We start from the raw sequence: 66112 nt of genomic DNA on the forward strand, positions 1-66112 counted from the left end.
CTAGACTGTTTCGCGCTGATGGATTACACCCCAGCAGAATTGGAGCGGAGCTTCTCTCTGACAACATCTCCAGGACACTTCGCTCCATGTGACTAGTAAGACAATTCTCAAATAACAATTATGATGAGTTTTGTTCCACCCGCTTAAATGCTAAAAGTACTTGCGCTGTAAAACCTATTAAGACTGTGTCTGTTCCCCGAATAGTGAGGTTAAAATATAAATATAATGTAGGATCTAGAAAAAAACTTATCGTAATTAAACCAGAAAAATGTAAAGTAAATGAACAAAAACAATTTTTAAAGTTTGGGCTCATAAATATTAGATCACTCACACCAAAAGCAGTTATTGTAAATGAAATGATCACAGATAATAGTTTTGATTTACTCTGCTTGACTGAAACCTGGCTAAAACCAAATGATTATTTTGGTCTAAATGAGTCTACTCCACCAAACTACTGTTATAAGCATGAGCCCCGTCAGACTGGTCGTGGCGGGGGTGTTGCAACAATATATAGTGATATTCTCAATGTTACTCAGAAAACAGGATACAGGTTTAACTCTTTTGAAATACTTCTGCTAAATGTTACTCTGTCAGACATGCAAAATAAATCTAATGTATCTCTTGCTCTGGCTACTGTGTATAGACCACCAGGGCCATATACAGAATTCCTAAAAGAATTTGCAGATTTCCTCTCAGACCTTCTAGTTACAGTTGATAAGGCGCTAATCATGGGAGATTTTAATATTCACGTTGATAATGCAAATGATACATTAGGACTTGCGTTTACTGACCTAATAAACTCCTTTGGAGTCAAGCAAAATGTCACCGGGCCCACTCATCGTTTTAATCATACACTAGATTTAATTATATCGCATGGAATCGATCTTACTGCTATAGATATTGTACCTCAAAGTGATGATATTACAGACCATTTCCTTATATCGTGCATGCTGCGTATAACTGATATTAACTATATGTCGCAGCGATACCGTATGGGCAGAACTATTGTTCCAGCCACCAAGGGAAGATTCGCAAATAACCTGCCTGATCTATCTCAACTGCTATTTGTACCCAAAAATACACATGAATTAGACGAAATTACTGACAACATGGGCACTATTTTCTCTAATACATTAGAAGCTGTTGCCCCAATCAAATTGAAAAAAGTTAGAGAAAAACGTACTGTACCATGGTATAACAGTAATACTCACTCTCTCAAGAAAGTAACTCGTAGTCTTGAACGCAAATGGAGAAAAACTAACTTAGAAGTTTTTAGAATTGCATGGAAAAACAGTATGTCCAGCTATAGACAGGCTCTAAAAACTGCTAGGGCAGAGCATATACACAAACTCATTGAAAATAACCAAAACAATCCAAGGTTTTTATTTAGCACAGTGGCTAAGTTAACAAATTACCAGACGCCACCTGATTCAAATATTCCACCAACGTTAAATAGTAATGACTTTATGAATTTCTTCACTGATAAAATAGATAACATTAGAAATACAATAGCGAATGTAGATTCTACAGCATCTAACACTTCAGTTTCATCCATCGCACCCAAAGATAAACTGCAGTGATTTACAACCATAGGACAGGAAGAGCTAAATAAACTTATCACTGTATCTAAACCAACAACATGTTTATTAGATCCTGTACCCACTAAATTACTGAAAGAGCTGTTACCTGTAGCCGAAGAAACGCTTCTCAATATCATAAACTCGTCGTTATCTTTAGGACACGTCCCAAAACCATTCAAGCTGGCGGTTATCAAGCCTCTTATTAAGAAACCAAAACTAGATCCTAGTGTACTGGCAAATTATAGGCCTATTTCAAATCTTCCATTTACGTCTAAAATTGTAGAAAAAGTTGTGTCTGTTCAATTGAGCACCTTCCTACATAAAAATGATCTGTATGAAGAATTTCAGTCAGGTTTTAGGCCCCACCATAGCACAGAAACTGCACTTGTTAAAATTACAAATGACCTGCTCCTTGCGTCAGACCAAGGCTGCATCTCATTTCTAGTCTTACTTGATCTTAGTGCTGCGTTCGACACCATAGATCATGACATACTCATAGATCGATTACAAAACTATACAGGTATTCAAGGGCAGGCTCTAAGATGGTTTAGATCCTACCTGTCCGTAATATTATTAGAAAATACGGAATTAGCTTCCACTGTTATGCTGATGATACTCAGCTATATATCTCAACGAGACCAGATGAAACTTCCCAATTATATAAGCTAACAGAGTGTGTTAAAAATGTAAAATTAAATTCAATTAAATTCAGATAAGACAGAGATAGTAATTATTGGACCAAAAAACACTACACAGAATCTTGTAGATTACAATCTGCAACTAGACGGATGTACTGTTACTTCCTCTACAGTCAGAAATCTGGGTGTTATATTAGACAGCAATTTGTCTTTTGAAAATCATATTTCCAATGTTACAATGTTTTCTGATGCAGAAAAGCTAGTTCATGCATTCATGACCTCTAGACTGGACTATTGTAATGCACTTCTAGGTGGTTGTCCTGCTTCGTCAATAAACAAGCTACAGGTAGTCCAAAATGCAGCAGCTAGAGTCCTTACGAGGTCAAGAAAATATGATCATATTACCCCAATTTTACAGTCTCTGCACTGGCTACCTATTAAGTTCCGTATCAGTTACAAATTATCATTACTTACCTATAAGGCCCTTAATGGTTTAGCTCCTGCGTACCTAACTAGCCTTCTACCACGTTACAACCCATCACGCACCCTAAGGTCACAAAACACTGGACTTTTGGTCGTTCCTAGGATAGCAAAGTCCACTAAAGGAGGTAGAGCTTTCTCACATTTGGCTCCAAAACTCTGGAATAGCCTTCCTGATAATGTTCGGGGTTCAGACACACTCTCTCTGTTTAAATCTAGATTAAAAACACATCTCATCACGAATAATGTACCTTTTAAATTGTGAGTGTAGTTGCATCTGATCAAAAGTGCTTTTTTATTCATTAGCTTGGGTTAAACTAATTTTACTTTGTTAGATCAGCAGCTATGCTAATGATGTCTGTATTTTGTTTCTATATTTCGCCACGGGATTTACATCCCGTGGTAACTAGGATTTACACAAGCTCCAGTCTGGATCCAGAACACCTGAGAAGAGATGATGCTGACCCTCAGAGGACCTCAGATGATGCTGACCCTGAATCAACAACAGAACTAACAATTATTGCTAAATGTGTGACTGCATCATATAATAACTTAATTAATAATATTGATAGTTCATCGTCTAGCTGACTACGTCTTGTATTATTATTTTTATTTTTTCTAAAATCCTGTCAAATGTGTACAAACTACTAGCTACTACTAAATATTGTAGAAACATAATTTTCTGTAAAGTTGCTTTGTAACGATTTGTTTTGTAAAAAGCGCTATACAAATAAACTTGAATTGAATTGAATTGAATTGTTTTTATTGTGGGTTTTTTTTTTTTTTTTTTTTTGTATTTTTTTTTTTTTTGTTGAACCAGGAACAGTGAAATAAAATAAGAACAAATAAAATAAAACCAGATAAAAATGAAAAAAAGTGGCCAAATGTTCAAGTCCTTTGTGACGTTTCGGTATATCAATAATACCTTCTTCAGGCTAGACTTGAACTTTTATATATAACAAATAAACAAATGATAAAGATATATATGAAAGTGCAATATATATCTATATAAAGGCACACGCATAGGCTATAATATGCATAGATTATACTATGTGTATATATAAATATATATCTATTATTCAATATATCTTTAGGGTTAGGGTTAGGTTAGTGGATTAGGGAAGAAACATGACCGGAGGCTAACATTAGTTGTTTTCATGCCTTTGCATAATATTGCACCATTTCATGCTTATCATCTTCAGAAAGATGTTTCTTCCTCCTCATATCGCATGAGAACCGGGACTTGCTTTATAATGGTAACCTCTTTAGAAAGGCTTTCCCCTTACCTAAGAAGACCTTTGGAACGAGTGTATAAATGGAGATGGTCAAACATTCTTTTGTATATACTTTGCATCTTGTCTATTGATAACTGAAAAACTATTCATGCCATTATGAATGTGAAAAAAATTGAAACTGTGTGTGTGTGTATGTGTTGCTGGTCACACACAGTGCAGTGAAAGAGCAGAAAGTTCAGCTGTGGTCAGATAAGACTTCCTCTTTTTTTCAACGGTCTAAAACAACCGGCACAGTTATTAGTAAAAGTACTGACGCAAACATAGAAATGCAGACGTTAGTGGCTTGGTGTAGAAATGTTGTGTTGCATGTTGTGTCCACGTGTAAGATGTCTGCTTTCCCTGCCATCTGTATCAGTCCTAAATGTTATGAGCGCTTATTAAACGGCAAGATGCTAAAGGTCAGTGGCCTCTCGCCCATCGAAGGGTTAACGGTGTTGGCCAGTACCAGCTATAGCCTGTAGCATCCCTTGGGCTAGCTAGCCCTCTGGCTCACAAACTGGTCATGACTTGTGATAGAATAGTCAAGTCACCTTTTTTTATATATCGCTTTTTACAATACAGAGTGTTTCAAAGCAGCTTTACAGAGATAACAGGAAAAAAAGTATACTATGGAAGTCAATGGTACCAAAAACTGTCTGGTTACTGACATTCTTCTAAATATCTTCCTTTCTGTTCACCAGAAGAAAGAAATGCATACAGGTTTGAAACAACATGAGCGTGAGTATATGATGACAGAATTTTCATTTTAGAGTGGAGTATCCCTTTAAGCTTGTGCTCCTGCCGCCGGTATGTAGGCCACGTCTCGCTTCCATATAGCAGGACGGAGAGCACACAGGACTCATATACGCGCACCTTTACTCTGAGAGAAAGGTGGCTGTTGTTCCAGACACGAGACTGAAGCCCAAAGGTTGTTGAGGCACGGCCGATCCTGGTATACGGTTCAGCATCGAGGCTGTTGTTTGCTGTCAAGAATGAGCCGAGACGACAAAGGTGAAAAAAGGCGACAGTGGCAAGGAACCCTAACTCCGTCAGGAGACTGCTGCCGCATTTACTGAAGACGAGTAACCAGTAATTCACTTGTGCCTAGATAAAGAGCATTACAGTAGTCTAACCGTTTTGAAACAAAGGCATGCAGAACAATCTCCAAATCCTTGTGTAAAAGGATGGGTTTCAGTTTAGCCAATTTTCTCAACTGAAAAAAAGATGATTTCACAACGCTGTTAACTTGACGATCAAAGCGTATTTCAGAATCAAAAAATACACCAAAGTACTTCACATAACTATGCAGATTATTGGACGATAGTCCACAATTTCCAGCCAGACCATTCCCAAGCTGTTTGTTCCCAAACATAATAACAAAAAAATGTATTAGCTAGCCATCCCTTTACATCAGGCAAGCACAAAGTAGTAAAATATGTACAGCCATCACACTCCAGAGTAAAGTACAGTTGTAGATCATCAGCATACAAGTGATAGTTAATATTATGCTCTTTGAAGATGGACCCCAGGGGTAACATGTATAATGAAAACAGAGTCGGACCAAGGACTGATCCCTGAGGAACCTCCCAATAAATAGGGATGCGGAGACATGATTTCCAGTTTAGACAGAGCATGTGCTGTCATGCAAATAAGAGGAAAGCCACTTACCAACAACAACATCAACAAAAAACTTTATTTCTAAAGCACATTTAAAAACAACCATGTTGACCAAAGTGCTGTACATTAACATGAAACAGTAAATAGACATGATACAACAGCAGACATTTACAACAATTTCTCATGCCGGATTAAAAGCCAAGGAATAAAAATGTTTTTTAAGTCGCGATTTAAAAACCGAAAGGCTGGGGGCCAATCTCACATGAAGAGGCAATTTATTCCACAGTCTTGGGGCTGCGACTGAGAAAGCTTGATCCCCTCTGCCCTTAAGCCGTGTTTTAGGGACAACAAGAAGAGACTGGTTTGCAGACCTTAAAGACCTTAAAGGAGCATGTGGCTTCAACAAAGCAGTAATATAGACTGGAGCTAGTCCATGAAGGGCTTAAAAGACAAAAAATAGAATCTTAAAATGAATCCTAAAGTTAACAGGGAGAGGCAAGAACAGGAGTGATATGATCTTTCAAGTTCCAGTCAGGAGACGAGCGGCAGCATTTTGCACCAGTTGTAGACGAGACAGGGAGGCCTGGCTAATGTTACGGCATCCAGTCTTCCTGGTCCCATCTCTCAACCTCGAGCGCCCTCTCCTGAGTTCTAGTGATTTGCATACTTGTCCTTAGTATGCATCATTGGCGCTCTGATTAACCTTCACCTGTTCTGAATCATATCTCAATGCTCAGCCTTTATCTGCCTCATTAACAGAATGCTCTTTGTGAAGTATTGGCCCTCTATGTGTGCATGTCCGAGCGTTTCTCCTACTACTCAGTCTACCTGTTATCTTTGACCCACGCTGAACTTACCTTGTCTATCTGTCTGCAGCCTGCCTTACGACCTCCAGCCTGTTCTGGATTCTGATTCTCTGCCTCCTGCCTCGACTTAAGCCTGTTCCTGGATACTGTATACTCGCTGCCGATTCTACGCACACCTCAGCCTGCCCCTTATCATTATCGTCATTCTGAGTTACCTTTTACCTGACTTTTCTGGTCTGGATCTGTCTCTGCCCTCTGAGTCATTACAGCTAACACCTACATACAGAGCATTACAATAATCAAGTCGAGTTGTAATGAATGCCACTGGGTTTAAAAATCATGACTTCAGTTTTACTCTCGTTAACGTTTAAAAAATGTACATCCATCCAGGCTTTAATATCATTAAAACAGTCAACCAATCTTGTTAAGGAATTATCATTATTTCTTTTGATAGGCAGGTAGATTTGCAAATCTTCTGCATAGAAATGGAAGTTGATGTTGTGTTTTTTAATAATGATCCAAGTGAATAGAGCAAATAGAGCAAATAGAGTGAAAAAAGAATCCGCCCGAGAATAGAGCCCTGGGGAACTCCACATGTAAGAGACACAGAAGGTGAAATAGAACCACCAAAACTGACTCTAAAATCTCTGTCTGACAAGTATGACCTAAACCATTCTAAGGCAGTGTAATCCCCACGTCATGCTCGAGGCGAGAAATAAGGATGCTGTGGTCAACGTTGTCAAATGCAGCAGTGAGATCTAAAAGCATAAGAATTGCACAATCTCCAGAGTCAGTTGAGATCAAAAGATCATTAACAACTTACAAAAGGGTGGATTCAGTGCTATGAAATGTCTTAAAACCCGATTGAAACACCTCAAGAACACCATGTGTATCTAAAACCACATAACAAAACACTAAAAACACATTCAAACAGATAGTTTGAAAGTACTGATGTGTCCAAATTAGTTTTTTTGATGAGTGGCTGCACCACTGCCTGTTTAAAATAGACTGGTACAAAACCTGAAACAAGCTATTTATAATTTCTTGGATGATTGGTCCAATAGTGTCCCAAACCTCTGTAAAAAGGCGAGGTGAAACATTATCAGTGGGACAAACTGAGGGTTTCAAATTTGTAACAATATTAGTAGCGATGGATGCAGATTTAAATTGGGTAAAAACAGCTGCACACTCTATGGAGAAACTCTATGCTTGCTCTAATTGAGGCAACCTTATCCACAAAAAAATGGAGAAATGTTTCTCAGGCCTCAGAGGATGCTACATGATGGACGGATTGGGGAGTATTAAGAACAGAGTTAATTGTTTTTAAAAGAATATGGAGTTTGTGACAATTATTTTAAATAAAATTTTAGAGATACTTGGTCTTCTCAGCTTTAACAGTTCTCTGATAGCTGTGCAAACTTTCTCTAAGAATCTCATAAGAAACCTGCAAATGATCTTTTTTCCACTTGCGTTCAGCTTTTCTACACTTTTGTCTGGCAGCCAGAGTAATTAAGGGCCACGCCATTGATCCCTACATAATCTCTGAGGGGTTCTATTAAAATTGTGTGATCTAGAGTATTGAAGGCTGCACTTAAATCTAACATCATTAAGGGAATATTTTTCCTCGAGTCAATACTTAACAAAATATCATTTGTCACCAATAATGCTGATTCTGTGCTATGTTTGGTCCTAAATCCAGACTGAAAAATATTCATTATGTTATTTCCTATCAAAAAATATGTACGTTGATTATGGACAACTTTCTCTAAGATCTTATTCATAAAAGGCAATCTCAAAATAGGTCTGAAATGTTTGAAATCCTGTGGATCCAAACTCATTTTCTTTAAGACTGGCTCAACAACAGCATGCTTAAACCCTGATGGAACAGTTCCATGAAATAAACTACTATTTATAATCAATAGTATATTGGGACCAATAACGTCTACAACCTCTTTAAACAATTGCAACGGGAGAACGTCAAGTGAGGTAGTCGGTTTTAGGTGCAGTATTATCTTTCCCAACTGAGCCAATGAAATCGATTTAAATTTACTTAACCTGTTAAATGTCACCCCGTCCCGTATACGGGACGCCTACGTTGACTATACTATATTACAATCAAATTTAATCTAATCTTGACAAACTATATATCGTTGGAAAGGTCTAAGACTCCCAAATATATATTATGCCAATATTTTTTTTTTTTTAAATTATGTAGGAAAAGTAATAGATGAATTTATGACAAGAGTGCACCCTCAGAAATCTACATTACAAAAGGAGCTTTGACCTTTGTTTAAAAAAAAGACTTCCTCGTTGCCTTTTTCTCTATCACATTTTAGAAATCATCAGAAGTTATATATCACTTGAAAACATAAAATCTCAAAATTCATCCTTTAAAACCCATTTTAAAAATCAGACATTGCATTACCATGTAAATGGCACATCAAAATCACGTTACAAAATGTTTTCAGTCATGAAATATACAAATTTAGGTTTGTATCATGCACAATCAAGTCTATCTTCAAAAACGTGAGTGACAGTTATCAGGTTAAACAATGAAATGGATTCATTTTGTGGATTATAACATTGCCTACAGGCATAATATTCAACCGAATGAGAGCAACTTTATCAATAAAATGTTTTTAAAAAACTCCCACAGATCCTTAGACGGGGTAGGGAAAATATTAAAAGACAGACTCAGTACCTTATCTATTTTTGAAAATAATACCCTTGGGTTATGTGCATTATGTGATATAATTAGCGAAAAATATGAAGATCTAGCGGCTCTAACAGCGTTTTGATAATTTGATAGAGACTCTCTAAGAATATCATAAGATACTTGCCATTTATATTTTAGCCACTTTTTAGCACTTTTTGCGTGCCGACAAACCCGCCTCAGATTCCGCGTTACATCATTTAGCCACGGTTCTATTTTAACTTTTTGTCAACTCTTTTTAAAAGGTGCAACATTATCCAAGATCTCAGAGCAAACATGATTAAAAGAATGGGGGCTGAAAACAGAGTTGCAGAATTAAAATTAAACCTAATTAACCTTTTTAAATCTCTTCTTCAATATTTGCTCTGGGTACGGTGGTCCTGACTCAAGCGCCGGTCCTAAGTTATGGAATAATTTACCGCTTGCTATCCACTTGAATGCTTTGAAAACGGATTTAAAAAGCACTTTTATATCTTGCTGTGTGATTCTGACCCAGAAGTAACTAAATATTAATTCTAAGTTGTTGTGTTTTGTATTCTCCTTGTTTGGTTTTCTTGTTTGCTTTGTAAAGCACTGTGGGCTGCGCTTGAGGCAGTGGAAATGTGCTTTATAAAAAACTAAACTTAATGAAGGTATGTATAAATATGCCCCCCCCCCCAATGCCACTGCCAAAGACAAACCAAGTTGCTCAATGATATTGCAAGGAATGAACAAAGGTGAATTCAAAGATTAAATGTCAGTGTCATGAAACATTGCAACCAATCATAAACTTCAGTTTAAAGACTTTCCTTATTTGTACAAAGGAAGGTATTAATTTTTAGATTGGGTGTCATAACAGTGACGAAAATGAATACATTACAAGAAAGTTATAAAATCCTGGGGTTCTTCTGCTCTTGTCCTCTTCTTGTTCAGGTCATTCTGAAAGCTACAAGATCCTTGTTTTGGCAAAAACCTGGTAATAAAACTTTAAAGATCTTTGCTAAGTAGTATTTAATTAAAATGTATTTCATTGTTTTGGTAATTTCCATGACATAAACTGCTCTCTTTTTACAATCAATCTAGTTACAACAGTTGTTGCAATTCTTACATCACTAGCATTGTGATTTCTCTTACAGAAAGAGGTGAGCATCTCTTACTCTCTCTGGACTTGGGGATATTCTTTGGTGGTCTCATGTTTTTATTTTCTCTTAAAAATCACTGTCCATTACTTTGCAGAACAGCCATGGTGATCTACACAGTGACGGTGTACACAGGAAAGGGTCTTCTGGCGGGCACCACTAGCCGGATCTCCATCCAGCTGCGCGGCGCTGAGGCTGAGAGCGAGGAACAGAGTCTAAACCACATTCAGGGGTTATGGCAAGCATCGGTAAGGGCATCAAACCAACAGGAAGGAGTTTTAGACTAAAAACCATCAGTCAACGCTATTTAATTAAAGATATTTAATGAAAGATATTTGAAAGAGTAGTGATAAATATATATATTTTTAATTTACCTTAAAATTATCTTCCCATATGAACGACGGCGTATTAGGGACATTTGTTGGTAAAAAAATAAATAAATAAAAACATACAGAAACGTATAGTCACAACATTGCAGGAAAAAACTCAGAATTAAAAGTAGAATATTATAAAGTCACAAATTTGAGAGAGAAAAAAAACCTCAGAAAACTAGTGTGAAGGACCCACATTGCTCCACACGGCTGTACTTATCACACCATAACCGGGAATCCCTCACGCACTGAGTGGCTGTCTAACATGCTCTGCCAGTGACAAAGACTAGCTAGGCCATTACAGTCATAGCGGATTATCATGAATATCCAAAGCAAAACAGTGTCAGTCGATTAACTGGGCAGGCTATCGGCTGTTTCTTCCGTTCACAGCTTGCCTCAGCCATTGAGAAATAGGTTCTCCGTGACCTTTGCCCCTGCGCACCTCTGGATCAGCCGTCGGGAAGCGGCTCTGTATCACCTTCAGGATGGGCAAAGTCAAGTGCTGCGGTTATTGTAATTCAATTCACGTTTATTTGCATAACGCTTTTCACAATACACATCATTTCAAAGCATCTTAACAGAAAGTGCATGAGTCCACATTACAATTTACAGTGATCTGTTATCAGAGGAACCTGTCTAAGTCAAGTAGAAATGTAAATATACAAAGTCACAGTTAGCTAAAAAAAATTTAATTTAAACAATGTAATAATTTAATGCAGATATTATGAGCTCATTGAAGTAATGAATACTTGTTTGTAAACAAATGATTATGATATTTAGCAAATATAGCATTGGAGCGTGTTGTCTTCGCAGTCTCTCCTCAGGTGTATGGCATCTGAAGTCTTCATTATAGACTGGGTCCAAACTCTTACCTCAGGATGGGCATCCGAAGATAAAACACTGAAGCAAAATAGAAAATAATTAGCATAGCTGCTGTTCATAGCATTGGATAATCATGTGTATTTGATCTGATATAACTCTATAAGTGTAGGAGATGCATTATGTGAATGCTAGTTAAAGAGATGTGTCTTTAATCTTGTTTTAAACTGGGAGAGTGAGTCTGAGTCCAGGAAGACTATTCCAGAGTTTAGGAGACGAATGTGGAAACGCTCTCCCTCCTTCAGTGGACTTAGATGTTCTAGGTACTACCAGAAGCCCAGAGTGCTGTGTGATGGATAGTACGGTGATAGAAGATTAGTTAAATACACAAGAGCTAAACCATTTAGGCATTGTAGGCCAGTAGCAATACTTTGTAATTAATACAGAACTTAATAGGTAACCACTGGCATTTTGGACTAACTGTAGCTTGTTTATTGAGGATGCAGGACAACTAGCTAGTAAAGCATTACAGTAATCTAGTCTCGAGGTCATGAATGCATGAACTAACTTTTCTGCATCCGAAACAAGAGCATGTTCTGGAGCTTAGCGATGTTTTGGAAGAAGGCAGTTTTTGTGACATATAAAATATGATTTTCGAAAGACAAGTTGTTGTCTAATATAACGCCCAGGTCTTTAACTTAGGGAGTTTGGAAATGTCCCAGAAAGAAGTGAGGCATTCACCACTTCTAAGAGATCTGCTTTTAAGCAGTCAAGCACACTTTTGAAAAAAGATGTGGGAAGTGTGTCAAGACAACAGGTTGATGATTTTAGTTGCTGCACTATGTCTTCCAGAATTTTGCTATCAATTGTTTCAAAATTAGACATAGTATCTTTTAAATATTTTGGCCAAATCTGTCTGACCTCTGCATTACTTGAGGATGTGCTAATCGCCTTCCTGATATTTATGATCTTCTCAGAAAAGAAAGAAGCAAACTCATTGCATTTGCTGTCTGATAGCATTTCACTGGGAATCTGACTTGGGGGGTTTGTCAGTCTCTCAACAGTGGTAAAAAAGAGTACGAGTGTTATTTAAGTTACTGTTTATAAGGTTTGAGAAGAAATTCTGTCTAGCTGTGGCTAGTTTCACATTAAAAGCATGAAGGATGTCTTTATAGATGCTATAGTGAATTTCAAGTTTCGTCTTCCTCCACATCCTCTCTGCTTTTCTGCATTGTCTTTTCATAGTCTGAACTGCTGTTGATCTTCTCCAAACTGATTTCTTTCTGTTTGTTTTCTTACTGACTATTATTGGTGCAATATCATCAATAACATTCTTAACTTTTGAGTTGAAGGAATAAAGGAGAATATCAACAGAGTCTGCAGAAATGCTTGGTGTTAAAGATATAGCCTCCATAAATAGTACATTTGTGTTCTCGTTTATGCATCTCCTTCTGACAGAGACAGATCTAGATTCAGTGGTAGCAGAGATCAATATATAAAAGAAAATACAGAAGTGATCAGATAGTGCTACGTCCTTAATAACAACGGATGAAATGTTTAGACCCCTACTGATGATTAGATCCAGAGTGTGTCCACCTTTGTGTGTGGGTCCATGCACATGCTGAATCAGGTCAAAGGTGTTTAGAACTGTTATCATTTCTTTTGTAGTTTTGTTTTCTGCATTATCTGTGTGAATATTAAAATCCCCTGCAATTGCAAAACAGTCAAACTCTGAGGAAATTATTGATAACATTTCTGAGACCTCTTCAACATAGCTCTTCCTGTCCTATAGTTGTAAAGCGCTGTAGTAGTTCTTGAGGGGCGATAATTGAGACTGAATCAAGATGCTGTTAAAGGTTGTACATTTACATTTGTGTTTCTATTGCATTCGATTTTCTCATTGAATAAATTCATAAAGTCCTTACTACTAAACTGTAATGGAATAATTTACTTATATCTTAGGTTATTTTCCATTAGTTTGCGTAGATGCTTGGCCCTGGCTGCTTTTAAAGCCTTTTTATAGCGGGAAGTGCTGTCTTTCACGCGATCCTAAATACCTCTAGGTGAGTTTGTTTCCGCTTGTGCTCTACGCTACGCGTTTCTCTCTTGATGGCGTGAGTAATACTGCTGTACCAAGGTGCAGTACTCTTCCCTCTAACCCTTTCTAATCTGATCGGTTCAACAGTTTCTAATGTACTAGAGAAAAGGTTGCTAATACTGCTAGTCATTTCCTCTACTTCGTGTGTGTGTGTGTGTGTGTGTGTGTGTGCGGCAGGTTATTTGTGAATCTATCGAGAGTGTTTGGGAGAATTGTTAGCGCGGCGCGACATGGCAGATTTCAGCAGTACGCAGTGTGCAAGTTACAAGGTAGTGATCAGTGACATCATCACTTTGCGGTTTAATATCTATATTAATAGGATTGGTTCCATGTGATATAATTATATCTAGTGTATATGATTAAAATGATGGGTGGGTCTAGTGACATTTTGCTTGACCCCAAATGAATTTAGTAAATCTGTAAACGCAGCCCCTAACGCATCATTTGTGTTATCTACGTGAATGTTAAAATCTCCAACAATGTTTTATTGACGTTGACCAATAGATCTGAGAAAATCCGCAAACTCTGTTCTGCAATCTTCTAGGGCCCTGGAGGTGTGTATACGGCAGCAAAAGCAAGAGGAGGGATTGTTTTTCTTATATCTGAGAGCGTAACATTTAGCACAAGCACTTCAAATGAGCTAAACCTGTGTCCTGTTTTCCTGTAATATTAAGAATGTCTCTGTAGATTGTTGTTATTACTGTGATTATAATTGTTGTTATTGGCCAGGAAAGTTTCCTATAAAAACTTTCTGTGATCTGGTGCCTGTTGGTGTCGCTGTTGGACAGTGTTTTCTCTACTTCCTGTTGGCCTTCTGTAGCTAATCATAGCTCCATGTAGCTGTTTTTATTTTATATTTTTTCTCTATAATCTTTCTTACTATCACTGTCTGTTTGTTTGTTTTTTTTAATTGTAAAATATAACTTAATTCACACCATATTTCTGATATTACCGATCAATCTTATCAGATTAACTTTGATCGTTCACTCTTCCGTGAGTGCAGTACACCTGCAAAGCGTTAGCACTCGTTAGCTTGTCATTAGCGTTTTCTTTTCTCCTCTCCTCTCCTCTCTCATGCTGTGTTCACACCAAACGCGAATAGAGCGTCAAATTCGCGTCTACCGCGCCTAGTTTGCCGCTTGACCATTTTGAGATCATTCGCTTCATTCGCGCGAGTAATTCGCTTGATTCGCGCGTGAAATTAACTTCACAACAGACGCGAATTCGCGTCATGGGGGGGCTTCTGCCAGCTGAGTCCACGGAGCATTTTCAACCGCCATTTTTATTCGGATAATTTTCAAAATATTACTGTTATTGTGTCATGAAATGTAGTTTTAAAAGTATTTCAGGCGAGAATGTAGTTGTTTTAAACTCAAATATGCGGTTTATTTATAATGACAGCGTCTATTTAAAAAATGTGTTTCGCCGATCTCAGAGATGAGCTCCATGCGATCAACGGGAGCTCCGTCATCATGTATCCGCCGAGAGTAGCCTTTCCTCGGCTAGATCTTCTGACATTTGCCGCTGGCTCTGATGTCTCTTTAGCGGTTCAAGATAAAATATAATTCGTTTGGGGTAAAATGAAACGTTTCTTATCTTTGGCCTTTATTCAATTTATCTATTAATATGTTTTATATATATAAATAGGTCCTTTTTATTCCGGTCTCTATAGAAATATGAACTTTTGTCATATAGCTCCGGTTGACTGCTCACTGACGACATCAGTCGTTCCTCCTTGTTGAATGAGTGGAGAAGAGTATTCCTGCACAACCCGAGGCTGCAGGAACATACTGTTGAATGAGTGAATCCTAGCAGGCTCCTGATTGGTTAACGCGGCGCGAATTGACGCCAAAGTTCAAACCCAGATAGCAAATGACATGTGGCCCAGTTCTGGCCCACATCTCCCATATTCTTCTGGCCCACATACCGCGCGGAATGACGGCGATGACTCAACCTGAGTCTGGCTGACATATGTCAGCCACAACTGAACCAGATCTGGGCCACATCTCAGAAATGGTGTGGGTGACATCTGGGCCAGATCTGGCCCAGTTTTGTCTGACAGAAGTCAGCCACAACTTTACCAGATCCATGCCGCATCTCACAAATGGCATGGGCGACACCTGGCCCAGATGTCAACCACGCCATTTCTGACATGTGGCCCAGATCCGTCCCAGTTGTGGCTGACTTCTGGGTTAGATATGGCCCATATTAACCCTTTCTAGACACAAAAGAATATGTAATTCATCCAGAATAAAGAAAACACTCATGTAGTCTAAACTGCTTTATTAAAATATAAAAATTTGACAAATAAATATACATACATGAATACAGCTGCATGTATAGATATAAAACAAATACATTTACATTATTACAAAATAAAAAATACAGATAAATATTTATAAATATAGTTAAATACACATTAACATTACATTTACATTTAGCAGACACTTTTATCCAAAGCAACTTAAATATGAGGACAATGGAAGCAATCAAAATCAACAAAAGAGCAATGATATACAGGTGCTGGTCATATAATTAGAATATCATAAGTTGATTTATTTCACTAATTCCATTCAAAAAGTGAAACTTGTATATTATATTTATTCATTACACACAGACTGATATATTTCAAATGTTTATTTCTTTTAATTTTGATGTTTATAACTGACAGCTAAATTCAGACGCGGCAGAGAGGAGTGAGTATGAGAAACATTCAGATACACAGGCTGATTCAGTCTTCTGAATTGGGAGTAGCTAACATGCATTATAAACTTCTTTCAAATTAGAATCTGTTGGGGAGATAAAATGTGCAAGATAACGTATATGTACTAATAAAAACATCAAACAAAAAAAAATGTATCTTTTACTCTCCAATACTGAAAGCAGAACTGATAAGGGAGCCCTTGATACTAGCCGCATTTCCACTGTCGGGCCAGTGCGAGCCAGGGCTTAAAGCGGGTCGGGCGGGGCTCATAGCCCCGGGCCAGAATAGCGCAGGGTTTCCACAGTGGAGCTTGAAGCACCGCTGCACGTCACTAAAACACTCCCTTTACACGCCTCTCAGAACAACGTCATGCAAAATTAATCACACATAAACACACTTATTTCTATTTTATTTATTTATTTATTTTTAACGCTTATGAAAATAGCCTGCTTATTCAGTCGAGTCTGTTTCTGTTTATTAGCCACAGTATAGCTGTCATATTTATAATGAATGATAATATATCTTATTTTTATAAAAGCTCCCGAACAAAAAAACATTATTAGGCTATATTCTTTTATGATAGGCAACGTGAGATAAACTCTCGAGACGAGGCTTGTGACAGATAATATAAGTTACTTAATAAATACTCGATTGTGATAGAGAATAAGAAGCTGACGTCTGATTTCTTCAAGCGGTCTTATTTTACCATGTTTACTATGGTAATATGTTTAGCGTGCATATCTTTTTCATCGCTTATACATATTTCTGCCTTGCATAGTGATTATAATCCACATTGGATCAAGTTATTTCAAACACTCGCTGCTGACTGAAAGAGTTTTGAGCTTGATTTATTTAAAAAAGTGTTTAATGCTGGTGTTAAAGCTATTATCTTTCTGAAATGATCCGCAGCGCAGACTCGCTATTTTTATAAAAGCTCACAAACAAAAATCATTTTTATATTTTGGTGATATGCAACGTGGAGCTAAACTCTTGAAACGAGACGACAGATAAAATGTTACGTAATAAATACACAATTTTGATAGAGAATAAGAAGCTGACGTCTGATTTCTCCAAGCGGTCATATTTAACATGTTTACTATGGTAAAGTTAATGTTTAGCGTGCATAGTCTTTTACATCGCTTATACATATTTCTGCTTTGTTTAGTGATTATAATCCACATTGGATCAAGTTATTTCAAACACTTGCTGCTAACTAAGAGTGAGTTTTGAGCTCAACTGATTTTAAAACGTCTTTAATGCTGGTGTTAAAGCTGTTATCTTTCTGAAATGATCCGCGCTGACGCTCTCTAGACACGGAGAAACCCTGCCTTTGTTCATAACCCCTCCTCTAGCCCCAGCTGGCCCGCTTTGGCCCAAGGTTTTCGTCGGGCCAAAAAACCCTGGCCGTTGGCCCCGAGGAAGCCCCGGCGAGGCACGATCAAGCCCCGGAAGTGACTGTGGAAACGCGACTGGCCCTGGCACGCACTAGCACGCCCGGTCTTAGCTCGATAGTGGAAACACGGCTACTGTGACACAGCTCTTTCAAATTAACATTACCTTTTTTGCAGTGGCGGTAGTTGCCATCATCTAAGGTCTTTTGAGTACTGGTATCATCTGAAGTCCTCACAAGTCCTCACAAGTCCTCACAAGTCCTGTGCTGTGCAGTTTCTAATAACCCTGGGATGGACATTTGCAGAAACAGAAAGATTAGCATAGCTGCTGTTCATATCATTTCAGGCAATGTGCACTTTTTACTATTTCATCAATGGAGTACATTGAGTACTATTTTTAATCTAGTAGGTTTAAACTGAAATAATTTTTCTAGATCCCTTAATAAACATATTATTTGTTGTCTGTTTTTGGGGAACAGACACAATCTCTACAGAATGGACTGCATATGCCAGAGTAACATTTAATACATTTTAATAAAGTTTAACTGGGAGGAACATCATAACTGTAATTTACACAACCATTCAAGAGTTTGGGGTCTGTAAGATATTTTATGCCTTTATAAAAAATCTCTTATGCTCACCACGGCTCCATTTATTGTATCAAATTACAGTAAAATAGTAACACTGTGACTATTAGAATTCAAAACAACTCTTTTCTATGTGAATATTATGTTAAAATGTCATTTATTCCTTTGATCAAAGCTGAATTTTCAGCATCATTACTCCAGTCTTCAGTGACAAATCTTCAGAAATCATTCTAATATGATGATTTACTGCTCAAGAAACATTTCTGATTATGATCAATGTTAAAATACAGATGTGCTGAATTTTTTTGTTGTTGGATTCATTGTTACATAGACTCTAAACATTTTAATGTTAGTGTTACATGCATCAAATTGTTCAAAATCATCTGTTTCAAATAGTGTTCCTGTAGCTCAACTGGTAGAGCACTGTGCTAGCAAGCAAGCAAGCGCAAGGTTGGGGGTTTGATTCCCCGGGAACACATGATATGTAAAAATTGATAGCCTGAATGCGCTGTAAGTCGCTTTGGATAAAAGCGTCTGCATAAATAAATGCAGGTCTTTTGAACTTTGTATTCATCTGTGAATCCTGAAAAATAAAATGCATCACGGTTTCTACAAAAAAATGGAAGCAGCACAACTGTTTCAACGCTGATAATAAGTTTCTTGAGCAGCAAATCAGCATTTCTGAGGGATCCATGTGACACTGAAGACTGGAGGAATGATGCTGAAAATACAGCTGCACATCACAGGAATAAATTAGTTTATAATGTATTCACATAGAAAACAGCTATTTTAAATTGTAATAATATTTCACAATATTAATCTTTTTACATATTTTAATCAAATAATTACTACAGAGGTGAGCAGAAGATAATTATTACAAATTGTATCAACTTCAAGCTTTTGAACACTAGTGTACTGTATATTTGAGGTTTGACTTACTGTACTAGTCTTGTGGTCAATAGCATCTTGGAGATGTTGTCTTACAGTAGGTTCACTCCGACTCTGCTGGATGCAGCAGGCCATCAGCACTGGAGAATCTAGGAACAAAACAAGCAATTTGACACAGAGCCAACAATATTTAGTCTGCAGTTACAGGTTTATTAGATGGAAACAAGCTAGAGCAGGTGAAATGCAAAAAATAAATAAATAAAATAACAAATTCATTGCGATATATGTTGTGAAAAAAATGCATATTAGGTTACTTAACCTTTTCAGCGCTTCCTACATCTCTGTCAGCAGCTCCCTTCAGAAATATTGAAATCTTGGAAACTCCCTTCTGTTGTAGAAGGATTATTTTGTCACTCTTGAAATCGCAGAACAGTTTTATGTTTACCATAAAAGATCAAAACAACTTTAGTTTTCTGCCAATTTTCGCGCTCCTTGATAACGTGACGTCATCGATCAACAGTAAAGTGTAAATGTTAAGGTTAAATAAATTAAGCAATTTCCAATTATCCATTGAAAGATTACAGTCAAAAGCTATCATCTACAGATGAAGATTTGATTAAAAGCCCAAACTTTCATAAATAAGAGCACAATAGAGTTATCATACCTGACGATACGTCGTCTGAAAACGGTAGAAACGCTAACGGACTTCTTCGAAGACATTAAACCATTCCTATAAAGTAAATAAACAACAGAAGCGAGTCAAATTATAAGTAATATTTGTGTGATTTTATGGACTTAACTCACCTGAAAACAGTGAAATCAGCGAGAAACGGGGTGTTTCCTCGTGACATTTGCAGTGTTTCGCTCCGTTTCCATGGCAACTCCATCCGGTCCGCGCGCACGCCCATGAAAGCACGTGACGAATTAAAAGTCACACGCTTACGTTACATAAATAAACATATGAATAAACATATGCCCCTTATTTTTTTCTGTAAGAGGGGCCGCGGCCATTTGTAGATTTAATGTGTCTGGCTTTCGGTGTCATTCCAGCTATATTAGCTGTACAAACAGCTTGTTTTGCTGTTTACTGTTGCAAACTGCTGTATTACCATGTTATTTTTAATGTATTGTCTTAATTATGAACGTACTGGTTTGTAGTGCAAACAGTTTTACCGTTTACTGCACTTTGTTCTTCTTGTTATTTCCCTATAACCATGACCATAAGTCTCACACATTCAAATGCAATTGTTTGGTGGATAGAATTAGATCACTACATAATTCAAAATGTCATTCAATTATGATATTTCTAATTTAAAATTCATTTTGTAGTTCTATAGCCCAGTGCAAAATGCCAGGCCTGCACATAATAGTGGGACAAAGTGGCACTTTTATAGTTTAAGATTTTGTATTATTACTTTTACGAACACTCATATATATATATATATATATATATATATATATATATGTGTGTGTGTGTGTGTGTGTGTGTGTGTGTGTGTGTGTGTGTGTGTGTGTGTGTGTAAAAGGTGCATCTTGAAGAAATGTGAATATCATGAAAAAAGTTCATTTTTTGTAACTTTTTTTATTAAAAAGTGAAATTTTCATATATTCTAAAGATTCATTTTTTTTTTTTTTTTGATGATTAGAGCTTAATTTAATGAATGTAATTATTACATTTAAAAGTAAAAAAAGGAGTTAAACAAATATTATTTAATTATTTAAAATGATTTTTAAAGAAACTTTGTCCTGTGGTGTGACAGTACAAGTGTCACAATGGAGGACTTTTTTTTTTATTTTTTATCACACCTAAGGACGTTTCAGCCTTTTCTGTCAAATAATGACCTTGCTGTTCCAAGCTAACCTGTCATTAGTGGCAAGCAAGACACATTTGCTAAATTTTCTAGGATTATGTATCTTAACATGCACTTTTTAATTTAAAAAATATATAATTTAGCGGTGTCATATTAATGCACAACAAAGCATAAAACATTTGTAGTGGTTCCGAAAAAGTTCAAAGGACATGGTGTCACACCAGAGGACATGGTACAAAAATGTAAAAAAATCGAATAACATTGCAGCTTCATAAAAGGTCCGTGTAGGTCAAATAAATGTGTGTATGTATTTATATTACGTGTCCTGAAATATTATGGGCGTCCAGTACTCAAAATAGTTTTAGAACCACTGACTGGTAAAGTAAGGTGATCTGCCAGGACGTGTCTTCAGAAAATGGCACATCTGGTCACCTGGTATAGGCCATATCTGGCCCACATACAACAAGCCAGAACTCAACCTAAAACCGGTTTGTCACACACGGGCCAGATCTGGCCCACACACAGCAAACCACGACTCAAATTAAAGCCGGTTTGTCGCACACGGGCCAGATCTGGCCCACACACAGCAAGCCACGACTCAAATTAAAGCCGGTTTGTCGCACACGGGCCAGATCTGGCCCACACACAGCAAGCCACGACTCAAATTAAAGCCGGTTTGTCGCACACGGGCCAGATCTGGCCCACACACAGCAAACCACGACTCAAATTAAAGCCGGTTTGTCGCACACGGGCCGGATCTGGCCCACACACAGCAAGCCACGACTCAAATTAAAGCCGGTTTGTCACACACGGGCCAGATCTGGCCCACACACAGCAAGCCACGACTCAAATTAAAGCCGGTTTGTTACACACGGGCCGGATCTGGCCCATAAACAGCATGCCACAACTCAAACTAAAACCGGCTTGATGTGTGTGGGCCAGAGATGGCCCATATAACCTCTGCCGCTGCCAGAACTGAGCCAGATGTGCCATAGTTGGCCCAGATGAGGCCCGGATATGTTTGCTATCTGGGAATTTTTCAACTCGGGCGGCAGACGCGAATTCGCGTCAAACGCTAAATGCACAAAAAGCACCATTCGCGCTTAACGCGCGTTTCGCGCGAAGCGCTCTATTCGCGCGTCAATTCGCGTCATTCGCGCGAACTAGACGCGCGAATGAGGCGAATTCGCGTCTTCCGCGCCGCGCTTAACGCCCCATTCGCGCCGCGAGACCTCCAGACGCGCGTAAACGCGCCTTTGCATTGACTTAACATTGAAATCATTCGCGCCAGACGCTCTATTCGCGTTTGGTGTGAACACAGCATCACGCTGCAGTTTTCCACAAGCTCATCAAACAACCGCAGTAAGAATATTTCATCAAGCACGGTGAGTAATGGCTTCTCCTACAATTGTTATTTGCACCTCTTGCCACATGTACAGTTTATCTATCTCTGTCGCTGATGAGGGATTCACATGTGATAAATGCAGGGAAACAGTTAGGCTGACAGAGAAGATTTCAGAATTAGAGACACGCATCCAAACTTTAATTGAGGACAGTAAGAATGTTAGGGCTCTAGATATGGCTTTGGATGCGTCTAGCTCAGGGATTCCTGTACATTGTCCGGTTCCAGCAGAGCCCCTGCAGCAGGGCAACTGGGTGACGGTGAGGCAGCGTAGTCGTGGGTCAAAACACCGCTCTTCTGTTCCGATCAAAACATTAAACAGGTTCTCCCCACTCAGTGATGCACCCACTGAGAAACCTGATGAAAGTGCTCTAGTTATTGGCGATTCTATTGTACGGAACGTGAATATAGAGACACCAGCCACCATAGTCAAATGTTTACCGGGAGCCAGAGCGCCTGACATCTTGGCAAATTTAAAAGTGCTGGCTAATGCTAAACGTAAATACAGTAAGATTGTTATTCATGCCGGCGCTAATGATGTTCGACTTCGCCAGTCGGAGATCACTAAAAATAACTTTAAAGAGGTGTGTGAACTTGCAAGCACGATGTCAGACACTGTAATATGCTCTGGTCCCCTCCCTGCTTACCGTGGTGACGAGATGCATAGCAGATTGTCATCACTCAATGGCTGGATGTCTAAGTGGTGCCCACAGAATAACATAGGTTATATAGACAATTGGACGAGCTTTTGGGGCAGACCTGACCTGTTTAAAAGAGATGGTCTTCATCCCTCCTGGGGTGGCGCCACTCTTCTGTCTAGAAATATGGCAAATAGTCTTAGTGTTTATACTTGACTAACTGGGGCCCAGGTCAGGAAGCAGACAGACTGGCTAAACCGACCGTCTGCTAGCTGCCTCCCGTCACAGAGGTCAGTTAATTCTCAGCACATAGAGACTCTTTCACCTAGATATCACACTATAGAGACTGTGTCTGTTCCCCGAACTAGAAAATACAAAAAACGTCCCAAACCAAGTTAAGGTTAACAATTTAATTGAGGTTCAACAAATAAAAAACAAATGCAATATGGATAAACAAATGATAAAGATTGGCTTATTGAATATCAGATCCATTTCATACGAAAACACTTTTTGTAAATAATATGATAACTGATCATAATATAGATGTGCTCTGCTTGACAGAAACCTGGCTAAAACCTGATGATTACATTATTTTAAATGAGTCCACCCCCAAGATTATTGTTATAAACACGAGCCGCATCTAAAAGGCAAAGGGGGAGGTGTTGCTTCAATTTATAATAACGTTTTCAGGATTTCTCAGAGGGCAGGCTTCAAGTATAACTCGTTTGAAGTAATGGTGCTTTCATATAGCATTATCCAGAGAAACCAATGTTAATGATAAATCCCCTGTTATGTTTGTACTGGCTACTGTATACAGGCCACCAGGGCACCATACAGACTTTATTAAAGAGTTTGGTGATTTTACATCCGAGTTAGTTCTGGCTGCAGATAAAGTCTTAATAGTTGGTGATTTTAATATCCATGTCGATAATGAAAAAGATGTATTGGATCAGCATTTATAGACATTCTGAACTCTATTGGTGTTAGACAACACGTTTCAGGACCTACTCATTGTCGAAATCATACTCTAGATTTAATACTGTCCACATGGAATTGATGTTGATAGTGTTGAAATTATTCAGCCAAGTGATGATATCTCAGATCATTATTTAGTTCTGTGTAAGAAGAACTGGACGACTTCTCGAACGTTTTGGGAGAATGAATGAGCTCAAACTGATATTTGACACACAACTTTGTCTAAGAGGTCTCCTGACCAACTCTGAAAAGACATAACCTCAAGCAGGGAACTTCATTCTGTGTTCACAAGGCTTACATTGACTAGTGGACGTGACAAAAACAATCCGATCATAGCAGAATGAGTCACGTCTTTAAAAGAGCTGGTTTGAAAGGGGAATGTACATTGCAGTAATGAAAGGAAAGGCTGTATTGACTCGACCGCTTTATTAACATAAATCACATATAGTGTGTTTTGCATTAAGTTACACAAGATCTTTTGACAATTCTTTGACTGTGTCGCAAAGACCACAAATCTAAAATAGCTAAATTTGGAAACTGCATTTAAAAAGGAGGTCTGAAAAGCCTTTACAAGAAGGCTTTCTTATTCTCTGTAATGTGTTCTGTTATATATTGAGCGTGCATGCCCTGCTCGGTCATGTCTGTCCATGCAGGGAACGCTGAAAATTGCAAGAGCAATAAGGATTTTTTAGGGGCATTATGACTGGGTTAATAAAACACAGCTGCCCCTAAAAGTCCTCATTTTTCTTGCTGCCTTTTCTGTCTCTTCCTAGACTCACATTTCAACAGCACGGAGCCGGCTTTCAGTCCGGCGGCTGGGTGTTGGTGAGAGCTGGACACCGTTCCCCTCCCTGAGGAAGCACAGAACGTGGGGCTGCTGTATCACTTCCTTGCTTCTGACGGCTGGGAACGAGCGAGACCCTGTTTGTCAGCCGTCCAACAAGTGAAAAGTTTAAATTAGGAAGAGAGTGAGGGGAATTTTAGCCTCCCTCTTCCCCTCATGCCAGGGGTTTAATAAATTGCCCTTATAAAAAGACGGGTTTGCTTTGGGATTTAAGTGGGTGGCTGAGAGGGGTGAATGAGGTTCAGTGCATTTTGGAGCGGGATTCTTTCCTATTCGGATTGGTATTTCGGTGTTTATACACGCACTACAAACATGCCCATTACACAGCGTGAGGGTCCTTTCAATATTACAGTCATGAGCTACCGAAATGTTTGTGAATGATAGGAAATACTCAATTCTAATTCCAGCTTGATAGGCCTAAGTGTTTAAGTTCAACAAATCACACTAAAATAGATAACTATGTGCATTTTTAAATATATGATCTTAACTTCTTCTAAAAAGGGATATTGCATAGAGAATCCTTGACAGAACGCCTTGAGCAAACTACTTCGGATAATTATTTTACCAAATTATTTAAATACTGTATTGCAATTAGTATTCCATTACTTATAACCAAAGCTTACAAGTGAGTTCTTTCTCATTCTGTTTCCCACCTACAGAGCAGCTGAATATTTTTATTATTATTATTATGTGCGTATTATAATATATCCATTCAGACAGAAATAGTGAGGATGATTGCATGAGCCAGAAACTGGGACTTTGTAGGCCAGTTGAGAGTAAATTTAACTACTCACCTTGCCCGCAAAGACCCAACCTCTAACACACTAATGTCTTTGACCCTAAATATACAACATTTATTATTATACATCCATTGTTATGTTTCTTTATAATGAATAACCCTAAAACTACACGATTTCACTAATTGTACTTTAATATACTTTATTTGCTCTGTTTCATTCCTAGATATTAACACGTTAAGCCAACAACATATATAAAAAATTAGGCTACCCTAAAAAACATCTAAATAAATACTTCAGTAGGAATGTAGAAGCACATATTGATGTATTTTCTTATCAACAACTAGCAACAATAGATTCATTTACCTCTGCTTGACGTCCGTTGTTTGAGAGGTGTATCAACCCAGCTTGTCTTTGATTTACGTCCTCTGTTTCGATTGCTGGAAAGTTTGTGGTCCAATTCTGGTTCCGATTGTTGTCACAGGAATGAAATAAAGATGCAGTCTTCGCTGAAGCCTGCGTGCAAGTTTCTTCTGAGAAGATATGCGAGTTTATTCGTCTCTTGCATGCGCCGAAATCTATTCAAGTTCACTCATCGGGAGGGTAGTGATGACTGTCACCGCCGCCGTCTTAAAGGATTTACCTGGATTCTGCACACAGTCGCGTGCCATGAGACAGCCGCAGCAGCAGCACGCGCAGTCCTCACGCAGGCCCTCCCCAAAATGGCATTCTAGGTAGCACATGCATTTATGAATGTGTGACACTCACCTACTTGTCTTTGGTTTAGGGCACAGCAGCTAGAAAGTTTATTGCTGGGTGCGCATTTATGTCTTAAATGCGAAATGTCTGCGTGCTGTCGAGAGATTTCTTTGGTGTGGCAACATATTAAAGTCCCACAGAACAAAAGCAGTTGAGTTGTTTGATTTGAACCTTTTCGGTTTTATAATGTTTTGTCGTAGAATCCTCACTGTCATGCATTATTAGCTGCGCACTGTAGCCGTTGTATAGTCCAGATATGATTTAATTTGGAGCGCCAGCGGCATCTTGTGGATAGATGCGTGATACAACACACCGATTTACATATTTTTTTAAACTTTTTTTTGCTCTTCTCAATAAAGCAATACTAAAATAAAATTGTATTTATTCATTCATTATTTTTTTAAACGGACATGTCAGTATCAAGGCTATTTTCATGGGGATCTGAGAATAAATTACACAAGGCATAAAACTAACAAAACGTTATGAAAGACATTTCAAATCTACACAAGACAAAAGATCAAGGTGACACATTTTAAAATAAATCAGTTAAACACACCACTGAATAAACCCTTGCCTAATTACATTAAAACAGTAGGCCTACAATCTAATAGAATATGCACAGTCATTTTTATCTGGCAAGTAAGGCGTGATGGTGGTTCTTCACCTTTTAATAAATATCTATGTGTAAGTCCTGTATGACCTAAAAGACACCTTGTAAAAACAACTTAATACCTAGGTTTACACTAGGATTTATTGTATATAGCGTTATGTTATATATTATATAAAAGTTTATCACAGGTTTGACATCACTGATAGGAATTTGACACTCTGAGATATTCAGGTTGAGCGCTTCTTTTGCAGAGATGTCCGTTTTCTCATTGCCAGCAAAAAGAACATATGAAATGGAACCCAGCAGAAGAAAATACCGAAGTGCGAAGTGACTCTTGTTTTGGCTAAAATCTTTATAATTATAATATGATCAGTCTTTACATTTTCAAGTGGTGAATGCACAAGTATTTTACATGAGTGGGTGAAATTAAAATATTTTTCTCTTGTCCATTTTCTAAAGACAGTAGGCCAAGTAGAGCACGAGCTTCAGCTGTGAGGATAGAGAACTGTCAAGACACAAGGAGACCACTAAACATTGGTCTCCAGTTACTGCTGCAGCCGATACCCAATTATCTGTGAACACGGTCTATGATGAGACAACTGCTGCTTAACTACAAACATTTCTGCGATATTCATGAGGGTGTGATGTGTGTTTGTACATCATTCATAGTATTCAGTCCGGCATTTGTATAGACAGACTGCAGTGTTCAGGTTATAGATACATATAAAAATTTGGATTCAAGTCTGTGCTCTGGCTATAGTTTTTTCTCCTGATAAAATGAAAACTGCTCGTGTAGCAATAACAAATGAAAACAAAGAGTAATTAGAAGCGCAATTGTTTGTTTATGTTAAGACGTTTCTGTAAAACCATGTGTGTTATATTAATCGAGGCACGGACGGGGTTCGAAACCCGCGATCTTCGGTTTACGAGACCGACGCCTTACCACTTGGCCCACCGCGCCTGACGGCCAACACGCCGGAAATTGCCTTATTTGCTGTAAAAATAATAATTATCTCATAATTGCTGTAATTATCTATACAGGTTTCGTTTATTGATTCTGTCGCGCGAGCCCATGCCTCTTTTTTTTCAACACATTATAGAAACGATCAAGCGCGCCAGGTATTTTTGTTCCCTCTGCTAAACTGGAAACATTCGGTAGACATTAGTCCAGAGGTTTCCCGGATGTGTAGACATATCAAATCAAAAGCCTACAACTAATCAGATTAAAAGTACAGCAAATGCATCTCCCACATGACACAATAAACGTTCGCAAAACCCGTGCCATTGGTGTTTTATAAAGGACGCGACGAGGCACCAGTAATGTTATTTCTCCATAGTATTTCACTAATATCCCGACACATCGATCTATTTGAACTACGCGTCAAATATACGTCAAAGGTAACGTTAGACGGACATGATGTAATAAATAAATAATACAAATCAAATCTAGTGTTGTAGATTGCCAAAATGTACTTGATTTTCAAGGCCTGTTATCGCATAATCAAGTGATGGGAGTCAACATTAAAATAAATCTATAACAGTTAAAATACCTTTCACGGCGAAGAAGATATCATGATATTATTTATTATAATGGTAATATGTTTGGTTTCGATAATGGATTTGATTTGACAAGCCTATTATCAAATTTCTAGATGACTTCACTTAATTCAAGATTTTATTTGACACATTCATGGTTATATGGAGAGCAGCAGTGAAATATAAGTCAGGTGTAATGTAAATGTAAAATGTGAAATGTAAGTCATTATCAGTAAGATACTTACTGACATTGTCACTTGCACACAGCAGTTCTTCATCTTTATTTATTACTGTTTTATACTGTTTTTTTTTTTTTTAGCTCTATTGCTGCTATGTAAATACCCTGTACAACCTGATTGCACATTATTCTCTTGCAAGTCCCTGCTCATCTTAATATTCATTTAGTCTACAGTATACTGTCCTACACATCTTCCTTTTTTTCCATACCATATTTATATAATTTTTTTCTTGTGTTAGTAGGCTATTCTTTAATTGCACTGTGCATGGAGCAGACCTGACTCACATTTCACTTCTGGTCACATATGCTGACTACTTGAATCTCTTGAATCTTGAAATTCCAAAGATAGTCTATGTCAGGCCACACAACTGAGTTAAACGTTTGATCAGATTAAAAAGGAAAGTCATGAGATTCACATTTCAATGTAATTTTCTAAAGCAATGCATGATTGTTCCACTTATTTGATTCAGCCACGAATTAAAAGGAATGGACGTTTATCTCTAATTTTACTAAACTGGAAAAATAAAATTCCTCCTACTCATCAAAACCTTCTTAGAGACGTAATGCAATATTTACAATTAGAAAAAATTAAATATTCTTTAAGGAAGAAGGAACAAACATTTTACTCAATTTGGCAACCTTTTATTAATTATTATAATGAGTAAATTTGGACGGCCCTCCTATTGCTTGATTTGATATATTTTTACTTAATACTTAATGTATGTGCAGGTTTTTTTTTTTTTTTTTTTGCTTTGGTTGTGTTTTTTTTTTTTCTTGTGTGTTTTTTTGTTTACAGTCATACATATACAAATTGTATATATGTAAGTGATTTGTATAAAACTGTTGGAAAATGGTAATAAAAATAACTGAGAAAAAAAAAAAAAAAAAAAAAGGAATGGACGTTTATCAAAGTGAACTGAATAAAAAAAACATTTAGGTAATATATAAAAAAAAAATAATAATAATAATATAACGATAGGCCCTAAACAAACTACAACTATCTGTTTTAAAATAATGACAATCAACAAACAAAACTTCTGATAAAATTTTCAAAAACAACTTAAATAGTAGGCATATGTCTACAGATAAATATTTAATACAGCTAGGGGCTCAGCATTTATTTACCACACCCTGAGTTTTTTTTTCTCTCGCCACAATGTCTATTAAAAAAAAAAAATTCCCAAGAAAAAATAATAAGCGAAATGGAAGCTCTCGGCGCACTCTCTACCATAATTGATTGCAATGTCCAAACTCGAGGTTTCATCATCTGTCAGAGCTTGTTTTACCATAAGGAGATGATCGGGTCTGTATGCTCCAGGCAGTGTTGCCAACTTAACAATTTTGTTGCTAAATTTAGCAACTTTTTCTTCCAAAAGCACCTAGCAACTAATTTAGCTATTTGTACATTTTATTTGGCTACTTTTAGCAACTTTCGACAAGTGACTCAAAACAATCAAATCTGGGCTAATGGATTCATAAAATAATAAGCCGTTTCCAAAAAGAAGCTGTTTATTCTGTAGTGAAGCCTCTCCTCCACTGACATCATTTGAAAAAAAAAACGGCCTTTGGTCTCCTTTCCCACGTACTGCCAGACCGGAAGTGTTAGCTTTAGCCGTTACGCTTTTTTCGGCTAATGGTTGCAGGCTTGCCTTCTAGAGACCTTGGCTGTGTGGAATACATTCAAGACGGAGGGCGGGTAATATTTACAGCACTTTCGACCCGGGGCTGAATCTTATAGGGCACATCGCTTCTGTTTATTTAATCTTAATAAATAAACAGCGGCGATATTCTCGAAAACGGACCGCTAATCTTTACGCATACTTTCTGCCGCGGTGTTTTTTCTTCTTCGTGTAGTCAAGCGCTCCGGAATCCACATTACACATGATCCGATAAGAGTTCGCGACGCAAATGAGACGACGTTGCGTTCTTTTCACGTCTTCACGTAACGTTAAATCTGTGTATTCGCTAATTCTATCCGGTCTGTGAAACAAACTGAAGTGCCGGCGCGTTTATGTTAACTGTTATTTTGTTGAGGGGGCGAACCGGTCTCGGCTGTTCTCCCTTTGTTTGGGCCCAGGACTCGGCTGAATCCACTGGAGCTCCGTCTCTAACGACTCATTCGACCGCTAACGCTATTTCAGGATGGCTCCACAAAAGCACGGATCTGGTGGCAACGGTTTTTATGCCAACAGCGGCGCGAGCAAAGCGGCTAATGGAGGAGCGCACGTATCGTCCGGTGTTGTGATGACTTCAGTCAAGCGACCCAAGATGGAGCAGGTCCAAGCCGACCACGAACTCTTCCTGCAAGCCTTCGAGAGTAAGTCGCTTGTGAATCCAGCTTTATTAATACATATATTTTTAGGACGTACTTAAAAGTATCCGATTGCTTTACCACCCATAGTTTAAGCTTGAGGACTAAACAACGGGAAATTGTGTCCAGTAACGTTAGTTCGCTAAATGCTTTAATAAGCCAGATAATTCACGTTAAAAGTTGTTTATGTCATGGTTTGTTCACAATAGAGGGATTGAAACACGGTTTAGTTGTCTAGGCCACATCCTATATGAAAATTAGACACGTGCATCAGGAGATAGCACGTGCTTTATGGTGCTTTATGCATTTTAAAATGACATTGGGTACTCAATGTAGTAAAAGAGCAATGGGGAACAGTCATGAACAAAAAAAATCTTGAAAACCCCACTTGCAGTTTCTCTACACTAGCTAAGACTTGCCAAACTGCCACCTTGATTCTTGTGTAAGAGTGACATTTGTCCAAAATAGGGTTAATTTTGTAGATGCTGGCTGGTAGTTTCTGTGGTTATTTACAGGGCATGAGTTTTAAGTCTGGCAACATCTGTGTAACTTACATGAAACCTCTGCATTTCTGTTTACAGAACCAACTCAAATATACAGATTTCTTCGCACAAGGAATCTTATGGCAGTGAGTAGTCCATGGTCATGACGAAATGGCATGCCTTTTTCATTTAGACTTGAACTCTTGTGGAAACCTGGCGAGCTAACTGTACACGGCTGTCATAACAATAGACTTGACTGGTTGATCTTTTATTTTTTCCCTGTTCTTTTAGCCAATCTTCCTGCACAGATCTCTTACATATATGTCCCACAGAAACTCAAGAATAAATTCTAAAAGGTAAAACGATTGCATGCACCTAATGTGTTAATTTCTTTTGTTTGTCAAAAAGCCACACCTTCCATTTCCTTGTGCAGGCCTCATAGTGAGAAAATTTGCATGTTGACAAATGCACTGCAACTGACTGATGTACCTCAGTTGTAGTTAGATAAATTGAATGAGTTTCAGATCTCAGTGATTTACCAGAATGTTTATTGGCATCTGTTATTTCAGAAAATGCTTCAGCGTGAATGACCTGCTATTCAAAGTAGAGAAGTCGAAAGTGGATCAGGAATCTCACAAGTAAGATCTTCTTGATCTAGATTTATTTCGCTCGCTCATTTTTTTAACATGATTGCAGAAGTTTTAACTCCAGTTTTGTCTTGCAGCATGGCATCAAACCTGCAGCTCACTTTTACTGGATTCTTTCATAAAACTGGTAAGCTAACATTAGGTTTATGTACACTCTTATTAGCATAGACGATAAATGTGCTGCGATCAATTGGTGATTCTGATTTATTGTTCAATTAATCAGAGAAGCCACTGCAGAACTCAGAGAATGAAGAAAACTCAGTGTCTGTGGAAGTGCTACTTGTCAAGGTCTGCCACAAGAAGAGAAAGGTAAAACTTTGTCATAAACATTCATAGCGAAGTATCTCAGGCAATGTTTTGAGCAATTTTGCTTGAGCACTTTACTATTGAGAATATATTATACATTTCTATCTGGATATTTTAGATTGGTCCTGTGTCTAACCTGGTTGCCCGTTGACAGCAACATTGCTAAAAAAGTTGCCCTGTGTATCATCAGCCTTACATTGACCTTTCTCACTACACAAAACAAGCTTCCTCAATCAAAAAACCTTGTCCTTGTCTTGATACAGTACATGTTGTCATATCTGTCTGTACTGTAGGTTAATTTTTAATTGGTGTTTATGCTTGCCAACTTGCACAACTACAAACTCAATGAAACTGCTTGACAAGAACAGTTTTCAGTCGTGTGTTGACATGTCCATGTTAAGAGCATTTGATTTCACCAATTCAGCCACCAATTTGGTCCCAGAAGAGAAAAGGTGCAGTCACATATACTGTTCATTGGCAAAATCCAGTCATTTCAATAGGAATCCATGCAAACTGGAATTTTGTGTGAGGGTGAGAGATTTCCCCACATAGATTTTGCAGTGGATTTAAGTTGATCACACACATTCACCACACTGACGCTGCTTGGTTTGAAGCTCTGCGCTGTAGACCGTTGACTTTTTTTGCCCCCAAATTTACAGAACTTTCACTGATTAAAGGGATTAAAATGTTAAATTTGTAAACATCAGTCAACTTTTAGTAGTACACTACAATCTACAGGTGCATCTCAAATTAGAATTTGTTCATTTATTTCAGTAATACAGCTCAAATTGTGAAATCATGTATTAAAATCAGCGCACACAGACTGAAGTAGTTTTTTCTTTCAATTGTGATGATTTTGGCTCACGTTTAACAAAAACCCACCTATTTATCTCAACAAAAATATGGTGACATGCCAATTAGCTAATCAGATCAAAACACCTGCACAGCTTTCCTGAACCTCAGTTTGGTTCACTAGGCTACACAATAATGGGGAAGACTGATGATCTGACAGTTGTCCAGAAGAAAATCATTGACACCCTTCACAAGGAGGGTAAGCCACAAACATTCATTACCAAAGAAGCTGGCTGTTCACAGAGTGCTGTACTTAAGCATGTTAACAGAAAGTTGAATGGATGGAAAAAGTGTGGAAGAAAAATATGTACAACCAACTGAGAGAATCACAACCTTATGAGGATTGTCAAGCAAAATCAGTTCAAGGATTTGAGTGAAATTCACTAGGAATGGACTGAGGCTGGGGTCAAGGCATCAAGAGCCACCATACACAGACGTGTCAAAGAATTTGCTGAATTTGCTTACCTTGGCTATGGAGAAGAACTGGACTGTTGCCATTGGTCCAAAGCCCTCTTTTCAGATGAGAGCAAGTTTTTTTTATTTCATTTGGAAATCAAGGTCCTAGAGTCTGGAGATCGGGTGGAGAAGCTCATGGCTTATAGCTCAATCCATTGTTAAGTTTTCACAGTCTGTGATGATTTGGGGTGCAATGTCATCTGCCGGTGTTGGTCCATTGTGTTTTTAACACCCTTTTACCAAGAAATTTTGGAGTACTTCATGCTTCTTTCTGCTGACCAGCTTTTTGAAGATGCTGATTTCATTTTCCAGCAGGATTTGGCACCTGTCCACACTGCCAAAAGCACCAAAAGTTGATTAAATGAGCATGGTGTTGGTGTGCTTGACTGGCCAGCAAACTCACCAGACCTGAACCCTAGAGATAATCTATGGGCTATTATCAAGAGGAAAATGAGAAACAAGAGGTTAAAAAATGCAGATGAGCTGAAGGCCACTGTCAAAGAAACCTGGGCTTCCAGACCACCTCAGCAGTGCCACAAACTGATCACCTCCATGCCACGCCGAATTGAGGCAGTAATTTAAGCAAAAGGAGCCCCTACCAAGTATTGAATATATGTACAGTAAATGAACATACTTTCCAGAAGGCCAACAATTAACTAAAAATGCTTCTTTTTTTAATTATTGGTCTTATGGAGTATTCTAATTGGTTGAGAGAGTGAATTGGTGGGTTTTTGTTAAATGTGGGCCAAAATCATCACAGTTAAAAGAACCAAAGACTTAAACTACTTCTGTCTGTGTGTATTGAATTTATTTAATACACAAGTTTCACAATTTGAATTGAATTACTGAAATAAAAATGACTGAAATTAACTTTTCCACGACATTCTAATTAATTGAGATGAACCGGTGTATATATGGCTTCTAAGGTGCTTTGAACTCCTGTTTCTTTTCTGTTTTTCTAGGATGTAAGTTGTCCAGTGAAGCAAGTGCCTACAGGTAAAAAGCAGGTGCCTCTGAACCCAGACAGCAGCCAGACCAAGCATGGAGCTTTCCCCACACTGAACGTGCCCAGCCAAGAGTTTGAACCCAGTAACAGCCACATGGTGAAGTCCTACTCCCTTCTGTTCAGAGTGTCTCGTCCAGGGGGGAGAGAGCACAATGGCATGACCACCAGAGATACCAGTATGAGCTTCAGAGACTTTAAAATAGCTTATGATAGTCTTGCACCTCAAAGCGAGTTTCGCATTTTGATGAGGCCTTTTTACCAAGAATTGATTTTCTTCTCAGATGTTATGGAAGAGCTGTCTAACAGAAAGAAGAGATACTGCTCTAATCAGGATGATGGAGAAACTACATTCGTTGCGCAAATGACCGTTTTTGATAAAAATAGGTAAATGGTCTATGTTAAATTGCTTGTTCTTGTATTGTTCAGTTGCTTTTTGTTTGCTTGGCTGGTTTAAGACATTGATTTTTGTGTCCTTTCAACAGACGCCTCCAGCTTTTAGATGGCGAGTATGAAGTCTCCATGCAGGAGATAGAGGAGAGTCCTGTAGGCAAGAAAAGGGCAACGTGGGAAACCATACTAGATGGAAAGGTCAGTTGCAGGCATTGTGTTATTTTAGTCTGCATGTGGCTTTTCAAGATGTTTGGATGTCGTTAAGTAGTTTTTGGACTTTTATTTAGGATCTTTACCCTGTGTTTCAGTGGCTTCCACCCTTCGAGACCTTTTCTCAGGGACCCACGCTGAAGTTCATTTTGCGATGGACCAATGACACTGCTGACAGGGGAACGGCACCAGTGGCCAAACCGCTTGCCACACGCAATTCTGAGTCCAGCACAGTAGACAGCAGCAAGCCTAGCAATCTGAAGCCGCTACAGGCAGTAGGTAAGAACACAAACCTGGTTAGTGATTACAAGTGAAGATCACTAACGTTTTGTTCTTTTAAAGCATAATAATTTGTGTGCAGTATTGAGGATAATGGCCTTAACAATGATGTTTTATTGATCGCAGCTGTTAATGAATCAATTGGTGCTGATTTACCAGTAAGAAGAGAACAAACTCATGTTGAACCTCGTCAGAAACTACGTGTTTATTATCAGGTGAGTAATAACAAATGACGGAGTGGGATCTATATACAATGAATAAACTTAATGAAATTAGTCCCAATGTTGGAAAAGGAATTTTCTATAAATCTTCTATCAGTTTTCTAACCGATGGGAACAGATTGTTTATACCCGCTGTAGAATTGGTCATTCCAGGATGACACACAAGTTTTTAATGCAAGGAGAAGATCCTCATATCGCCATGAGAGCGCTGGAGTCCATAAGTCCTGCCTTGACATTTTGCTCTGACCCATTGTTGGTCTTGTATGGTGGGCTGATGTGTAGTCATGATCTCTTGTGTCATCCCCTTGTTTTGTAGTTCCTGTATAACAATAACGCACGGCAGCAGACGGAGGCCAGAGATGACCTGCACTGTCCCTGGTGCACGTTGAACTGCCGAAAGCTCTACAGTCTCCTCAAGCACCTCAAGCTCTCCCACAGCCGCTTCATCTTCAACTATGTGGTAAGAAATATTTCAAGGTTATGAAACTGTCACCAGACCGCATGGATTACCTAGTCATAATGCTAGTCGTAATGCCACAGTGCTTACACTTTTGTGGGAATCAATCTGTGAATGCCTTTTAGTTGAGCTAGGTTATACATTCACAACCTTTGGAAAAATGACTAAATATTAGTGTTCTGACAGACCACTTGCAGAGCAGCTTAAATACAGGCCATGTTTGGTAGAAATGTTTATAGTGATGAAGTCATTTTTATCTCACGCAGCCTCATCCTAAAGGAGCCAGGATAGATGTGTCGATTAATGATTGCTATGATGGCTCTTATGTGGGCAACCCTCAGGACATCCACTGCCAGCCTGGCTTTGCCTTCAGCCGCAACGGCCCGGTGAAGAGGACTCCAGTTACACACTTTCTTGTCTGCAGGTCTGTGTGGGTTGAAAGTGAAAGAAAGACTGAGGGGGGGGGTCTCTCTCTGTCTCTGTATGTATGTATGTATGTATGTATGTGTCTGTGTGTATTACAATATAGTTATAATTTAATCATAAAGTGTGTGGAAGCTGTAGACCATCTGCTGATAGTAGTGCTCTTCCTTCTTTATTCCAGTTCTTTTCAGATCTGGATTCTAAGGAATTGGTAGTTCTTGGTGTTTTAAATTGGAATTGGTTGCACTCAGCAGTAGATTAATTTGAAACTTATTGTGATGCATTGAAATGTTTTAAGATTGTTGATAACCAAAACCGATTGTTCAAAAGAAATTAATGACGCACCTGTCATCAGTCCTAAATAGCTGCTTTTATATTATACAACACTTGAGTTAAAAATAAAACTCAAAACAGTAGTGCATTATAAATATCAATGGATGGCCTGTGTTTGAGGTGAGTTGTAAATTGATAAATATGTGCTCTTTTTAACCCATATCAGTTGAATTCCACACTGACTACCTTTCAAAAGTTTATAAAGTCCATAAACATTTCTACAGTACATGTCATCATGCCACCCGGGCCTATCACAGACCCTGCATGCATTTCTTTGCATCTGTTGTTAAAACGCAATGTTTGGTTTTCTCAGGCCCAAGCGCTCAAAGCCCAGCCTCTCTGAGTTCCTGGAGCCAGAGGATGGAGAACAGGAGCAGCAGCGGACATACATCAGCGGCCACAACCGCCTGTACTTCCACAGCGACAGCTGCACACCACTTAGGCCACAGGAAATGGATGTGGACAGTGAGGACGAGAGGGACCCAGCATGGCTCAGAGAGAAGACCGTTATGGTGAGGAAGCAGTCATAAGATCATAAAACCTTTGGTTCTGTTAACACTGAAGATCCAGAGTAGCATTTACTAGATCAGATTGACTCTAGATGACCCATCAAAACTGGAGACAGATGGTGTGCCATTTATGACTCACACTGTGAGTTTTTTTTTTTTAAGTCCTTTTGGATTGTACTTGTCAGACTACACAAACATGATGATCATGTCACACTGTGGGATCTCAGTTGTCATTAATGTCAGACTGTACGACAGTCAGGACGTGTAAAAAAAGCTTGTAAGAGTTCTACATTATCAATTTATACACGTTCAGTGACTGCGAATGTTGGCTATCATTAAAAGTATATGAATGGCAGCAATACTGGTGTTTTTAAGAAGAATATTGCAAGCAGCACTAAATACCTAAGTGAAGACCGTTGTGCAACTGGTGTTTATCATGGCAAAGGCAACATATCATGAATTCTGTGAGCAGAGGAAGCTAATGCGGTTAGAAGAAATCTCTAGCACTGATTTTGATCATGGCTTGTCTTGGAAAAACTAATGTTCGTCGTAGGAGAAGTCACACTGCAGGAATGTGCGCCAAATCTTCTGATGTCAGAGGTAAAATTTAGGGGTGCTCCGATCACGATCGGCCGATCGTTATGCGCATCTCATCAGTAAAGCCGGTTTTCTAATCAGCGGTTTATTCCATCAGGTGCGTGATTTCTCATAGAGCAGCTGTTACTACACAGAGCCGTTGTTAACTGAGAAGATGCGCAAATCACGTTAATTTTCAGCGTTTATTGGCCCATCTTCTCAGTTAACAACGGCTCTGTGTAGTAACAGCTGCTCTATGTGAAATCACGCACCTGATGGAATTAACCGCTGATTAGAGAACCGGCTTTACTGACGAGATGCACATTAACGATCGGCGATCGTGATCGGAGCAGCCCTAGTAAAATTGGATCGCAACGGCCATTAATCGGCTGCCGGTGAACGTTAAACCAGCAATCAAAGACTTTTTTAGGATTATAGGAACCTTTTAGGAATTTCAAAATTGGTCTCACACGACCAAATCGTGGCCAGAATCGCACAGTGTGAGCCGGGCTTTAGTCTTTGTGAGATTGAATATGATATGCTTCCACTGACAATGTTCAAATCACCTCTGAGGAGGGACGTTACTGCATATCTGGCATTAAGTTGTATTAAATTAATGTTAAAGTATAAAGGGTTGATTTTTAGCATAATTGCTTTGTTGTTCAGTGACTGTAGGTTTATAGTAGGGATGCACTCATGTTTTGGCCACCAAAAATGATCAGCAGAAAAAAAATATATATAAATATCTAGCCGCAGTCACTGCATGGTGCTCCGCTCCACTCAATATTACGTTCTATGAATGTGTATTCTACTCATCTGCCGCTCACCGGAAAAGCAAAGATGGCTCAAATAATGCGCAGACAGGAAGTTTCTATGTATTATGTTTCTTGTTGCTGTTTGCAGTAGCACTACTGTGATGTAACATGCTGTACTGGGCAACACTGGTAAAATGATGCTACCCTCTCATCCACAGATCTGCTTCCCACTGTGCTCTGCTCACATGATCTGATAATAACAGCTTTGTAGAACTATACATTATGTGGATAATTAGTTAAAAAACTTAAATTTTCTGTTGCATAGAACTAAATACAAGTATATTGATATTTAATACATTTTCTGTCCAATTTTGTGTTATTTTCAGAAAAAGTGCTATTTTATTGGCTTGTTTTTAAAAGTTAGTATAATTAAAATTTAAGTTAAATTAAAAAGTCTTACAAAATTACTTTATATAATTTAATAAAATAATAAATAATTATTATAAAGCATTTTCGGTTTCAGTTTGTTTTTGGCCAAGTACATCCAGAATCTTCATTTTGGTGCATCCATAGTTTGTAGCCCCCTCTAAATCTGAAATTGCAAACACATTTTGTTCAGCATTTACTATTTTAAGTGACTTTATCTTCACTATCCCTTAGCAAATCGATGAATTCACGGATGTCAACGAGGGAGAGAAAGAGGTCATGAAATTGTGGAACCTGCATGTAATGAAACATGGGTATGTTATTTTTCACTTCCACTTCACCCCGGTCCTTTCTGTTAAAAGTGTGTTGTTTTGAATCAAACCTCTCCTGTTAAACGCAATCCTTGTTCTGTATATTACAGTGGCCTGGATACTCTCCTCGTATCACCTTACTTATTACGTGAGTTTATCTCTCAGAGCTTGATCACATTTCTGCCAGTAATTCGCTGCTTTCTTTCCATGCAGATTCATAGCTGACAACCAAATGAATCAGGCCTGCTTGTTGTTTGTGGAGCAGCACAGCACCACCATCATCGAGAAGAATCTTTGCCGGAATATCCTGCTCCATCTGGTCAGCATGCACGACTTCGGTTTAGTAAATACAGCGACCATAGATAAGGCCATGGCTCACCTGAAACCGCAGAAAGACGGCCAGGAGCAATCCAAAGACGATGCTGATGGTGGATCCAGCTGCGATGGTGATGCCAGTGTATCAAGTTTAGTCAACACCCAGAATCACTGAAACCTCCTCCTCACACTCTGTGTTGAATGGAGTGTCAGCAGGCATCCGAGAGCCACCAAATTCTGCTCGCTCACAGGGTTCAAGTTGATGTTGAGTTAAAGCGGGTTATGTGGTTGGATGGCCACATACTCTGCAGATCATGATTTTGCCCTGATGTCATCAGAGTTCAAAGCAACTCTTTACTAGGTTCAAATTACTTGAAAATGCCATTAGTCTTTATGATGGACTGTACAAGCAGGTCAGATTTTTCTCTTCCCGCACAACTCAGTAGCTCTAGTTAAACTTGTTTTAGGTGCCTGTTTTTAAAAGGACTGTGAAGATTTTCTTTTTAATATATTTTGAAAATCAGTGGATGGAAATGGCTCCTACAAACTAGCTTTTACTGCATATTTTTCACAGGGGTTGATAAACTCGTTCTGAAAACGTTTATTTGCGCTTGTGTATGGTTTCATTTCTCTTTTTTTGGGGGTGGGTGGGTGGGGGGGGTTCAGCATTTCAGTTTGTGCCATCCCAAGTTTTTCTTTCTTGCTTGCTTCATGGTGGCTTAGTATCCACTTCAATGTTGCACCACACTTGAAGACTACAACTTAAAAACAAAAAAAACCCTGGTTTTTCTTTGGAATCTTGGATTGAAGAACGAGCATCAGTGCTGCAGGCCGTCTGCGTCCACACTGCAGAGTTTATCAAGTTTTTCAGAGCCTTAATTTTACTGACATTGAAACACAAACATACAGGTACAGGGTACTACAACCGGTGGATTTCAGAAATGTTTACACTTGCCTTACCCATGAATACGTGGACTCTAAGCAGGGTTTGAACTTTTGGTCTAAATCAGTGTGGAAAGGTTTCATTTATTCTTGTTTGAATAATTTCAAACTGTGTCCGGTTTATACATTAGTTTAATCACAGTGCATCTGCTCTGATGTCCATTGGTTTATCTCGATTCCACTTGTCCTTTTCAGTGGCCATTTGTTTGATTTTCAGGTGTTTCTGAGGAAGCCTGTTGTAACGTTGTACATAGGTTTAGTGATATTACACAATGTCTTTGCTGAAGGGGACTGCATTCCAGAAGGAATATTATTTTAGACCAAAGTGAAATGGCTATAATGTTTGTCTAGTTGGTTTCAAATCAGAAATGTAAGTCTTTATAGTTTTTTGTTGTTGTTGTTGTTGTTGTTGTTGTATGCATCGGTTTTAAATTTTTAAAGGGATCTGTTTGTGAATCATTACTGCTTTATTTCTCTACAACTGTGCACTGGGTTGGAAAATGTTTTTGGTCAATATTGGAGAGAGATCAATTACTTAACTGGCTGAAGCCATTGTGTAATTGCAATTTTTTTGTGTAACACTCAATACAGCTATGATTACACAGGATGTGGATTAATGATAGAAAGTAATGTCAAAAAAGATACTTATATCTTGAATAAGAACATTATGAAACCTGCTTGGGTTTCTGAATTGTGCTTGAGGTTGCTCTTTATTTAAAATAAAGATTTTTTGTTTTACAATTGATACCTCACAAGTTGATGATTATCTTTAATGGTTTTCTTTTGAGTTAACATTAAAAAAAAAATCGGTATTTTCTTTTTTAATGTTCCAAACAGTTTATTAAATCGCAAATGTTAAGTTGTATTCTTACAGCTTTATTGCAAAGGCACAGACAAAATAAAGTAAATATACATTAAACAGTCACAGTTTTATAAATATAGTATAGATCAGATCTTTAATGGGTTTATCTGCGTAGAGCTGAAATATTCTCTTCTGCAGTGAGGAATCACATAGTACCTTGTAAATGATGTTTTATCTTCGGAACATGCAAGTTGGGTGCTTGTTCTCTCATTTTGTTATGTTTTTCCTCTGAAATCTCCAGCCAATGCATTCGAAACATTACTGTAAGGTAAGCCAACTGATGAAAACATGAAGTGGTTCAGTAACACGGTATATATGTAAAAATGTGAAAAGAAAATCATCATAAAATGGCACAACACTTAAGCTTAGTGCGAATGATCACATTTCTGTTGAAACATTGGTATCTACTGATCAGTATTATTTTGCTGAAAACACTACCCTGTGATGTGAAAATCAAAAACAGTACTTTCTAAATGTGAACACTGAGTACCAGGCAAACAAATGAAATACTAGTTGCCACATACATGTGTCCTAAATCAAACGACATTCAGCTGTTTAAACAGACTACGAGTTCTAAGGATACATTCTCCGCTTCTGACTTGAGAAAACTCAAAAGCAGAAAAGATTGTCTGAGCGTAGAAAATTCAGCTTTGTCGTTATTTATAAAACGGGAATTTCTTTTTTTTTTTTTGAGTGCCTTTGATCTCTGAATACTTCACAGTAGATTATTTTCTGTGGTAAACCAGACCCAGCATGCTTTGCAACACGTAACAGTCTCTTTTGCAAATATTTACTGTTATGCAAATACCACAACACCTGTCCATCTGTAATGAGGTCAAAGAGTAGTGGTTGGCATCATACCTCAGAACAAAGTCTAATGCAGCGATACGTGGTGCTGATCATAAGAAAAAGGGTAAAAGTGACTTCTGAACACTGTAAGCACTTGGGATGTTTGATAACATTTAAATAAAACTAGAGGTCTTGGATTCCATCAGACTGGATCATCTTTCATCATGCAACAATCAAAACACCAGCACTTTCCATCCAGGGTGCGTGAAGGAGCAGCCAAAGAAAAGGCTGTCCACCACCTGATCCAGCAGCCAATCAAACACCACTTCCCTGTTCCCTGAGCCAATCGTCACCCTCAGCTTGAAGTTGCCACCATCGCTGGGGTTGTTATTGTTGCTCACAGGAAAGAGGTTGACTACTTCCATGTCAAAGGTCACAGAAGAGCCAACAGTGATGGCTGGAAGCTGGTTGGTCATCTCCTTTCCATTCACAAACACAGCACCTGGAAAATGGAGAGCACATGCTGACTTGACACTAATGTTGGCTGCAGTCGGTGAGTAAGCAGTGCCTCAAAAAGACACTTTTAATGATTTAAACTACAATGGCCAAAGAGGGGTTAGTCTGTCCATTTCTTTTAATAAGCTTAAAGTATCCATTTCAGTGAATCTTTTTTAAATGATAACTTAAACGATTAATTTGAGTCATAAATCTTATAAATGAGAATGCTCATAATGCTCATGTTTATTTAATTGTTTTAGCAATAAACACTAATCCCTACCTAATATTTCTTATGCTTTGTTAAACGGATTAAACATAGCGTACATGCATACTGTATGCATGCATACATACATACATATATATTAGATTGTGTTCATTTGGTTAAGTTAAATTAAATTTATGTATTTAGCAGACTCTTTTATCCAAAGCGACTTACAGTGCATTCAGGCTATAAATTTTTACCTATCTTGTTCCCAGGGAATCGAACCTCCATCCTTGCGCTTCATAGCTCAATGCTCTACCACTTGAGCTACAGGAACACAGTGTGGAATTTAATCCTTGATTATTTATAGAATTTTACTATACTTCTTTCTTTAATTAGAAATTTTTAAATCAAAATGATGCTCCCCCATCTCAAAGAAAAATACTTCAAGCCATTTAGGCACAAATATCAACTGTTCCAACGTTTTTCTTTTTCTAGAAATAAATACTTTTATGTTAGCAACTACATTCTGGGAAATGTTATAAAAGATTCCTATGAAAAAATGCTGTTCTTTTGGCATTTCTTTTCCCCAAAGAACACTAAAAAATGCACAGTTTCCACAAAAAAAAAAATATGTATACATTTTTATAGATTTTGTTTTGGTGTTTTGCCTTTTATTACTATAGGACAGTATAAAGATGACAGGAAGTGAAGTGGGATAGAAAGGGGGGATTGGATTGAGCTGGGATTCGAACTCGGGACACCCGTAGCGCAATGTGTTACATGTCAGTGTCCTGCACACAAGGGTATCGGTGCTGAAAATTCAGTTTTGCAATCAAAGGGAAATTTGTAAAAAATATATTCAAAAAGAAAAAAAATACTTTTAATTGTAATTATTTTATAATATTACTGTATTTTTGGTCCAATAAATGCAACCTTGGTGAGCAGAAGACTTTTTAAAAAACATAAAAAAATGCTAACCTCAAACTTTTGAAGAATAATGTAAACACTGAATATCTTGAAAAGGTGTATAAATATTATAGGACTGTGCAAAAAATCGAATGCGATTTTCATGCGCATCTCATCAGTAAAGACTCTCCTGTAATTAGAAGTATATCTCCAGCACGTGCGTTCAGATCAGGGTTGCCAGGTTTTTACAATAAATCCTGGCCAGTTGCTTCTTAAAACTAGTCCAAAACTAGCCCAATCGCTTCCGGGAGGTTCCCCGATAAAAATTGCTTCCCGGGGTTAAAATATAATTTTTATGGAAGGGTTGCCCTGGTAAAATTTGCAATTTGCATATCACGTTATTGGTATTAGGGTTGCTTCAAACCGCGGACATGAAAAACAATCACAGACTTGGCAACACTGGTTCAGGTGGAGCTGCAGTTACTACAGAGCCGTAGTCTACCAACAACTAACACAAAATCGCTTTCAAAATCGACAAAGAATCGCCTACGATTTTAACATCGATTTTGTGTAGATTGTCAGTGAATTACGGCTCTGTGTAGTAAATGCCAACAGGTGTTGCCAAGTCTGTGGTAAGTTTTTAATGTCCGCGGGTCAAAGCGACCCCAATACAAATAACGTGATATTTAGCCCCTAAAATGTGAATTTTACCAAGGCAACCCTGCTAAAAAAACTTATATTTTAACCCCGGGAAGCAACTTTTTTTCGGGGAACCTTCTGGAAGCGCGATTAGGCTAGTTTTGGACTAGTTTTGAGAAGCAACTGGGCAGGATTTGTTGTGAAAACCTGGCAACCCTGATCTGAAAACACGTGCTGGAGATATACTTCTAATTACTGGAGCGTCTTGACAGCCCTAAAATATTATGGAAGTTGAAGTTTATTGTCCTGTTCATACCATTAGTGGAGATGCAGACCGCCTGATCCCTCTGCAGTGAGTCTGTGGCAGTCCTGCTGTCCGCACATACACCCAAACCGTCACGCTTATCTGTCTGTCCAGCAGCTGTGATCCTGCAAACAAACCAGAGAGCCAAAAATCAGACATGCAATGAGTAAGACATACCATAAGCCTGCTGATATTTATTACTGTAACAATTTTATTTGCAATGATTCTGCATCTCTCCGTTGTTGTTTTTTTTTAAATAATTAATTGCTATATGTGTGATCTTAGCCTATTTATAGCATCCCACTTTCATATAGCCCACATTTGATTTGCCATGAGATCATGTGGAAGAATCAAACACTGATGTACTTGAAGGTGAGGGTCTGCCCACAGAAGTACGAGGGGGAGTTGGAGTACAGGACACCCCCGTGACCAGGCGATGAGTCATTGCGCATGGCGATGTTCTTCCTACTGCTTAAAATGTACCCATCCACGCCTGGAAGCCATTCTGTCAACACACAATTAGACAACATTCATGAAACACGCTCCCATTCCGTGGAGGTGCTTTATGAGGAATTTCCACAGAAATCTCCACCTCATTTACTCACCCTCAAGTAGTTCCAAACCTGTATGAATTTCCTTCTTCTGTTGAACATAAAAGAAGATACTTTGAAGAATGTGGGTAACCAAAGAGTAGCTGGTCCCCGCTGACTTCCAAAACTACTACTTGAGGGTGAGTAAATGACAGCATTTTCATTTTTGGGTGAACGATCTCTTTAAGAAACCCAGTATAATGTTAGAGAATGCTAGGTGTCGTCGTGTCTGTACCGTGGGGTGCGAGTGTGGTGTAGCCGGTCTGCGGGATGCTCCACGGGCTCCATTCGGTTCGGCCCTCTCCTCTGGCACACACACGAAACAGGTGGTCAATGTGCGGGTCAAGCTGGAGCACCAGGAACTCGGTGTCTCTTCCAATGTACGCGTCCTCATACTGAGAAGAGTTACCACGACGGTACTGCAACCGGTAATCCTGCGGGGAGAAGTCATCGTCCACCTACACGCAAACAGAGGACATTAGCAAGAGATTCATGTGGCGCTGAGAAAGTCTGATGGCCTTGAACAGGGGAGGCCAGACTCACCTTGCACCAGCGCACCAGCACACCACCGGGTCTCTCCACCAGCTCCTCAATCTGGACGGGCGGATGAGAGGCCACGCTGCCGTGCCGAGCCACGTGTGTACGGAACATATGCAGCAAAGAGTCGTCCAGCTGCGCAGACAGACACGGCACGTCCACCAGCGCAGGCACCTCGGGCAGACTGACGACAACATGTTTATACATCTACTCTATCTGTTCATGATTAGACATAAATCTTAGGCAAATTCTCCTGTAAGGTTAAAACTAGGCACATCAAGTAACTAAGTCTGAATAAAGTAGCACAAAACATGCTGACAAAATTTTGTTTAAGAAAAGCCCCGCACATGACATGCAGGGGTAAAAAAAGTTAAATCGTGCACACAATTTTCTAGGGATGTAACGATATCATAATCTCAGGATATAATATCTTGATATGAAGTCCACGGTATGATATTTATAGTGATATATATATATATATATATATATATATATATATATATATATATATATATATATATATATATATATATATATACATATATATAAACTAATTAAGAAAATGTGGTACATTTTAAAGTGAAATGCTGTAATTATCTTCCATGAAAATAAAACATAACTGTTTGCCACTGCGTTCCCAAACCTGTACTCACAGCACATGCAATAAATGAGTTCACTGCATTCACTGTGAACGGAGCTGTTATGAGATGCGGAAAACATTGAATCAAGAAAACTGATCGCCTGAACAAAGTGCGCGCTTCTCATTGAAACATGCAGTGAATACTTGATGAAGGGATTAAGCCATATTGTGTTTTCAGTTTTAGTTTGTTTGAAAGATTCTGTGCCAAAGCATACTGTACCAAAACACAACTTTAAAGACCTTTTATGTCAGAATAAGAAGGGTGTTTATATACAGTACAGACCAAAAGTTTGGACACACCGAGATGGTTTAGGGGTTAGCTGGACCACAGACAGAGGGCAAAAGGGTCAACAAGTGCTAAGCATCTCTTGGGGAACTCCTTCAAGACTGTTGGAAGACCATTTCAGGTGACTACCTCTTGAAGCTCATCAAGAGAATGCCAAGAGTGTGCAAAGCAGTAATCAAAGCAAAAGGTGGCTACTTTGAAGAACCTACAATATGACATATTTTCAGTTGTTTCACACTTTTTTGTTATGTATATAATTCCACATGTGTTAATTCATAGTTTTGATGACTTCAGTGTGACTACAATTTTCATAGTCATGAAAATAAAGAAAACTCTTTGAATGAGAAGGTGTGTCCAAACTTTTGGTCTGTACTGTGTGTATATATGTGTGTGTATATATATATATATATATATATATATATATATATATATATATATATATATATATATATATATATATATATATATATATTAAAAACTACACTTTTTGCCAGGAATACGTATCATTTGATATTGTCATGTGACCATGATGATAGACAATTTTCATATTGCGATACCATGATATTGATAATACCGCTACATCTCTACAATTTACTAATTTGTTCTCTCATTTTGAGTAAATTGTGTGCACAAAATAATAATTGTACTATTTGCTGTCCGCGTTCTCATAAACTGATGTAGATGCTTCTCACTTAAAATGACTCCATGCAATGCTGCAAGCTTTGGAGAATGTGTGTAAACTCATTCCCAACTCAAAATAAAACCCAATTAAATTATCTATTCACTTAAAATTCACTCAATTCTCACTTTTTTTTCTCCTGCATGTCAAGCGCAAAGCTCTATTTTTAAAATATTTGATTATTGGCCATTTTATGTATAATTGCCATGGAGTTTAAAACCAAAAATTTTCCCAAAGCTTTGAATTCAAATTAAACAACTTATTGATTTCAACCAACTTGTTCATGATTTGCCCCATTTAATAGTTCTTTACATAGAGTTGTCAAGTTCCTTTGTGCTCCTCTTTTGTGGATAATATGCAAAAGGTATTGTACTTTTTTTGTGAGCAATGTTGCGTGGGCATTTTCCCACTGAGAATGGGCAACAAACCCAAAGTTGCTCTGCAACATTGCTCAAAAAGCTGCCCTGTGTATCATCAGCCTAAGGCCTGTTTACACCAAGAACAATAACTACAAAAAAAACTGTTAAGTGTCTTCATTCCAATTCTGTGTGAAGAGGGAAAACGACAAACGATAAAAGCAATGACAGCTAATCAGAATCCACCTGACTTTAAAGAGCTTGAGCATTAAAACAGTAGATGAAAAAACTGCAGTTTTTTAAATATGTTACCTTGAACACGTTTCTGTCTTTTTCACAAACTGAGGGATGAGACATTATTATTTTCTGTTGTAATTGTTCTCTTATAATGAGGCTTAATTGACATAATGAGGATTAAAGATCAGAAGGATCATTCTAAAACACTTTCAAATGTAATATTTCAAAAGTGTTTATTCTAAAACACAAACGTTATTATTTAAATGGCATCCACAATGCTCCAATTATTGCTGTAATGACTGTAGGCATGTTAAAACCTGATCCCGGGGTACATGTAAAATGAATCATAGCTAAGGCAGCATGGTTTTATAAAGCTAAGCTTGAATGATTCAGCACACCCCTGCTGGTACGGCTGCCATCTCTCCGTTAAACTTTGAGCAGATGTGTCACAAAATGTGAGTCATAAAAACAGGCATTAATAAAGGTTAGGTGACATGACTTTAAATGAGTGCTTTAGTAATTATGTGAAAAGAAGGCTTTGCTTTCTGTGTTCTCAAGCTCTGAATCTCCATGTATTCAGTGTTTCTAAACATGAATTGAGAGTCTCTGTTCACTGGCCCAGCCGAGGTTGAAGTGAATGAGTCTGTGTGCTCCTCACCTGTCCAACTGGATCTGCAGGGCTTTCTTAGTGAAGCTGCCCAGCTTGTCCTCCTTCTCATTTATGCCACAGCGGATGGCAGCCTCCCCTGAAGGGACAGTCATATTATTATATTTATAACTGAACGTTAGGGGCAGTAAAAATCAAACTGTAGCCAATATAATCAAACGAGCTCTAGAGGAAATTCCAGCTGTTGTATGGTTTTAGCAATGTTTGTGTTTAACTGTTAAACACTTTTAATCAGGCAACAAATTTAATAGCTGGCAAATCCAAATACCAGGTCTCAACAACAAGATTTTTTCCTGCTGGTCCATATGAGCTAGTAGGTTCACATTTGTACTTGCCCTGTTAATAGTTTCAATGACATTACAGCAGTTAAATGACTGCTCCATCCATCCATCCATCCATCCATCCATTCCTCGGGAACACATGATACGTAAAATTGATAGCCTGAATGCACTGTAAGTCGCTTTGGATAAAAGCGTCTGCTAAATGCATAAATTTAATTTTAGATCGATAGTGCCCTCCATAAGTATTGGAACAGTAAAGGAAAAATTGCTTTCTCTGCTGTGGAGTCAAAACATTTGCAAATATGATTAAAAGATGAATATTCGACAAAACTACAGAATGTCACATTTTATTATTAGGAGTTTTGACACATAACATGTTTTACCAAATAAATAGGACAGCACTTTGAGTTCATCCCACTGTTTGATGCAAGGATAAGTATTGGAACAGTTGGATTTAAGGCAGCTGTAAAAGGTTAAAAGCTAATATTTAGTTGCAGACCCCTTGCATGCAATCAGAGCTGAGTCTGCAACCCATAGACATCACCAGACTCTTGGTCTTATGCTTTGAAATGCTTTTCCCCAGCCTTTAATGCAACCGATTCCAACTGTTGCTTGTTTTGGGGAGTTTTCTGTCTTTAGTCTCCTCTTCAGATGATGAAATTAATGTTCAATCGGTTTAAAATCTGTAGATTGATTTGGGCAATCTAAGACTTTACATTTCTTTGCCCTGATAAAGTCCTTGTCTGAACTGGCAGGGTGTTTTGGCTCATTGTCCTGATCCAATATGAAGTGCTTTCTAATGAGTTTGGTGGCATTTTCTTGAATATTGGTAGCCAAGATTATTTTTTTTACCCTTCAAAATTCATTCTGCTACTGCCATCATACATGAAGTCATCATTAAAATGAAGAGGTCCTGTTCTAGAGAGACGCCCATGCCATGACACCACCTCCACCAAGCTTTACAGGTGAGGTTGTAGGCTTAGGATCATTTGCAGTTCCCTTTTTTCTCCACACTTTTGCTTTCGAGTCACTTAGATAAAGGTTAATCTTTGTCTAATTGGTCCATCAACTCAGTTCCAAAACTCTACTGGCTCACATTTGTGAAGAATCTTGCCTTTCTATTTTTGGTGCCAATCAGAGGTTTGCATCTTGCTGTAGCTTCTGTAATTCTGTGTCAAATTCTCCGGCGGACTGTAGATGGACAGAGCATCACCCTAACTTTCTGGAGGTTGTTGGTGATTTTACAGACATGTATTTTAGGGTTCATTTTCACAGCTTTTATGATTTGTCAGTCATCAGTCGATCAGGTCATTGTTGTTTGCTGATGTCGCCAGTAGTTTCCAAACTCTTGCTTTCTCCATACCCTTTGTTTTTCTTATAGTTCTAATTGACTTCCTCTTTTCCTTTAGCATCCAAAATGCTTGCTTTCCTTTCAGAGTCGGCTTCCTCGTCTTCATTCTGGTTTGTGTGTGTCATCATCAAATCTAAGATTTGAATGCAGAAGCAATGGATATAACTGAAAAGACACATTCCCTGTTTTTAATATTTGAAGAAACACTTAGAAAGACATGTAAGGTCCAATACTGCTCCAATACTTCTGCTCACATCAGACAGGGAGATGAAGCTCTAAAAGTGCCAATCTTCTTAGCTGGTAAAACATCTTTGTGTTGAATCAGCCAATAATAAAATGTGACATTCTGTAGTTTTGTCTCATATTCATCTTTTAAACATATTTACAGATTTCTTGACTCCACGGCAAACGGAACAATTTTGTCTTTACTGTTCCGATGCTTATGGAGGGCACTGTGTGTATGTATGTATATATATTTATGTATATATATTTTTGATGAAAATATATATACATAAATATACATACATATACATACATACATATACATACATATATTTTTGATGAAATCAGAAAGCTTTCTGGCCCTGCAGACAGCAATGTAACTAACATGTTCAAGGCCCAGAAAGGTAGTGAAAACATCATTAAAATAATCCATGTGACATCAGTGGTTCAATCATAATATTATGAAGCTATGAGAATCCTTTTGGTGCGCAAAGAAAACTTTATTCAACAATTTCTTCTCTTCTCACGCATGTGTCATGGTACTGACATGAGGATGAGTAATTAATGACAGAATTTTCATTTTTGGGTGAACTATCCCTTTAAGCCATCTTTATCGCTGAGCCTTCCATTGATCTGACAGACTCACCCTCTCGAAGCAGCTCATCAGCTGTGCTGACTCCATGCTCAATCAGCTTCTGACAGTCATCTAAGGGACTGACACTGTCCAGCTCGATGCTGTCCACCTCTTGCAGCAGAGCACTCAGCCTCTCGGTCAGCAGTCGACTCACTGCCGTCTGTAGCTCCTGAAAGTGCCGCTGCAGAGCCTCGCGCGTCTGACTGGCACTGCCGCGCACCTGAACACACACACACACACACACAAACAACATTTACATACAATTGTCTCCATTCCATTGAGCTTCTGATGACAGTTCAGGAAAAATGTTTCCCTTGTAAAGTGGGAAAAAGGTACATGTGGTTGAATTACATTGATTGACAGATGTGGTTAGCAATGGTCTGTAATTTCATAACTGGTATTTTACTCGAGATGCTGATGAGGGTGCACCGTTGTAGCACATAAAAATTATCTATAGAGGTCAAATTACAGTAAATGAAAGTGTGTATTTTCAGCAGTCATTACTGCGGTCTTCAGTGTCACATGATTCTTCAGAAATCATGCTAATATGCTAATTTGCTGCTCAAGAAACATTTCTTCTTATTATTATCAATGTAAAAAACAGATGTGCCGCTTAATCTTTTTGTAGAGATATTAAGATTTCTAAATGAATAGACAGTTCAAATAACAGCATTTATTTAAAACAGAAATACTTTATAACATTATTGTTCATTTTGATCAATTAAATGCGTTCTTGAATAATGAAAGTACTAACTGATCCCATGATCCCATGTTAGCTGAAAAAGTAAGTCACACAAATGTGCCACTGTCTTGTATTGTGTAAGAAGTGTAGGTCTGAAAGCGGAAGTGGTGAAGTCAATGGCACATTTCAATTTTCTTGATGCATCTTTCAGAATAACTACTTCACCTTCAGCAAAATGGAGCCAAGAGTGACAGGAAGCCTGGCGGTTTTCAGTGTAAAAAAAAAAAAACACCAGTTCCTCTTGTGAGCATGAAACTTGCGCTTGCAAAATAAGGTTAGCTTTGGCTCTTACATGCCATGTATCAAACAACATTTGTATGTTCATTGATACATGCTTCAGCTGAATTATTGCCCAGTACACTATAGCTTAAAACCTAGTGAACTATCACACACAAGCACTCTTCACACTGGCATAAAAGGAGATGTTGGAGGCAAAATTACACTTGTGAGTCATATTTCTGGAACGAGGAAGATCTCATTCCCTTATAATTAGTGAAACGCAATGCAGCCACAGGCAAAAATATGTCGACAGAAACACGCACAACAGACCGCAGTGCAAACGTGTTGACAATTTGCACCATGGATCTCGACAGACTGCCGTCACACTGTGTGTAGGTAGAGATAACACCCTGTCGTCCAGGAAGTGGGAAGAGAGTCTAAAATAACACCGATAAAGTGGTGCAGGATAAATGGATGAAACCCAAAAGAGACTGTATTATTAATCAACATTAGTGGAAATTTCCGGGCTTCACTTTGTTTGCAACTGATGCAAGAAAATGCTTCTGTCCAGAGATGTGCATCATTCCTCATAGGCTGAAGTCTTATCAAGAGAAATCTGAACATCTCGAGCCAGGACACAATCCTCTGCCTAAATATTGCCATTCGTGACAATGTGCTGCCAGGTTTATGTGGAGGGTGGAGGCATGATCTCAGGGCTCTGTTGATTTGGGTTTTTGTGGGAAGGACTATAAGTGCTGACTCCCCATGAAAGTGGAAAAAAAAGTGTGAAAGTGACGTGACGTTCAGCCAAGTATAGTGACCCATACTCAGAATTTGTGCTCTGCATTTAACCCATCCAAAGTGCACACACACACAGCAGTGAACACACACAAACCGTGAACACACACCCGGAGCAGTGGGCAGCAATTTATCATATGTGTTTACTGCATAGCAAATGCAAAAAAATATGTAAAACCTAATATATATATATATATATATATATATATATACTAATATATATACTAATATATTATATATATATATACTAATATATTATATACATATCAAATTATATATTATAATGTGTCTTTTTTTCCACCTGCACACAAGACACAAGAAAAATATATATAAGTCAACATTTGAAGTGGATCAAAAAAGTTAAAGTTGTCCTATACATTTTGGTTTTAGGTTTTAGGACAACTTTGATGAAAGGTTTTGATCCCCTTCAGATGTTTGTGTGTATGTGTGTTAATTATTATTAAATGATTTAGGTCAAACACACCATATTATGTATTTCCCATGTTCTGGCTAGTGGGTGACAGGCTTCGGGAAACAGTGGCCATTTGTAGGTTTTAAGGAAGCCTCTGTGGCTGAGACCTAGAGTCACATTTAAAGGGGAAGTAGACTAGAAACGGCTCATGTGAAAGAAACGCCATCAAACTCAACCACTGACCAGAAAGCTTCAGTTCTTTTAATAGATTTAAAAAATCTCAACACATTTGAGCCTCTTCAGCTGGAGGCTGGTAGTAGTTCTACTCATGCAGAAGAAAAATGTCGTTTGGCCACAAATGTTGCGTCCTTGCTGTGAATAACGGAGCATGTGATATGATCATATCAGATGGGACGCACATATGGGATCTCCCTCAGACAGCTGCACACGCTGTGAGGTTAATCACAGTACCCGGGCCCGTCATACTATCACTAGTCAATGATCCCAAAAGTTTGGTTTAATTCTGTATCCTGAGCAGGATGTGAGAAGCGAGAGTTTCACCATTCTCTGAGCTGACTGTCTCATATGAAGAACAGGAAATTACAGCCTTGTTCACGCTCTCAATGAGGCATTCTGGGAGTTGGGGGGAGGAGGAGGAAGTTGGGTAAGATGCCAGAAGCCAATTCTGAAGATAACAGCGAGCAGCAGGCCGGCTTTACATCCTACAGCCACCCCGGGAGACGTGCGGCATGAATCAGCCCTTCTGTGCTGACCAGCAGGCTTTCTGGCACAGACGAGACAGCAGGAGTATCATTTACCCACGCTCTCTCAAAAACACCCACACGTCACTTTATTTAGTTGCCGTGTAGGGAACCACTACCTTTGTGAAGCTGAAATGTTCCTGGCATTTTTACAGAGTGTTTGATGAGGTTGCTGTATTATTTTAGGCAACAGTGCATGCTGGGTGGGATCAATAGCATTTTCATCGCTGTCTCCACGGGTTTGGCTTGACTGGAACAATGTGTCCTAACCAGACGGGATGAGATAAAGAGAAAACGGCAATCTCTTCCAAGTAAATCTGTTTTTATCGTAGCCGGCCAGGACTGAGACAAGGGTTAAGCAAAAAAGATAAGATGGGATTATTTTCAGCTACTTCTATTTCTATTCCTGCCAGGGTTACGTGCCGTTCAGAACTGAATGGATGGATGGATGTAATATTTCATTTATATAAATAGACATATTTTATTTAATACACTTCACACTGTATTTTTATTTTATTTTAGTGTTGTTATTGTTAAAACTAGTGCTGGGCAATGATTAATTGCATCCAAAGTAAAAGTTTGTTTTATATATATATATATATATATATATATATATATATATGTATATGTGTATATATATGTGTATATATATGTGTGTATATATGTGTGTGTATATATATATATATATATATATATATATATATATATATATATATATATATATATATATATATGTATGTATATGTGTATATGTGTGCTGTGTATATTTTGGTATGTATATATCAGTCCCTCAAGGATTGCACAAATTTTTTGTGATTTTTGCGATCAAAAAGACTGATTTTGCTGTGGCTTCTTTCAAAATTTGCGATGAAATTTGCGGCACCTCTTATTTTTTTGCAGTGAAAATTTACCACAGACAACATTCTTCTAAACACTGTTATGACATTTCTGACTTGGAGAACCACTGTAGGTCTCGGAGACATCTTATGTCTGCATTCACATATGAAAGATGTATTTTTAAGAGTGCTTGTTCATCTGCAGTACATCTCTAAGATGTTTCCTGTCAGATGTCACATAGACATTTATGAGAATGCATGTAAAACTGCTTTCTGAGACGTTGATCAGATTACACAGCAGATGATTCCCAGATCTTAAGCATTAATAAATGTATTACATCTGTAAAATGTACTTTTATTACTGTCATTCATAATGTCTAAGTATAATTTAATGAATACAAAAATATATAGTCTATATTAGGGAGTGGAAATGGCCTATAAGTACTGCTTTGCAGCCATCTACTAGTGGTCATTTCATATTTTTTTTTTTTTTAAATAAGTGTTTGCTTTCCTACATTATAAAACTTTTAGTTTTATACATGTGGGAAACCTATTAAACATTAACAAATATCGTCACATTAAAAATAACTTTCAAATTTGGTAATACTTAGCATTGAAGTGCTTGGAAAAGTTATGTGAAGCATTTTGATTCTGTGGTGAATTCGACTGCTTTCTTCATTGTATCTCACAGCGCTGTGTATAACGGTGTCGCGGATCCAGCTGGAGCAGATAAACGGTCTGCGAAGCCCAAACTAGTATCGCGGATTCGTTCCGCTTTCAGTTTGTTTATCCAATGTAGCTCTTGTAAATCTGTCCTGATGAGAATGCAAGGCCTTTCTTTGACGCATTGCGGTGACGTGACGGGAATCTTCTAAGCCCAAATTATGCTGAAAATTTGTGACAATGCTGAAAATTTGCGATCTTTTGCGAAAATTGCGGAGTTTGAATGATTTTGCGATAAATTCAGCAATCTCAAAATCCTGGAGGGACTGATATATAAATACACATACGTGCATGTCTATTTTTAAGAAATATTTTTTTATATATTAAATATTGTTATATATAATATAAATTATATGAATGTGAATCTATATGTATAAATACGTATAAATTCTCCCAAAATATGTACTGTATTTTTGTCTTTATATATAATATACATAATAAATATACACTGCACACACGGATATATTATATAAACACAAACTTATTTGGATGCGATTAGTACTAGTTTTTGTTAAATAAAGTAAAGCTGAAATAAAACAAAATTAGCAAAAAAAATCATCTAATTGAATATATTGATAAATATTTCTTTATAAATGATACTAAAATAACACTACACAATTTAAATTTTAAAGACACAGGTGAAATAACATTAAATTTCCCAGATTACTTGTTGATGAATTCTACTTCAAATTCCAATAGAGCTGTCTGTAAGGTGCCACCAATTAAATTAAACTTCAACTTATGAACTGGAAAACAGCCAATTCTTTGAATTTTGGCCAAACCTGATTTCTGCAGTGTCACCATGGACTGCTCCATGCACTGTGAAATATCAAATACTACCAGATATATGAAATATTTTCTGACTGGCTGTTGTTGTGTCATGTTGCACAGCAGTTTCGGTGAGGACTGACCCATTGCTTGTTGTTGGAAACCTTTTTATTCTTCCGGCAGCAGTGCAGAGAGTCAGGGCCGTACCTGTTTGCGTGCCTGGCTGAGTCCGTGCAGTCTCTGTTGTAGCTCGCTCCTGTAGTTTTGGGCTGCTTCAATGCTCTCCTTCGCCTCCTGCAGCAACGCCTCTGCCTCTATTGACATCCTTGCTGACCTCTGCAAAAGCACAAATACCAAGGTAAAGTGCAGGAAAACATTTCCACTGATAGAGATAACTTTGACTTTGGGATTAGAAAACATTCGAGAGAAAAGGCTGAAACCAAAACACGCCCATTTCAGAAAATGTCAAGCTTAACAAAGCTAAAATAATAATAACCAGAGTATGAAATTCCACACAGGCCAAAAAATCAGGCTGTCTGTCGTTCATGCTCATAAAAAAATTCAACAGCCACTTTCTGAAACCATCAGGCCATCGTTTCCATGTCATGTGGATGTGAGGAAGCGTGTTTTGAATCATAACAGCGCCTTCACAGCCTTATCTGTTGAAGAGGATGATGCAGTCGAGTATTGTTATGACTAAAAGGCTCAGAAACTATAACCTTGAGAAACCACATCCATGTCAACTGTCGCAGCAGTGCAAAATCACAGGAGTCATGGAAATGAATCACAAGATCCGATGAGATGCGTGTGCTATAAACTCACACTACTAAATTGAATCAGTGAGTCATAGAGCAGCACAACAGTGTGAGCCACGGTCTTTGATAGGATGATATCAATCTGTGTGACACTCGACAAACTGCTGTGCCTGCTGTCTTTGTGCCGGCTCGGGATTAGATAACAAATGTGCCAACAACACAAAAATCATACACCCATCTATTCTGATACACAGATCTATGATTATAGAACAAGACAGAACAAAACTAATGCTAAAAGTCAATATTAAAATGCAACTACGCATCATAATTATAAAATAATATTGAAAATATAGCCTTTCCATGTTAACATCGAAAGGCTGTGTGTACAAACAAACTTTATGGTATTTTGGTGCAAATTCATCTGTTTCCTGCAAATATGGCTAGTAATTGTAACTGTAACACAATTATAATGATAAAACACGTATGGTTTCAGAAAAGGTACAAAAGCTGTCAGTAGGGGAGTACCTGAAAAGGTATAACCCCAGTGACAGCTTTTGTACTTTTTTTTTTTTACATTTTTGAATGATTTTTCCATCTAATGAATCAGGAGCTTGAGCATTTAAAGAGGCAGACATCATAACTGCAGCACACGCTTATGATAAACACAAGTTTTTCATGCTTTGGTGTGGATGCTAACATATATAATTTGTTATAGTTTTATATTCTTGGTCTGAATAGGCATTTAGGCTGGCAAATCACATTTCGGTTGTTGTTTTTGCATTTAAGAGGTTAATTTCCTGATTTAGCAAACTCGGCTAATCATTTTGCAACTCATGCTAATATTAATAAGCTAACTTTTTTGTTTACTCTTGTACAATAAATAAATCTACTATATTGGGTCACCACTTGATGCAAAATCTGGGTCTTGAAACAAAAACATATTTGCATTAAAAAGTATTATGTTAATAAACTGCTCTCATGTCTTTAGTGATCAGTGGATCTGTTTTAAGACTAGATGCTAACAATGAAACCACTTCCGCTGAAGATGAAGTGAAAGCAAATGCACTTTCCTTATATGTGCCCATGGCTTAAATTCACAAGCATGACTGAACTTACTCATAGACACTACCCTGAACTAAAAATTCAACTCCAATTCTGTACAACAGTGCCTGTGTAACACTGGTGTCATTGTGCAGGAGAACAGCTGTCTATTTATTTGTGTGTGTAAGTGAACACAAATACCAGACAGTTTACTTTTGTTTAACACAAAGATGCTGACCTTAGTGCACTGGAGCAGAGAACGAACCTGTGCTTAATTCTTAAAAACACCCTTTCATCTATTCACCTGTGAGAGAGAGAAACCTAAATATCACAATGTGACGTGCACCAACAAGCCTGTTATTTTCCACAATCATCTACCTTATGATCAATGCCTAAAAAATGTTATGAGTTGCAACTTGCAACAGGGGCATATTTATATAATTCTGCCGTTTAATGATCAAGGCAAAGGGAGGGGTTCTCCAAAATCATAGTCTAATCCTCTGATTTAACAGCAGGGATCTCATCCAGACTGGGGTTTGTAATCTAGGCAAAGAGCATTAAGGCAAGCAATTACATTATCTATTGCTCTTCCAGAAACCTTTCCCAGAAGTGAATTCATCAATGAGAACAGCAGAGGACTGGCTAACAGTCAGAGGGACACGAATGACCTAGATCCGAAGGCAAAAAAAAACAAAAAATGTGTTGTCAAAAGACAATGCTGGGAATTCCAGTGTGAGACGTCTCTGATCTGAGGATCATGTGTCCTACTTCACAATCTGTGACCGTTCACTGAAAAGGACCATAGTTTAAATGGCACTTCTATCAAGATGAAATACATAAGATGCATTAAAAAAAAAAAAAAAACTATCAGAGGTCTTTTGCATTCTACTGCCCATCAAGCTTTACAGTTATGGTCTTGCATTAAAAAAACATGTATACCTCTTTTGGTCCAATCAAAGCATTACAGAACAGTTATGTAAAGTGCAGTAATTCTCTGTGGGCCATACTGATGCATCTTGCACACTCAACATGTTATTACATGTCCAAAACAGTAGAAATGAGAGAAGAGCATCGCAAATATTTCAATATTAAATATCAATATATATCAATATATATATATATATATATATATATATATATATATATATATATATATATATATATATATATATATAAACAACTAAAGCGTGTTGCAATTATTTTCAAACTCAAAAAGCAGCAGTTCGTGGGGCTCTACTGTGAGGATTGCCACACCAACACTCATCACTTTAACTCATTTAACTCATCAAGAGTTTTACAGTAAGCTCTTCAAACCGCTTCACCCATAAACCTGCTCACGGAAAGACAGCATCTCTTCACGTAGCACTGAAAAATAAACTGTAACGAAACCTTGAGCTATTATTGAGCGACTTTTGCTGTGTTACCTTATGCGATCCTGTCTTGTGTCATATTAACTTCTGCCGCGGAGTTCCGCCATTGACGCCCTGGCAACAGTAAAGAGTTCGAGGCACGTATTTTCACTTTGATACAAATCTGTCATCCAATCAGATGCCGCATTGCTCTGTTTTCCTCCTGTCTGCTGTCAGTTCTAGCCAATCAGATGATTGAGCCTCACTTAACCCCGCCCTATCTTTTGTTAAAAACCTAAAGTGAATGCAGGCATCAGTCTAGAGGTCCTTTGGCGTCAAACGAGTGAAAGTAACTTTGTGTTGCTTACTTACACAGATGTTTCTTGATCGTGAACAGTATCAAATCCCAAGACTTTCAGAACGAACATTTATAACCAACGTTGTCACAATGCGGAATACAACACTGACTGTGAATATGAGAGAAGACTGTTTAGCTACAGAGATTATAGTGCTCAGTTATTTTGTTATTGCTCATGAAAAATATAGGCTGCTATATTACGCAAAACTACCATTTTAAAAAATAGTTTTAAAATATTACTTTTATATTTTCTTTATTTAATATAGCCTATTAAATAAATAAATAATATTTGGAATCTTGTAATAAATGATTGTGCTGACGTGAAAAGAGATTAAGTCGAAATGGTATGCATGAGTTTATGTGATTATGTAATTATTGTGCTGGTGTTAAATATGTTAATTGTTGAGCAGTTTTGTAACACCAGAGGTTTGGTGGCTGCTTTGAGTGGGCAATGAAATCTAATTATACATACCCATACAGTGTTATTATGTGATGACTCATTAAATGCATGGTATGTTAATGTTATGATATGAACTTTTAAAACTTGAAATAACTCTGCAATCCCAAAGTACTTGTATAAATGGAAAGCCCTTTTATTACAGTGTTTTTGCTTCTAAATTAAATTTGTATAGGCTTCATATGGAGCTGCTTATCTAATATTCTAATCAACCTTTCGATATATGCTGATGCTTGCCTCACTTTAGCAACAGTCCTTCTGGCATGTCTCCTCCATCCTCACTCCTTTAAGATATTCTGCCCTATATACAGGAGCTATCTTCATCCATTTAGTAGTCTCATATGAAGTAAATTGGACCTTGAGTTGAGCCTCATCCCTGAGCTTCTCCTCTGTGTACAGCAAGCCAAATCCCTTTTACCAGTTATGAAGTGACATGAACTCCAGCGCATTTCACTTCCAGCCTACATGACCAACGGTGCATGATGCTGGGATGTAGCTCCTAAATATTTCCTCTCGCAAAGCTGACTGTGAGAAAACATATTTTAGAGTTTAACTATTTATTATGCATTGGAATATTTATTGCACACGATTATAGGCATTAATCGCTCAAAGTCTTTTTTTTACATAATAAATATATAATAATAAAAATCGAATTTGCAAAAAAAAAAAAAAAAAAAAACGTTAACGACTTCTTAAGGCTTTCAGAACTGTCAGAAAATGGTGAGACCACATTAAATATGATATCCTCACGTTTCATTTGAGTTTAATACGGTGTCTTAAGAAAGGGTGGTAGCAACAAGGGGTCTGTCTCCACCCATTCACTGCTTTCTCTGCAAAAAAAAAAAAAAATGTAATGTGCACAGTAGACACTAGAGGTCTGCAAGTGTCATATGGCATCTTATAACTGATTTTCTATAATGTAACACTGGATGGCGCTGGATCACAGTCAGATGTTGTACAATATGTTGCACAGGGTCAGTAATGTCTGGGTGAAGGATGTGCATGTATTAATGATGGTGATGATTAGGGCAAATTAGTCATTAGTATGTCATCATTTGAAATGTAAAGTGTTTTAACTCAGTTAAATGACAAAGGGATAGTTAAATTGTCAACATTTACTCCCACATCACATGTATGACTTTTGCTTTCGTGGAACAAAAAATAAGATATTTTTTAAAAATCTCAATTTTTTTTTCTGAGGTGGTAAATTTAGTGTTAAGTAGCTGTGAATACAACATGAGAGTCATGACTGGATTCTGCTCTGAAAGAGGGTCATTGTGCTTTGACTTGGATATAAGACTCTGAAAGAAACCCCATGTAGTTAAGACAATAACTATGCAGGCATTCAGGTTTTGTTTTGTAGGCTTCGTGCAGCCATTTTTGTACACTACTTTGTAATCTTCAGGCTCCTTCACACTGAAGAACTGACAGCATTTGCTGGATTTGAGAGGTAAGAAAAACAAACCTGCAAGTGTTATATTATGTTCTTTTTAACTTCTAAGAAAAGCAGAACCCCCCCCCCCCCTCCCCCAAATTATATTTATCATAACATTGTAGACAGTGCAGGTCTGAAATGCTTAATCTTACTCTTGGAAATTTACTTTCATATGAACTAGTATGTATTTTATGGTACTAGTTTTTTTGTTTGTTTGTTTGTTTTATTACATTAATCAAGTGATTAATCCTATAATGGCAAGTAAATGTTTATATTTTATTATTAACTAAAGATACTTAATCCAGAAGAGACGTTAAACTAATCACTAACAACTATCAGTTGTTGTTAGTAACATTTCTTATGTGATTTATGTGCATTATGTCCATGTAATGACTAGTAAATGGCTATTTTATAGTGACATTTTGTTAATATTTGTTAGTGACAATTTGCCAATATTTGAAAATGGAATAGATATTTGCATTATTGTACAATACTAACAGCAACTACTTCAGTTCAGTTTATACAGCAACAACAAAACGTTGACCAAAGTGCTTTACAATAAGAAAAATGATTCCACAAACAGAAAACAGCAGTAGGCTTTACCAGATAAAACGTCAAAGACAATACAAGTGGAAACCATTGCCTCAACACACTGCAGTCTCAAAAGCTAAACATAAAAAATTTGCCTTCAGACGTCTTTTAAAAAATCTTTGGAGTAGGAGCAACTCTAATGTGAAAGGAAGACTGTTCCATCTTTTTGGAGCCAACATGGCAAAGGCCCGATCATCACCCCTTCGCTTGTACCTTGACCTCTGAACAATTAAAATATATTGGTCAGAAGATAAAGACCTAGCAGGTTTGTGTACTTGCAGAAGCTCAGACAAGTAAAAGGGGGCTAACCCCATTCAAAGACTTATATAAAAACTAGGAGCTTAAGGTCAATCCTGTACTGGACTGAAAGCCAGCAGCATTCTGTTGTGATTACAAACAATTTAGAGTTATTTGACAAACACCCACATGTAATGAATTGCAATAATAATACAAAACAATAATAATATATTTAACGACTGCATTTATGAGTTTATCGAATATGAGTTTATTTTCAAATAATACCCCTAGATTTTTGACCACAGGTTTACAAAAAGGAGTCAGCTCACTTAAATTTGATAGTTCAGGAGCGTTAGGACCTCCAAACCAAACAAGTTCTGGCTTTCTCTCATTAAAATGTCAGTTCTATAGATCTTCATTACAGGCTACGACTACTGGATAATTTATAAATTCAAAATAATTACTTGTAGCATAAAACTACTTATAGCTTACTAGTTCGTCTCAAGGACTAAGTTAAACGGGTTTCATATAGTGCTCAGAGTTACGTTTTTGCCCTGGTGTAATCCACTTATGGCACGTCGATGTAATTTACAAAACAAGATCGTTACAAAGTTTCTAATGCCAGCTAGAGCAGGGGCGGGTCTACGTGGTGCCCGGGTTCAAATCATTCAAGTATAGGTCTCTGCAGGAAAGTAATGGGAGTTACAAGATCAAGGTGTTTTTACACCATGATACCTGATTGGATGATGTAATAGCGACATTAGGTTTAGGGGTGGGGTTGGGTAAGGGGGATCATTTAGATTTCATGATTCAGAAAAACCCAGCAGTTTGAAAACACCCACATGGTGATAAACGCCCACTTTTGCTCTGCAGAGACGGTCCAATCATTCCTTAATCACGTGACAGGCCCATACAATATTTCTGACGTTTCTGTCACTGTTTTTGTTACTGTTTCTTCAGGATCTGTGGTGTGTTATTATTTTATAAATAAATAAAACCTTGTTATAAATAAAATATTGATTAATTTGTCTTTTTGACTGTCTATCAGCAAATAAACACTAGGCTATAATAATATAATAATCCAAATTTTTATAGCCTAGTTTAATTTTTAATCCAGTTTTGAGTTTGCTGGTATAATAATTGCTTTTCCTAGGCAGACTTGACAAATTGGTCTAATGTATGTCTAAGACGCTTGGACATGGTGACATAAATTAAAAGCAAATAAAATTTTTAATCCTAAACAAGTAACACTACAGTTCTATAGTATATGAAGGGTGAACTCAAAAGACATAAATCATACAACAAGGTAATTTTTGAAGATTAGAATCCACTGAAAAAAAAAAAAAAATCAAAGTGATGTCGCCATCGAGAGACGACTCGTTCTTGCTGGTAGGTAACCTTTATGTATGGTTTAATTTATTTGTATGGTTTTCTCAGATCAATGTTTTTACCCCGTCAGGCTCTGCTCGCGTTGGTCGTGGTTGATTTCAATCGAATGTTCAGTCAACGTTTAATAAAACACAATAAAAGTAAAATATGCTGGGCGCTATCAAACAATAAACAGTCATGGTGATTTGCATATTTTCTATCAGTTTATTTTGTGACAGTGACCACATAGCAGATTGCACCAAATGGCAATATGCACAGAATGTTCCATAATAATAATTGTCTGGTGACACGTTACTTGTTAATGCGTGAGAGTAAATCAGTTAGATAGTCAAATTGTCAGGCCTAACTTAGTCAATTACACATGAAATGACATGGATGCATTCTGTGCATTTCATTCATCAAATTTTTTTTTTTGAGATTGAGAATAACAGACACACATACCATGCCATGAAAAGAAGTAAAGATATAGGAGTTTCTTTTAATAAATTTTTTTTTACATTTATTCTCAAATTTAACTTAATGGATATATACAGGGATGACAAAAAATACATTAATCAGAAATGTGCTTTATTACTGTATTTGTTTACAAGTAACTTTATTCAAGTAAAAAAAAAAAAAAACTAAAATCAACAGGAATTACGTAGGCTAATATACTGTAAAATTTTCTTTTTTTTTCCTTTTTTTTTGTCACTGGCGGCCACCCCATTTGGAGGCAGTGCCCCAGCATGCCCCCCCCCCCCCCTAAAAATGCTCTAGACACGCCCCTGAGCTAGAGGACAAGGTAGATTTCATCAGCATGTGTTGTGATACGTACAGCAGTGCATGCACGCATGTGGCTGTCAGCACTGGAATAGGGGGGAGTTCCTACAATTTGGGACCGCCCTCTGGATGAAGCGGAGCCATTTACCACAGCAATGTCAACCCAATCCGAGGCTGGGGAAATGCACATTGCACGCTCCTTGCGAAGACCCATGGCAGCACAGAAAAAAACGGTGCGAGACCTACGGAGCGATGGCACCGCCGACTGATGCGTCTCCAGCACCGCCTCACGGATCCCAGGAAAAACCGCTCTTGGGAATTTTAAATAATCATTGATTTTGCATTTTCGACTGCATCAGATCCGCTCACGCCAACAAAACGTGACTGGAGCTGATTTATCTGATGATGACTTTCTAGAATAGACTGTTCAGTTTTGGCCATCGCTACACCGACTGAAGATCCGATCCATCATCGATACATTAATCGCAAGTCCATCACCGTGGTGCTTCAATTCCCCTCTAGACACCGGAATACGAGCATCTGTGGTTCGCAGGATCCAGCTGCACCAGCTCTGTAGTATTCCAGCATCCTTCCGCCACTGTGCATCATCATCATCATCATCATCATCATCATCGCGCCCTGCAGCTCCATCGCAAGAGGGAGGATCCGCAGAGGAGCTCTCCGGGTAACACTTCACACATTCAGAGGATGCTTTGGGTGTAAAATAAATAACGATGGGAAAAGATCAGGAATTACTGCAAGCGGTGAAGACTGAGGACCTGATGACGGTGCAGAAGATCCTGCAGAGGCCCAAACCTGGGAAAGCAAGTAGGTTTGGCTTGATTTAAATAAAAAAATAATTTAAAAAAGCATTTACGTTATTGCTTGCCATGTTGTTATGGCTGATAGTGGCAAGAGGAGAGATCGTGAGTAGTTGGATCTACTTTCAGATGAGAAG

General features: G+C 38.0%; 2 protein-coding genes, 1 long non-coding RNA gene and 1 other non-coding gene across 5 annotated transcripts; 2 read left to right on the top strand and 2 right to left on the bottom strand.

Annotated features, from left to right (window-relative positions):
- Nucleotides 1-9976: 9976 nt before the first annotated feature.
- Nucleotides 9977-10546, top strand: LOC113047676 (uncharacterized). Its single transcript, XR_003276338.1, has 3 exons — nucleotides 9977-10063; nucleotides 10171-10229; nucleotides 10324-10546. It is a non-coding gene; the product is annotated as an uncharacterized LOC113047676 (long non-coding RNA).
- A 17201-nt stretch (nucleotides 10547-27747) lies between these two features.
- On the bottom strand, nucleotides 27748-27821 carry trnat-cgu (transfer RNA threonine (anticodon CGU)). The gene has a single exon. It is a non-coding gene; the product is annotated as a tRNA-Thr (tRNA).
- A 2400-nt stretch (nucleotides 27822-30221) lies between these two features.
- On the top strand, nucleotides 30222-41584 carry LOC113047331 (polycomb protein suz12-A-like). 2 transcript variants are annotated; one of them, XM_026208681.1, is made up of 16 exons: nucleotides 30222-30951; nucleotides 31527-31573; nucleotides 31719-31783; nucleotides 31997-32065; nucleotides 32152-32201; nucleotides 32298-32383; nucleotides 34651-34870; nucleotides 34976-35078; nucleotides 35177-35282; nucleotides 35393-35573; nucleotides 35700-35788; nucleotides 36111-36254; nucleotides 36518-36675; nucleotides 37321-37519; nucleotides 39508-39587; nucleotides 39798-41584. In XM_026208681.1, the coding sequence occupies exons 1-16, from the start codon at nucleotides 30777-30779 to the stop codon at nucleotides 40072-40074; spliced, it is 2049 nt and encodes a 682-aa protein (XP_026064466.1). In that variant the 5' UTR covers nucleotides 30222-30776; the 3' UTR covers nucleotides 40075-41584. The 2 variants fall into 2 exon arrangements, with proteins under 2 accessions (XP_026064466.1, XP_026064467.1); XM_026208682.1 differs by having other exon boundaries at nucleotides 39695-39958.
- Nucleotides 41585-41780: 196 nt separating this feature from the next.
- On the bottom strand, nucleotides 41781-60110 carry LOC113047332 (cytokine receptor-like factor 3). The gene is made up of 9 exons (XM_026208683.1): nucleotides 60004-60110; nucleotides 56991-57119; nucleotides 51537-51744; nucleotides 49028-49115; nucleotides 46178-46355; nucleotides 45870-46092; nucleotides 45411-45549; nucleotides 45057-45169; nucleotides 41781-42994 (listed from the first exon to the last, which is right to left on the bottom strand). The coding sequence occupies exons 2-9, from the start codon at nucleotides 57105-57107 to the stop codon at nucleotides 42726-42728; spliced, it is 1335 nt and encodes a 444-aa protein (XP_026064468.1). The 5' UTR covers nucleotides 57108-57119; nucleotides 60004-60110; the 3' UTR covers nucleotides 41781-42725.
- Between the last annotated feature and the right edge of the window lie 6002 nt (nucleotides 60111-66112).

Source organism: Carassius auratus, chromosome 28 (assembly GCF_003368295.1).
Source record: "Carassius auratus strain Wakin chromosome 28, ASM336829v1, whole genome shotgun sequence".
Taxonomy (NCBI): Eukaryota; Metazoa; Chordata; class Actinopteri; order Cypriniformes; family Cyprinidae; genus Carassius; species Carassius auratus.

What these genes read in the sequence shown, in the direction of transcription:
- LOC113047331 (XM_026208681.1), top strand. Translation starts at nt 30,777, where the DNA reads ATGGCTCCACAAAAGCACGGATCTGGTGGCAACGGTTTTTATGCCAAC. An exon ending in ACCGTTTTTGATAAAAATAG is followed by an intron (nt 35,079 to 35,176) that starts GTAAATGGTCTA and finishes TCCTTTCAACAG; the next exon opens with ACGCCTCCAGCTTTTAGATG. An exon ending in CTGCATGTAATGAAACATGG is followed by an intron (nt 39,588 to 39,797) that starts GTATGTTATTTT and finishes CTTTCCATGCAG; the next exon opens with ATTCATAGCTGACAACCAAA.
- LOC113047332 (XM_026208683.1), bottom strand. Translation starts at nt 57,107, where the DNA reads ATGTCAATAGAGGCAGAGGCGTTGCTGCAGGAGGCGAAGGAGAGCATT. An exon ending in GGGCAGACCCTCACCTTCAA is followed by an intron (nt 45,170 to 45,410) that starts GTACATCAGTGT and finishes GTTTGTTTGCAG; the next exon opens with GATCACAGCTGCTGGACAGA. An exon ending in GGTCTGCATCTCCACTAATG is followed by an intron (nt 42,995 to 45,056) that starts GTATGAACAGGA and finishes TCCATTTTCCAG; the next exon opens with GTGCTGTGTTTGTGAATGGA.